The sequence below is a fragment of the Cinclus cinclus genome, unplaced genomic scaffold (assembly GCF_963662255.1).
Source record: "Cinclus cinclus unplaced genomic scaffold, bCinCin1.1 SCAFFOLD_32, whole genome shotgun sequence".
Lineage (NCBI taxonomy): Eukaryota > Metazoa > Chordata > Aves > Passeriformes > Cinclidae > Cinclus > Cinclus cinclus.
The window spans coordinates 1,443,882-1,513,765 of NW_026912098.1; the positions used below are offsets into that span (position 1 = coordinate 1,443,882).

The 69,884-nt window shown below is 52.0% G+C and overlaps 3 protein-coding genes across 3 annotated transcripts; 2 read left to right on the forward strand and 1 right to left on the reverse strand.

The window, feature by feature from the left end:
* Window positions 1-8,941: 8,941 nt before the first annotated feature.
* On the reverse strand, window positions 8,942-24,728 carry LOC134057278 (olfactory receptor 14J1-like). Its single transcript, XM_062514272.1, has 6 exons — window positions 24,717-24,728; window positions 23,431-23,532; window positions 22,677-22,798; window positions 19,300-19,381; window positions 13,738-14,312; window positions 8,942-8,987 (listed from the first exon to the last, which is right to left on the reverse strand). Exons 1-6 carry the CDS (start codon window positions 24,726-24,728, stop codon window positions 8,942-8,944), a joined length of 939 nt encoding a protein of 312 aa, XP_062370256.1.
* A 5,621-nt stretch (window positions 24,729-30,349) lies between these two features.
* LOC134057425 (olfactory receptor 14A16-like) lies at window positions 30,350-31,611 on the forward strand. Its single transcript, XM_062514411.1, has one exon. The coding sequence runs from the start codon at window positions 30,350-30,352 to the stop codon at window positions 31,280-31,282; it is 933 nt and encodes a 310-aa protein (XP_062370395.1). The 3' UTR covers window positions 31,283-31,611.
* A 31,599-nt stretch (window positions 31,612-63,210) lies between these two features.
* LOC134057279 (serine/threonine-protein kinase pim-1-like) lies at window positions 63,211-65,592 on the forward strand. Its single transcript, XM_062514274.1, has 5 exons — window positions 63,211-63,711; window positions 63,798-63,848; window positions 64,044-64,410; window positions 65,050-65,229; window positions 65,486-65,592. Exons 1-5 carry the CDS (start codon window positions 63,211-63,213, stop codon window positions 65,590-65,592), a joined length of 1,206 nt encoding a protein of 401 aa, XP_062370258.1.
* Window positions 65,593-69,884: the final 4,292 nt, after the last annotated feature.

Sequence of the window (69,884 nt, forward strand, 5' to 3'; positions counted from 1 at the left end):
CTTGAAAAACCTTTTTCCTCATATCCAACCCAATTGTTCCCTTTAAACAATTTGACACTGTGTCCTCTCATTCCATTTAGTGCTGCCTACTGATCTCTGGACCATCTCCAAGGTGTTGGCAAATGAAAACATTCTGCTCAAAGTCTGAGGAAATCACCAGAAAACAAGGCAGCCAGACCTGTCTGTCCTGGCTACTTTTGTCTGGGCCCAGTTCTTGGACAAATGCAATTTTGAAGGTGGAATCCCAGATTTGGGCATTGGCAGCTTGGTAAGGAGGGCAGTTCTTTCCCACTGGAAGGAAAGCACTGAGTCCCAGTGTGTGATGGTAGATGGGAGACAGCCCTCAGGAGGCCAAGGCCAGCCAGAGTTGTCTGTCCTGGCAGATTTTGGCTGGGAGCAACCCTTGTATATGGAGAACTTTTTACAATGAGGTCCAATTCCAGCCTTGCGCACCTGCAAAGGTGGATGGCTCTTTTGCTTAGAAAGGAAAGCCCAGAGCCCCAGTGTTCCAGGGGCTGATGAGAGGCAGCTCTCAACATGCCAGGATCAGCCAGACCTGCCAGGTGGCCCCCAGGAGGCCAAGGCCAGCCAGAGATCTTCCATGTCCCCTTGGTTCCATGGGACCCCACAGTGTCACAGTGGTCTCCATGATTCCATGGGGCCTTGCAATGCCACAATGTTCTCCATGGATCCACGGTGCCCTGCAGGATCACAGTTCCCCTTTGGCTGCACGAGGCCCTGTAATGCAACAATGGCCTCTTGGTTCCACACAGCCCTGCTGCTTCACACCGGCCCCTTGGCACCATGCAGCCCAGCAGTGCCACAGTGATGAACTTGGTGCCACGGGGTCCCAAAGGTGTCACCACCATCTCCATAGGAAGGAAACAGCTGACCCCCTGTGTTGCAGGGGCAGATGTGGGGCAGTCACCAGAGGCCAAGGACAGCCAGACCTGTTGCTATTTGCAGATTCTGTCTGGGAGTAATCCCCAGATATACGGAATTTTATAGGTGGAATACCAATTTCAGACATGGAAATCTGGAGGACAAGGACAGTTCTTTTCTGTAGGAAGGAAAGCACAGAACACCAGTGTTTCAGGAGCAGATGAAAGGCAGCCACCAGAGACCAAGGGCAGCCAGAGCTCTCTGTTGTGGCAGCTTTCACTTGGGAGCAATCCTTGAATGTACGGAGTTTTGGAGCTGGAATCCCAATTTTGGACATGGGCGTGTGGTCGAGATGGATGTTTTCTTCCATAGGAAAGAAAAGTGCAAAGCCCAGGTGCTTTGGAAGAAGATGAGAGGTGGCCACCCTTAGGCCAAGCCAGCCAGACCTGTCTCTCCTGGCACCTTTCATCTGGGGGATATTCTCGGACACAGGGATTTTCGGAGATTGAATCTCAATTTTGGTTGTGCCTGAATGGAAGAAGAGTTCTTTTCCTTAGGAAAGAAAAAATGGAGCCCCAGTGTTTCAAAAGGCAGATGAGAGCCAGCCCTCAGGAAGCCAAGGCCAGCCAGACCTGTCAGTCATGGCAGCTTTTGTCTGGGAGCTGTTCTTGGATATAGGGAATTCTGGAGGTGGATTCCCAAATTTTGGCCATGGGTGCCTGGAGGTGAAAGTTGCTTTTTTCCTGTAGGAAAGGAAGACACATGTAGCTACAAGGTCTTTTAGAGCTAAAGAGTCCAATAGAGAATTAACACCTGTATCATTGATGCTTTTAACCCAATAACTAAATTCCCATGTCCCTTAGGGTGACACTGAATGATCAACCAGAAACTGCTACCTGAAACCCATGAAGAAGGAGGAGGAAGAAGAAAGATGAAAACTGAAAGAGACAACACCAAAAATCCTCCATTTTGTCTCATACCTATTGCTGTATTATAAAACCCTCCAATTTAAAACCCATCACCATGGGAAAGCACACATTTCTATTTCACTACACACTCGTCATTTGAACTTCATCACTCCTATCTAGAAGCCATCTCCAAGGAAGGCCTCAGGTCAAAAGCAGTGCTCTCCAGTGGGTCAGTGCCTGCCAGCACAGAAACCTCAAAAACCCCAGGTTTCTGGGATCCAACAGTGCCTCTCTTTTTATTCTCTACAAACCAGAACTACACAATTCACCTAATACATGTTCATTTCCTAACCCTGCTTGTCCCAGCTTTGTATTAAAATTAGCTCCACACCTCTGTGGGACTGAGCACTGCTCCTTGTTGGTCACTCTGGTGGTCGTCTGAGGGTCCTTGGGATGAAGTAAACAGTCTTCCTCTCCATTGAACTTTTCACCTTGTCTCCTTGTGCATACTCTTTTTTAGCCCATTGGTCATCTTCTGGACTTTGATACCAGTTTTCCTGCTTCAGGGCTCTGCAAAACCCCTTTGTCCTGTGGTCCTTGCATCCTGTTTGTGCATTCTAGCTCTTTATCTCATCTTGTAACTTTGCTCTCCTCCTCTTCTTGTACGCACAGTAAATGTTTAGGAATTCCATATGCTTTTGTCAGCCCCCTTTTACTCAAAGCATTTCTTGATGCTCGATTCTTAATTCTCAATTCCTCGGACTCAGACCCCATATTCTAGAAAATTAATAAATTCTTTTACTTAATAATATTGATACCTTTTCCTTTTTCCAGTTTACCTCCACAGCTCGCTCTTCTCGGCGTGTGTCCCTCATTGCATCTCCATGTATTGCCCCTAAGGAAGTCAGTGCTGCTCTCCACTTTAACATCCTCCAATTCCAAACAAGTATTGCAATACACAGCACCAGACTCACATCTGCTAATGTCAGTATGACAATGAGAGGGTGGTGAAGTGTGTTCAAATTCCCAGCTGTAGTTGGTGACCATCCAAAGAGTGCATTCCACTGTGATGATTTGTGTCCTGGTTTACTCTTTGTAACACTTTGCTTATCTCTTTTATATCATTCTAGACTGTAACTAGAATCCTTTGCCCATTTTCTGAATCTCTTTCAGGATTTTTGTCGAGTTCTGGCGTTTCATTACTAATGAAATGAACCTTCCTAATGCAATGTTCATTCCAATGGGTCTAGGTGGTAATTTATGATATATTGTCTAGTTAGATCTCATCATCTGGTGGGATGTGACTGGTGCCAAGTATCAAAAGGCATACCTGACATTCCTGATAAAATTTCAAATATAAATATTAGAATGATTCTTAGTAGGTAAGATTCCATTGTTATCATCAATTTCCACAGAAGCACAAGCGGTTTTTAAACATGCACAGCCTAGACCAATATATACAAGTACAGTCTTTTGACTAGATTTCTGCAAGTTAAATTACTGAATGTTCTCAACTGCAATGTACTCATTTTGCTTGAGTAAGTTTAAGTTTCAGTTCATTGTCACCTGGTATGACTTTCCATGGGGTTCTGTAGCCTTTTTCACTAGGGAATGGTGAATCCAGGCACTCTGTTCCTTGTTCTTTACTGCAGGGAAGGCAGTAAGGAGCACCTGGAATGGACCCTCCCACTGTGGCTCCAGAGTTTTCTCTGTAAGAGAATTAACATACACATCATCTCCAGGCTGTGTGTCCTGCACTGCTCCGTCTGTCCCTCTGCTCTGAGTTCCAGCCACGTGTTTCTCAATTTCTCTGAGTTTCTTACTTAAGGCTACCATACAGGCAAGCAGCTTTTCTTCCCTCACTTGAGTAGAAAATCCCTTTTGCACTCGATATGGTCTCCCATAAAGCATTTCAAAGGAACTTAGTTTTTCTTTGGCTCCTGGCTTGGTTGAGATCCCCATCAATGCCAGTGGGAGAGCTTGAGGCCAGGGTAAATTAGCTTCTTGTCCTAGCCTCACAATTTGCTGCTTAAATTAATGATTCATTTTCTCTACTTGGCCACTTGACTGGGGACCATATGGGGTATGGATCTCCCAGTCTATGCCCCCGTGACGACTGATTAGGTGCATTATTTTTGAAATCAAATGTGGCCCTCTATCTGAAGATACTGTAGCTGGAACTCTGAAGTGTGCTATTATCTCTTGTAACAATACCCTGGTTACCTCCCAGGCTTTGGCAGTTCTGGTGGGTAAAGCCTCTGGGCACCCTGAAAAGGAATCCGTAAACACCAGCAAATATCCCTACCCCCCTTTTCTGGGGAGTTCTGGAAAGTCAATTTGCCACTGTTGTCCAGGCCCATGGATGTGGAGACACTGAGAGGCATTCCCACTTAGGGAGACATCAAAAGCTTTTCTAACAGCAAATTCCAATGTACCCCTGTTCTGTTCCCTTGTTCTCCCTGTGTCCCTTCCCTGTCCCTCAGTCTTTCAGTCACCCCCACCCTGTTTCCCCATTGGCTCCCATGCCCTAACCCCACCTTTGTGCCCCCCTCCCCATGTCCCCTGGTAATTGGTCTCTGATGATTCCCCCCACCCCAAACACCCATGGACTTGAACCTGGACCCTCACCACAAGCTTTGCCTCTGCCTTTGCCTCTGACCTCTGGATTATCCACGTGTGTGGCTGAAATAAACATCTCTGTGGAACCCATACAAAGGCCCTTCCTGCTTTTTCACCTGCAGTCATCTTAACAGCTCTCCAGGACACTCCAACACATGGCCTTTTCCAATTTGGCCAAGTTCTGGTTTGGGGGTATTCTTGGGTTTGGTCTGGAGGCAAATGCCACACTGCCAGGTTACCTGAATGACAGTAGAGTACAAATTTCTGGGAGTACTTTTTTCAATTAGATAGTTATACAGGGCATCTACTCCCCAGTGAGTTTTCTGGTGTTCCTCCCTTAATAATGACCAGAACAGATGAGAAGGGATGACCATCGTCCCTTCTGCAATAACAGTGCATCCCTCTTGGTTACATGTTCCTCCTTGATCCCTAATTAGTTTTCTATGCTTTCTGATAGATACTGGCTTACCTTCAAGGGAGACCTGTCCATCTGGAATTAAAGCTCCCTCAATCCTCATCTCACTTTTGCTGCTTCTTTTGCCTCTCTGTCCAGCAGCTCGTTTCCTTCCTCCAATTCTGAGCTCACCTTCTGGTGTGCCTTAATGTGCATCATTGCTACCTGCTCAGGTAGCTGAACTGCTTCCAGTAGCAGAAAGAATTTCCTGCACATGTTAGATGTTTTTCCCTCGTGAATTCAACAGTCCCCTTTCTTTCCAGATGGCTCCATGTGCATGTACAACTACAAATGCATACTGTGTGTCTGTATAAATGTTTATTTTACTTCCATTCATTATCTCTTGGGCTTGGGTTAGAGTGATTATCTCACCTTTGTGCAGAGGTACCTATTGGTAAAGGTCCTGATTCTATTACCTCTTTGCAGGTGGTAACTGCATACCCAGCATGTCACTGTCCACTGATGACGCAGCTGCTCCCATCAGTGAACCAGGTTTCTGCATCATCCCAAGGGGTGTCCTTCAGATCTGGGCAGCTGGAGGAGGAGGCTTCGATAGTCTCCAGGCAGTCGTGGTGTACTGGCTCCCCTTGATTTCCACTAAGGAAAGAAGCTGGGTTGGTAATGTTAGTCACAATTATCTCTGCATCATCTTGTTCTACCATGGTGACTTGGTGTTTCAGGAACCTTTGTGGGGAGAGCCAGTGCCTGCCCTTTACTTCCAGCACTGCACACACTGTGTGAGACACCAATGCAGTCATTTTCTGGCACAAGGTGACTTTGCATGCCTCTTGAATATTCAGCACCACTGCTGCAATGGCTCTGAGCCATCCTGGCCATCCCTTGGCTGCTGTGTGTAGTTCCTTGGAGAAGTGAGCAGCTGCTCTCCAGTACAGACCCAGGTCCTGGGCCAGTATCCCCAGGGCAATTCCCTGCTTCTCATGGAGAAACTAAAACAATGGTTCACTCACATCTGGGAATCCGAGAGCTGGAGCTGACATGAGAGCATTCTTCAGCTGGTGAAAGGCCAGGGTGGCCTCTTTTGTGCACTGGAGTTCTCTGTCCCCATTTGTAATGAGCGCATACAGAGCTTTCACACGTACGCCGTAGTCATAAATCCATAATCAGCACCACCCTGTCATTCCTAACAATGTCCACACTTCCTTTACTGTCTGAGGTTTCAGGGTTTGGCAGATTGCTCCCTTGTGATCTTGCCCTAGAGTCCATTGTCCCACACTAATTTCATAACCCAGATAAATTACCTTTTGCTTCCCTACCTGGGCCTTTTTCTTTGACACCCTGTATCCCTCAACTCCTAGAAAGTTTAGGACGCTCACCATCCAGGGAATACAAGCCTCTTTCATCCTTGTGGCTATGAGGAGTTCGTCCATTTACTGCAGTGGTTTTCCTTTTACTGGGGGAGCCTCCCAGGATTCCAGATCTTTGGCAATTTTTTTCTCCAAACAATGGAGGAGAATTTTTAAATCCCTGAGTCAACACCATCCATGTTATCTGGGATTTGCACTCGCTTTTAGGGTTTTCCCATTCTAATACAAAGATTTCTGTCTGTGCTCATGGAGAAGGAGGCAAAGGAAGGCATCTTTAAAGTCTAAAATGGTAAAACAAAATCAGCTCTGGTGTTAAGCACATTAGGAAAGCCTGTGGGTTTGCTACCACAGGATAGAGATCTGCAGATATTTTGTTCACAGCTCTTAGATGCTGTACTGTCTGATATGGCCCATCAGGTTTTCGGACTGGTAAGATGGGAGTGTTGAACTCAGAGAGACGTTCTTTTGTAACAACCCTAATTGCAAAAAGTTTTCAACTATCGGGGTAATTCCTTACCTGTCCTCTCTTTTCAAGGGGTACTCCTTAATTCTTGCTGGTTGTTTTCCTTCCTTAAGTTAAATTCCTATAGGAGTTGCATTTTTCACCCTCCTTGTTACCTTAGCAGCCCACACATCAGGGAACACTTGATTTATCATTTCTTCACTAATTTCTCCCTCCATTTGAATGGCTACTAAGATTAAACTTATTGCCTCTATGTACTGTTCATCATTTACCTCCAAAACAATCTCCTAATTTTTAAATTTAATGGTCACGTGTAATTGTTCTAACAAGTCTCTCCCCAGAAGATGTCCCAGGGAATTGGGCAGATATAGAAATTTATGAATGCCCCATTGCTTTCCTAGCCTATACTTTAATGATTTGCCAAAATATGCTTTTTCAGGTTGGTCAGTTGGTCCTATTACTGTAACATAATCCTTTCCCCACAGGTTCCAGAGTTTTATTCAGACCCTAATACGCTGCCTCCGTGTCAACCAGAAATTCCACCTCTTTCCCCTTTCCCCCCAGCTTCAATTTTATAACCAGTGGATCTCCTGGGTTTAGATCTACTGGTCCTCCTCAGTCTTCTTTCACATGTGCAATCACTTTTCCCTTTTCCTGGTTCTCCCTTTTCCTGAAAGCCACCCCAACTTCATTCTGGACATTGATTTTTCCAGTGACCATATTTCTTGCAGATCACTCACTGGTCTCTGCCCAGCCAGGACAGGCCTTGTCTAGGTGGTCCCTGTCTGCCTCTTCCTCTCTCCCTCTCACTTACAAGAGCTGCAAACTTCCTCATTCCTTCTTTATATCCTTCTTCCCACTTTCTAAAGACTCTCCACACCTCATCCACAGAGTCTCTAAGTTCCTCCCATCTCCTCCCCCAAAGCTTTTCAAGTTTATGTCTTAGGTCACCCATAGACTGCGCCAGGAATAAATTGACCAGCTGCTGTATCCGTGTCAGACCCAGGGTCCAGTGATGTGTGGTGGCACATTCCATCCCTTAATCGATCGAGGAATTTGGATGGTGACTCAGAGGCCCTCTCCTTAATTTCATAGAACTCTGACCAATTTATAGGTTTGGGAATGCCATTTCCATACCCTTTGGGATCCATTTCTGATAGCTTTCCAACTTTCTCAATTCTGCTGATTGGTTTGGGTCCCACTGTGGATTTTGGAGGGAGAAATAATCTTTCATATCTAATTGTTGTGTTTTATAATAATCTTCTGCCAAGTCCCCTGCCATTTTTATAAATTATTGACTTTCAGTCTTGGTCAGTGCATCCAATAATAAGTGCATATCACTCCAGTATGCATTGTGTTCTTTTATTATATATCACAGACATTTAGACATCTTAACTGGATGGCTGCAGTAAGTTTTAGCAACCTTTTCTCATGCCTTCAGGTCGATGGTGGAGAAGGGAACTTTAAGCAATACCGTTCCTCCCTCTGGTCCCACTGCCTCTCACAGAGGTGCCTGTCATATATGAGTGTCTGTTGTCTACTCTGGTGAGCGATTCGAGGGGATGAATGGGCTGGGGCTGATGGTACTTCTGAATCTGCATCCTCATCCTCATCCCTTTCCTGTCTTATGAGGGGAGTCATGAGAAAATCATCAGCCAGATCTTGTTCCTGGGCCACAGTCTGGAAAACCTCATCCAATTTTGTACATCTTTGCCCTGGACTGCAGGCTGAACAACACTGCTTTCCTCTCTTAGTCTTATTCTCCTTCTCTAGGACCAATACCAGAGGCTCAGATGGAGCCCTGAGCCCACACATCCCTCTGCCATTTGGGGTGACTTTGAAGGGACAAAAAATATCAGCACATGACACCTCTGTCCACTTCCCTTCCCTCCTAAGAAATAGCATGAGCTGTAATAGTGTGTTATAGTCCAAAGTTCCACTGGGTGGCCACTTCTCTCCATCATCTAATTTTTATCAAGGACACCAGTCCTTGCAGACTCTAATAAGGTCTCTCTTGTTTTCTGAGCCCCAATGTCCAGCAATGTCTTTCTAGTGTGCAATAATACACCCTGTGCAATAAGTCCACCCAGTGGACTGGCTTTAAGAATGTCTTTATTTTGTCCAGTTCCCATTATCTCCTCCTTCTTGTCCTGTCCAGTTTCCACCTAAATCTCTCTTCAGAATTTCTCACAGACCTTTCTCAATCTTCGTCCCATACCCATTCCCAAGTTGCAGGTATTAAATGTGATCTTCCAAAAATCAACATGAGAATCTTAGGTTCAAAACTAGCTCAGTTACGATGCCTTGATTTACACTGAGGGCACAGATCTTGCTGTTTATCAGAGGAACAATACCAACATTTTTCCCAAGTCCTACACTGTAACAGTAACCACGCACTGTGCCAACCTCTAGAAGCCCAAAAGCTGCTTAACACCTGCCAGAACAATCTATTGCACTTCTTCTCTCTTCAATGTCCAGTTCCTAATGCAGACTGTTCCCAATACAAAGGTACCACTCTTCCTGCTCAAGTTCTACATACTCCTTACAGATAAACTTGATTGTTTCCCCTTTCTATCCAATAATTCACGGGATTTATGAACTCCCACGGATCCAGCCCAAACCACTGAGGGAGAGGGATTCCTTCTGTTTGTCTAGGTCTAGCCATGGTTAAAACAGACACCAGCCACTCCACATCCAAGCACAACGCTCCTCCATCCACACTTGCACTCACCCCACACTGACCCCGGTCTCTTCCCTTTCCTTCGGCCGCCTCAGTCACCTGAGGTGGAAAACGCGGATAGAGCTGCACGCTCGCTCTGTACCAGAGGTACATCTCACCCACTCATTCACTCACTGACACACTCAACAACTCAACGTGTCCAGACTGAGCAGTCACACAAAACAGCAGCAAAAATCAAGGGTTCACTCGACTCACCCCAGAGTCACTAGTGGGCTGCTCTATCAGCTCAGTGAGACCCCTCTGTTGGCCGCGCTATCAGCTGGGGATAAACTCCTCTCCCTCTGTCTCTGGTCCCATTGTTTGGCTGCTTGAAACCCACCATGACAGTGTTGTACTGCAGATGTCTCTGTACAACTTACCAGCAGCCCTGTTATTGATATTTAATACATGCCATTTTATCTGCAATGCCAGCAGATCATTGTCTGTCCCCACAGTGAGCGAGACAAGGTTCAGGTTCCCTCCAGGGAAGATCCTGGGATGCACCAGAGAATCTGTTCCTTCACTGGTCCTGGAGCCAGACACAGATCTCCTGGCTGGCTCGCCAACATGAAGCATGGAGAAACTCTCTATAACCCACAAAAAATAAGTTATAAGAGCAGGCATGTATTTATTCAGTGCTGACGTGCATGGTGGATAGCTCCTCCAAAAACATTCACACCTTCAGTGACCTGTACCTCTCTTTTTATTCTCCTGAAACTGTGATTGCACAATGCACCTAATACATATTCGTTTCCTAACCCCACTTGTCCCTGCTTAGTATTAAAATTAGCTCCATGTCTCTTTGTGACTGCACACTGCTCGTTGCTGGTTGTTCTGGTGGTTGTCTGAGGGTCTTTGGGATGAAGTAAATAGTCTCCCTCTCAGTGAACTTTTCTCCTTGACTCTATGTGCATGCTCGTTTTAGTCCTTTGGTCATCTTCCAAATTTTGATACCAGTTTTCCTTGTTCAGTGGTCTGAAGAATCCCCTCATAGAAGGCTGTCACATCACAGAACAGTCTATGACAACCCAGCAGGGCTGTGTGAGGTCACTGGGTTGGTCACTCTGCCACGGCCCCCACTCAAATTATCCCCCCCAGGGAAGTCTTCCCTGCTGCTCATGCAGAGCAGGGTCCTCTGTCCCCCTGGGTCTTCCCTGCCCCAGCGCTGCTGCCTCCCCAAGGATGTTCCACAAATCAACCCCAGAGCCTGACACGGGGACAAGGGGCCAGGGCTGTGGGACCAGGACATCAAGGACGTGGATTATCCAGGGCACTGGGGCCTGGTTTGGGTTGCCCAGGGCAGGAAAGATGTCTGGCAGCTGGAGCAGGGTGAGGGAAGGGCCTCCAAGGTGGGGCTGGAGCCCTTTGGCTGTGAGCAGAGGCTGAGGGAGCTGGGCTTGTCCAGCCCGGAGCAGGGAAGGCTGAGGGGCTCCTCATCCCAGCCTGGCAGTGCCAGCCAGGAGCTGATGGAGAACACAGAGCCAGGATCTTCACCGGGGGGCCTGGGGGGAGACAAAAGACAATGGGTGGAAGGGGGGAAAGAGGGGAGATCAGACAGGACATGTGGAAAACCTTTGTTCCCATGGGCTCAGACAGGTTCTGAAATGATGCTCTGTCACTGTCTTTTGAGATTTCCTGATTCAAACCAAATCTGACCTCAAACCACTTGACCTGACCCAATTTCTGACAGCTTGGGAGTCAGAATTACTGAGATCTCACCCAACCTCAGTTCCCTGATGCTCCCAGGACAATGCTGCTCCTGATTTTGGAATGGGCCAGAGCAGATGTTTATGGGACAGGAACCCTCTGGGGCTGTAGGGAACCTGACGCTTGTAAGGTGCACGAGCACATCTCACTAGCTGGGGCATTTGAGTACTTTAAGAAACACCCAAGATTTCCCACCAGGTGAGAAATTTCCTGGATGTGTACTGATGGCAGGAGAATAAATCCTGTTCTTCCCCTCTACCTGTGTTACCACTATGCTGTCTATTATTTCATGTCCCTCTCCATTTGGGTGTTTCCACATCTCTTGTTTAAATGGTCATGTCTAAGGACACCTCTTCACTAGACCAGATGGTTCTATGGCCTTCCCATTGCTCCCAGATTTCCTTCTCCAGTTGTTTCCTGATAATTTCAAATCAGTCTTAGTTCTGTTTCAATTGTCATGATATCACCCTCTTCTAATGGCTTTGTCTAAAACTGTTCCTCTATGGAAATCCCTTGTGCACGGTGGACACATCAGACACTGCTTTGACATTGCACAGACCAGAGGGAAGAAATTGGATTCTTATTAAACTATATCATTGTTGCATTTCTTATGTTGGCCATGAAGAGAAACTGTCTGTGCCTCTGAGTCTCAGCAGTTCCTGACCCCCAAAGGACACAAACCTGATGAGCTGTGGTGCCCACTGCACTGGTGGCTCTTGCACCTCCCTCCATAGGCACAGCAGAGCTCCCTTGTCCCACAAAGTCCCTGGCAATGCAGGCATGAAGGAAACAGGACAGGCTGTGGGGATCAGGGGCAGGGCACAGCCAGGGATTTGGGGTGGTTGTGAGCCCAGGGCAGGAGCCGGCCCTTGGCCTTGCTGAAGCTCATCCAATTGTCCTGGGCCCATGGCTCCAGCCTGGCCAGATCCCTGTGCAGAGCTTGCTGCCCTGCAGCACAGCCACACTCCCAGCCAGCTTGGGCTCCCCTGGACACTGACTCAGGGTGCCCTCCATGGCCTGGTCCACATCAGCAAGGAACACATTGAACTGCCCTGGCCCCAGTCCTGAGCCCTGGGGACACCCCTGCATGTGGCTCCATTGCCCAGCACTCCTTGGGCTGCACTTGTGTTTGCCATGGAGCTGGGCCTGCCTTGGCTTCTGTTTGCTGACCCCAAATGAACATCCCTCTGTGTCTGGGGCAGCTCCTTCTCCAAGGAAAGCAGCTGGGACTTGGTGCCAAGGAGCTGAAAGCTGCAGGCACAGCCTGGACTGGAGGAAGCTCAGATTTGCACTGGGCTGCTCTGAGTGCCAGGGCTTGGATGAGGGAAATGGTGGGGTGGGGGTAGGGACAGAGTGTGATTGATTGTCAGCCATAAAGGGTCTTGATTTTCATATCTGTTCAGAGTGCGTGAGGAAGTTCAATATCAATTGGACATTGCTCATATCCATCCACATACAGGAAAAAGATAAACAGGGCCCAATACAGAAATCTTTTCACTTGTACTATTAACATAGTGTATCCAATTTGAACAGACTTCTCAAATTGATCAAATTAATGACAGAAGAGTAGAGCACATAACTTTTTCTCAGAGTCATGGCTTTTTAAGGTTTTCTGAATGCTCGTGAGCTCTGGGGCACTGAATTCCTGAACTGAAGAGCTGAAGGCTGAACAAGCCTCTGGACCACTAAAATTCAGCAGCAGCCTCCAGGTTGCTGAGGATGTCAGCAGCCCCCAACTGAGGCCATCCCTGCCCTGAGACCAAGGGGGAATGGGCAGACAAGGAGAGCATCCCCGGGTTGGGGAAGCAGAACTCAGAGGCACCAGTGGGTCCAGGTGGAAATGGAGTGTGGAATTTGGCTGTGAAAGCCCTGCCTGGTCTGTGCCAAGCAGGACAGACAAGCCCTGAGCCCATCCCCTGGGAATGGGGAGCAGTGGCCTCACAGGATGCTCGTGGCTGTCCTGAGCAGTGGGATGTGGGGTGGGAATGGTGAGGGCAGGAGAGCAGCAGGAGCCCTCCAAAGCTCTCTGGGGTTGGGGAGGAGGCCACGAGCCCTGGGGCTGGGAGGAACTGGTGTCTTCTCATGGGCCTCATTGGGAGGGACAGCAGGCACAGCCAGGGCACACAAATCTCATTGCTGCTGCCAGGGGTGGTCCCAGCCCCCCAAGGATTTGGTCACCCCCACTGCAGCTCTCCTACCCTAACACAGACCTGTGCTGGTTCCCTGGCAGACTTTTCCAACGCCCCATTTCCCCAGCTCCCTCTGACCCTGGGAGCTCCCAGAGCTTTACTGATGTCCCTCTGGCCTCCCTCTCTGTCACTTCAAACCTCCACCTCTGCTCACAAGAACTGCCCCTGCAGAGACCAAGAATGGCTCAGGAAGCATCCTGAACATACAAGTCAGGGAAATAACTTATATACACTGAAATGCCAAGGGAACAAACTTTCTGAAAGTCTTTTTATTTCAATACAAAAGGGAGATATTAAGGCATTTATGCTAAGAGAAATAATACAGGATTTTACAAATGACACTGCAATAGTAGAAAAATAATCAGAAAACAGACCAACAAAAATTTGGGAAAATGCATTTAAAAGGCTAAGCTTGTAATGCTCAGCAGTACAAGAGAGATAGTTTATTATTTCTGAATTGATCCAATCATCAGTTTCCTCAGGGCATCCTTGAGCTCCTGGTTCCTCAGGCTGTAGATGAGGGGGTTCAGGGCTGGAGGCATCACTGAGTACAGAACTGACAGGGCCAGATCCAGGGATGGGGAGGAGATGGAGGGGGGCTTCAGGTAGCTAAATGTGGCAGTGGTGATAAACAGAGACACCACAGCCAGGTGAGGGAGACAGGTGGAAAAGGCTTTGTGCCTTCCATGCTCAGAGGGGATCCTCAGCACAGCCCTGAAGATCTGCACATAGGAGAAAACAATGAACACAAAACAACCAAAAGCTAAACAGCCACTGAGACCAAGAAGCCCAAGTTCCCTGAGGTAGGAGTGTGAGCAGGAGAGTTTGAGGATCTGGGGGATTTCACAGAAGAACTGGCCCAGGGCATTTCCCTGGCACAGGGGCAGGGAAAATGTATTGGCTGTGTGCAGCAGGGAATAGAGAAAGGCACTGGCCCAGGCAGCTGCTGCCATGTGGGCACAAGCTCTGCTGCCCAGGAGGGTCCCGTAGTGCAGGGGTTTGCAGATGGACACGTAGCGGTCGTAGCACATGATGGTCAGGAGGGACAGCTCTGCTGAGATGAAGAACACAAAGAAAAACACCTGAGCAGCACAAGCAGAGTAGGAGATGTTGTTGGTGTGCCAGAGGGAATTGTGCATGGCTTTGGGGACAGTGGTGCAGATGGAGCCCAGGTCAGTGAGGGCCAGGTTGAGCAGGAAGAAGAACATGGGGGTGTGCAGGTGGTGGCCGCAGGCTACGGCGCTGATGATGAGGCCGTTGGCCAGGAGGGCAGCCAGGGAGATGCCCAGGAAGAGGCAGAAGTGCAGGAGCTGCAGCTGCCGCGTGTCTGCCAATGCCAGCAGGAGGAAGTGCCTGATGGAGCTGCTGTTGGACATTTTTGGTGTCTTGGCATGGAGATCTGTAAGAACAGTAATCATGGAATAGTTTGGTTTGGAGATGACTTGAAATATCCCAGCCCAGCTTGGTGTCACTTTCCCCCCACTGCCTGCCCAGGGCTCTGCTGCCTGGAGCTCTCCCTGCCAGCTGCTGCTTCCCTGTGCCCAGGGCTGGGCCCTGCCAGTGCTGCCAGAGCCCAGCCCAGCCCTGGGGGCTCAGCTCTGCCCTGCAGACCCCTCCCAGCACAGGGCACTGCCAGGGCCAGCTCTGCCTCTGCAGGCTCTGATGGCAAAGTCAGAGCAACCCTGAGGAGGCTGGAAAGGCAACACTGATCGTGCCTGTAAGGGACCCTGTGCTGATTTCTTTCTTTGCCTGGTTTATTCAGACCTGAGAGAAATTGTTCTTATTGTTCTCAACCTGAACACACATATGAATATCAATGTTCAATTTTCCATCTAGGCAACCCTGAGCAGTAGATTATAAAATCAGGATTTTCCCTTTTATGCAGCCCCTGACTTGCTGTGCTCCCTTTATAATCTATTTGGAAATGTTCTGTAGTTAAATGTCGTGCTGGAGTCAGTCCTGATCAATGCACCATCCTCACCACACAAGGAGAACACTTCCAAGTCTCACCAGCTGTCTCCCTCCACCCAGACCTTGTCCCCCAGTGCTGTCAGCAGCTCCCAGGGCTGGCTGAGAGCTGTCCCTGGCAGGCAGCAGAGTCCCTGCCCAGCACAGCACCCTGGGCTGCAGGACCCTGCTCTGCAGGACAGCCCTGGGCACCCCTGGCTGCTCTACAGGAGAGAGAATCAGAGAATGTACTCACAGAGTCTGTGGGCATTGGGATGTTCCAGCTTTAGGAGATCCCTGCAGGAGCTGCAGCTGCATTGTCCTGCAGCCAGAGGCTTCCTGTGTCCAGGGCTGGGAGTGATTCTGCCCCAGGCACTTGTGAGCATCTTCCCAGCCCTGACTGATTGAAGATCTCTGTGCTGTGCCTGGGATGGCTACAGGCCATGCCCTCAGCCCTGCGGGGCTGGGAGAAGAGCTGCAAATCAGCAGAAAGGTCTTTTTGAAGCTTTTCATGGTTGCCAGGAGCTGCCTCTGTGTTAGGAGCCCAGCCCAGCTCACTAGCAGAGACACAGCACAAGGACTTTAATGACCCTCTTGAGGCTTTGATGCTGTTTACATCAGACACAGTCCCCCATACTGTGCTTAAAATCTTCACAAAAACCCAAAGTGATATTCAAACTGCAAAGTTTCTTGAAGTTTTAACAGACTCCATTAAGGAACACAACTGAGAAAATGTCCCCATGTTCCAGTTAGAGCAGAACAATGGAGGCAGTGATGACAGGTGGGGACAAACAAGGGGAAGGTGTCTGTGATGCTGATCGAACCTGGATGTGTCTCAGCAATGCCAAGGGCCAAGGGCTGAGCCCCAGCCCCTGGCAAGGCAGATCCTGTCCCTCCCTCCTTGCTCAGGGCTCTTCCCGGGGCACTGGGCTCTGGGGATGTGCAATGCCAAGGGCAGCACCATGGGGCGGCCCCTGCCAGGCTGCTGAGCAGGGACAAGGAGGCAATGAGGCCCCAGCACAGCAAGGCTCACTTGTCCCCTGCTGGCCAAGGGCCCAGGGCCAGCAGCCATGGCCAAAGTGCTGCAGCACTTGGCTCTGGCAGGGCCTTTCAGCTGCTGCCCATCCCTGTGCCCTCTGCAGCCCAGGCTGTCCTACGGTGTCCATGCCCTGCCCCTCTGTCCCTGCAGGCTGTCCTCATCCCCCGGCTGCCCCACCTGGCTGGCCCCTTCCTTTGCTGACAGCTCTGCGTCCTGCCTGCCTCTGCCTGCACACACAAAGCCTTGGGCTGCTCCAGACTCCTTCTGGAGGATGTGTCGCACCAATGACCTGCACTGGGAGAGAAATTTCTTGAAGCTTTTGTCCAGTCTGAACCATCCCAGCTGCTCTTGGCATCAATTCTTTCTTTTTTTCTCAGGCTGTTTTCAACTATGTCCAAAGGATCCCCTATCTATGAAACCTCCCTTCAATCCCTCCCTGGGCTCTCTTCTGTCCTCAGTCTCCACTCCACTGAACACAGAGCTCCTTTGTCCTTATACATTGGTCATGTTCTTGCAGCCTCCAAACCCAAACTTGGGAGATTCACAGAATTCTTAGAATTCACAAAACTCACAGAATGAGTGGGTTGGAAGAGACCTTCAAGAACATCAAATCCAACCCATGCCCTAACACCTCAACTTGACCATAGTCACAAGTTCCATATTCAGACTTTTGTTTAACACATCCATGGGTGTTGACTCCACCACCTCTCCAGGCAGACCATTCCAGTACTTTTATCGCTCTTTCCGTGAAAAACTCTTTTCCTAGTATCCAGCCAATTGTTCCCTTTAAACAATTTGACACTGTGTCCTCTTGTTCTGTTACTTGCTGCCTGGTGATCTCTGGGCCCTCTCCACGTTGTTGGCAAATGAAAAGATTCTGCTCATAGTCTAAGGAAATCACCAGAGAACAAGGCAGTCAGACCTGTCTGTCCCAGCTACTTTTGTCTGGGCCCAGTTCTTGGACAGATGTAATTTTGGAGGTAGAATCCCAGATTTGGCATTGACAGCTTGGTAAGGAGGGCAGTTCTTTTCCACTGGAAGGAAAGCACTGAGTCCCAGTGTGTGGTGGTAGATGGGAGACAGCCCTCAGGAGGCCAAGGCTAGCCTGAGCTGTCTGTCCTGGCAGATTTTGGCTGGGAACAACCCTTGTATATGAAGAACTTTTCATGGGGATTGCCAATTCCAGCCCCGGGCACCTGGAAAAGGGAATGATTCTGTTCCACAGGAAGGAAAGCCCAGAGCCCCAGTGTTCCAGGGGCTGATGAGAGGCAGCCCATGACATGCCAGGATCAGCTGGACTGTGCAGGTGGCCCCCAGGAGTCCAAACCATCCCCACCCATTCCATGTCCATTCCTTTACAAATCCATTTCTCACAAATATCAATCACACAGTGCTGCAATGACGTCTGCTCTAGAGAGAACAGTAATAAAACACACACTTTCAAATAGGGATGGAGATTTCTGAGAATCTCTTTGACACATTTCTCCATAACTGGAGTTGAAATCCTTCCCGATGAATGGCACCACACCAGAGGGAAATCAAGACAGAACCATGGTTTCATAGAAAACCTCTCAAAAATTCAGTCATAATCAAACTCCAAAGTCTCTGATATCGTTCATGGGTCCCACTGAGGGACACAACAGAGAAAGTGTCTTCAGGTTGCAGTCAGAGCAGGAAATTGGATGCAGAAATATCAAGTTGTGTGGGAAATGTAGGCATGGAGAGCTCTCAGGGCCTTGTTCATACAGGCTGAGAGATAGAGATGGATCCAAGGTTTGACCTAAGACCTTGGAGTAAGCTTGAAGTACTAGAGTGCTGAAAGTAAAATAGACATGAATCAAGAATATAAGTTTGCAATTTAAGCAGAAATATGTTTTAAGCAAACAGATATGTATTATGTAAGCAAAGCATTATGTTAAGTGAGATCTTAAAAGATTTTCAAGTTTAGCAGTAGAAGCTGTAATAAAGGTAGCTAGAAGTTTAAGGTGTATCAGTATACGTGTGTGAAGTGTTATATGATTGGTTGAAAAATGATGCGTTGCAGCAGAGCCATGGGAAGCAAAGCAAATAATGACTGGTGTAAAAAGACAGTAGCAAAGTTCCTAGAAGTATTGGATTGGCTAAAAGCTTACATAAGTCATTATAACTAAGAATGAAGCAGCTCCTGATATTATGGCATTGGAGCTAAGACTTTTTATGTCTCAGCCTTCTTTGAGACTGCTGCCACGAGGCAATAAACCATGTTTTGCAATGTCTCTCTCTTGCCCCATCATTTATAGTAATCATCTCCTGGTAGGGATTATTTGTCCATCAGATGTGCTGATTGAAATCAATAAGGATTTCAAGACACCAAATCTACCCCATTAAAATCAATAGGGATTTAGGGACACCAAATGTACCCAATTCAAGTCAATGGGATTTAGGGACACCAGGTCTATCCATTGAAGTCAAAGGGGATTTTGCCAAAACTTGGTACTAAAATGGGGAAATTTGAGTAAATTTGGGAGACATCTTGGTCTGAATTCTGGGAATTTCTGCTCCAGGTTGACAGTGCTGATGCTTTGGAAGTCGTGGATGAATTCCTGGAAGCCCGTCCCAAATTTCTGATGCCACACCTGTGGTCCATGCTGGAGCTGTTCCTCCAGGTAAGTGAAAAAATTTCCATTTTCAGCCTTAAGTGTGGGAATTGCTATGAGAAAATTGGGATTTTTAGTAGCAAACATTTTGGGACATCAAGTCTATCCTTTGAAGTCAATGGGGATTGAACGACATCAGGTCTACCCCACTGAAAGAGACAGGACACCTGGTCTACCACGTTGAAGTCAATAGGAATGTAGAGAGACCAGGTCTACCTATTAAAGTCACTAGGTATTTGAGGAAACCAGGTCTACCCAGACAAAGCAATGAGGATTTGGGGATAGCAGTTTTAGGAGGCCCTCAGGTTTTTTCTGTGATCCAGGGGGGAGTCCAAGGGGTACCCAGATGTATCCAGATGATTATTGGGGGGATCCAGGTGATTCTTGATGCACCTAGGTGTCCTGACTCACCTTGATGGGCTTGGAAAAGATCACAGCCACCACTGCATTGTGGCAGCTGATGTGGACACAGATGACCCTTGGTGTTGGGGGCCTGTCAGAGGGCACCCTAACATTCAGGGGGTCCCCCCAAACTCCAGGTGAAGGCCTCTGGGGTGGGAGGGAGCCCCGAGTTACCTCGGGAGAGGATGCAGTGCAGGTACACTCAGGTGCTTTGGTCTGTGGGGTCGGTGAAGACGGCATTCTGCACCAGCTCCAGCTCTTGCAGGGGCAAAGGGGGCACCCCAAAATCTCAGGGGGGAAGGGAGGTCAGCCAAATTCATGTGTGTAAAAACTCTATAACCCACAAAGGAAGTTCTAGGTATGTATTTTATATAGTGCTGAGGTGCATGTGGGATAGCTGCTCCAAAAATGTGCACACCTTCAGTGACCTGTGCCTCTCCTTTTATTCTCTACACATTAGGATTGCACAGTGCACCTAATACACATTCAATTCATAACTCCACCTGTCCCTGCTTTGTATTAATATTAGCCCTACACTTCTTTGCGACTGGGCACTGCTCCTTGTTGGTTGCTCTGCTGGTCGTCTGGGGCTCCTTAGGATGAAGTAAACCCTTCTTTGTGTGTGTGTGTATTAGTCTTTGGGGTCTTTCCAGACCTTGAGACCAGTTTTTGCTGGCTCAGGGGTCGAAGGACTCCCACTTATATGGAAGGGGACTCATTCTTCCACCCTGTTTAAACATTCTTGCTCCTCTGTCTTAATTTGTAGCATTGCTCTGTTCTCCCGTTCCTGTCAAGACAGAGAAGGTGAAGCATTCCTAGAATCTTGTTAGCCTCCTTCTAGTCAAAGCATCCTCCTGTATTTTTACCCTGAAATCTTAATTTTAATTCCTCTTGTTTCAATGTCACAATGACTCCTTGGTTCTATGGGGCCCCACAGCTTCATCCTTGACCCCTGGTTCCATAGGGGTCAAGAGTTTCACAAGGGTCCCCCTGATTCCATGAGGCACCAGAGTGTCACAATGGTCTCTTTGGTTCCATGAGAATCCATAGCGTCTCCATGGTGTCCTTGGATCTGCTGCTGTCCTTGTCACAACTGACCCATGGTTCCATGAGGTTCTGCAGTGTCACCATGGTCACTGTCAGAGGCTGGATGAGATCCATGTCCCCAGACACCTCGGGATGAGCTGTCAGTCAGTCCCACAGTGGGCTGGTGCTGACCCAGGCTCTCATTGCCCCAGCCATCCCAAGTCCCACCTGGGGGGAGGCCCACGAAGGGCCAGGGGCTGAAAACACAGAGCAGGAGCTCAGCCCATGGTGCGTACCCTGCCTTCTCCTGGGGTCTGTGTCTCACCCACACTGGAACCCTAGGAGTTGGTAGCCATGTGTGTGTGTCTTTCTAGAGAGCTTCTGTCCTTCGGTCTCTCTCACTTTCCTCTAATTCTAATGTTCTTTATATGGAACAGTTTTGGCTACCTCATCAAATTAAGTATTTAGAGGTTTCTAAGGTTAAATGGGCTAAGTTAAAGATATTCCTGCCATGATAAGAGTTTTATGTTGAATTGAATTCTATATTAAATCATTTTCCAGAATTCCTTGATTTTCTATACTTTGCCACTAAAGATTTTGTGCCATTAGGAGCTCTTGAGAATATCTGGCTGGGCTTTCTCCTGTGCACCAAACACAAGTAAAGGAACCTTTGGTTACCCCCAGCATTTCATTGCTCTGGGGTGTTACAGCCCTGCAGGCTCACCATGGCCTCTTGTTTCCATGAGGCCCCACAGTGTCACCCTGTGCCTTGGTTCCATGAGCATGTGGAGTGTCCCACAGGCTGATGCCATTTGTCCTTGCTGCCCCTGCCATCCCACTGCCCCAGCAACAGCCCCGAGCCACCCGTGAGGGACAGGCCCTGCTGTCCCAGGCCTGGGCTCAGCCTTGGCCTTTCTGCTTCCTCCAGCCAGCCCAGGCCTTGCTCAGCATTGCAGTTCCCTGCTCACAGCCTTTGGCTCCTGCAATCCTGCCCTCAAGGATCTGCTCTCCCCAGGCCCTGGGGAGCCTTGGGCACTCCCTGCCCTCACTCATGGCGGCCACTGATGCTCCAAGGCACTTGCAGTTTTGCTGCTGACTCCTGCAGCAGCTTCTTCAACCTTCTCTCAGTGCCTCTCATCCAAAATATCAGGAAAAGACTCCTTAACACTAATTTGGGTTTAGAGAGGGCTGGGGATGTCAGGGGATGGCACACAACCTTCTGTGGACATGTGATTCTAAAAGCGTGTTGCATGTATGCATTTGCTCCATTAGATTGACAGCTCATCCCGAGGTGTCTCGGGACATGGATCTCATCCAGCCTCTGACAGCAACCATGGTGACACTGCAGAACCTCTTGGAACCATGGGTCAGTTGTGACAAGGACAGCAGCAGATCCAAGGTCACCATGGAGACACTATGGATCCTCATGGAACCAAAGAGACCATTGTGACACTCTGGTGCCTCATGGAATCAGGGGGATGCTTGTGATACACAGGACTCCTATGGAACCAAGAATTAAAGATGAAGCTGTAGGGCCATAGAACCAAGGAGCCGTTGTGACACTGAAACAGGGGGAATTAAAATTTAAATTAAAGATTTCAGGGTAAAAATACAGGAGGATGCTTTAACTAGAAGGGGGAGGACAAGATGCTATGAATGCTTCACATTCTCTGTCTTTGCAGGAACAGGAGAACAGAGCAAGGCTACAAGTTAAGGTAGAGGGGCAAGAATGTGCAAACAGGATGGAAGAGTGAGGACTCTTCAAGATTAAGGGGATTCCTTCGACCCTTGAGCCAGAACAAACTGGTGTCAAAGTCTGGAAACAGACAAAGACTAATTCACTTGCACAAAGAATGGAAGGTGAAAAGTTCAGCTGAGAGGAAGACTGTTTACTTCATCCCAAAGACCCCCAGATGACCACCAGAGCGACCAACAAGGAGCAGTGCGCAGTCACAAAGATGCTTAGAGCTAATATTAATACAAAGCAGGGACAGGCAGAGTTAGGAAATGAATGTGTATGAGGTGTATTGTGCAATCCTAGTGTGTAGAGAATGAAAAGAGAGGCACAGGTCACTGAAGCTGTGCAGGTTTTTGGAAGAGCTATCCTTCATGTACCTCAGTACTAAATAAAATACATACCTCTAACCTACCTTGTGGGTTATAGAGCTCTTCTGCACATCAATCTGGGTGACCCTGCTGCCCCCCTGGGATTTTGGGGTGCCCTCCCTGCCCATTCCAGAACTGGAGCTTGTGCAGAACACCGTCTTCATCAACCCCACAGAACAAAGCACCTGAGTGTACCTGCACTGCATCCTCTCCTGAGATCACTTGGGGCTCCCTCCCACCCCGGGGGCTCTCACCTGGAGTTTGGGGGTATCCCCTGAATGTTGGGGGTGCCCCTGACACCCCCCCTCTCCCCCTCCCACTGCGAAGGGTCATCTGTGTCCAAGTTGACCAGGATGACACAACCAGGTCCATCATCCTCTCCAGGCCCATCAGGGTGAGTCAGGATGCTTGGGTGCCACAAACATCACCTGGATAGCCCCCTCAAAAAACACCTGGCTACACCTGAGTACCACCAAAACCCACCTAGGTGCCCCAAAAATCAGCTGGATACACCTTGGTACCCCTTGGACACCTGGATCACCTAAAATCTCTTGGGCCCCATAAAACTGGTGTCTCAAAAATCCTCATTGCTTTGTCCGTTTAGACCTGGTGTCCCTTAAAATCCCTATGACTTTATTGGCTACATCTGATATCCCTAAATTCTGATGGATTTCAATGGGGCCCACTTTATCCCCATTTATCTCTACCAATCCCTACCAGTGGTGCCACTTTTGCCCCAGTACGCCCAGGAACTCCAGTGGACCCCTTAGACACTCCCAGTACTCCCAGTTAAGCCAGTAATCCTTCCCAATCAAGCTCTATTAATGGACAGACTCGGTGTCCCAAAATTCCCAAATGATTTCAATGAGGAAGACCTGGTGTTCCTCAATATCCATTGACTTCAAATCACAGACCCTATGTCCCAAAATTTTTTGGTGCAAAAAATCCCAATTTTGGCCTCAGAATTTCCAGATTTTGAGCTGAAAATGGAGATTTTTTTGGGCTTACCTGGAGGAACAGCTCCAGCACAGGCTGCAGCTGTGGGATCAGGGATCCGGGAGTAGCTTTCAGGAATTCATCCAGGACTTCCAGATCATCAGCACCACTTTCCTGGAGCAGAAATTCCCAGAATTCAGCCCATGATTTCTCTGTAATTTACACGTATTTCTCCATTTGAGCTCCAATTGTCTGCAAAATCACCACTGATTTTAACTGGTAGACCTGGTTTCCCTAAATCCTCATTGACTTCAATGGGGTAGACCTGGTGTTCCTACATCCCTATTGATTTTAAAGAGTATTCCAGATGTTTAGAAAATACCAATCAGGAGATTAATATTACAAAGGACAGGGCAACTGAGAGACATCGTAAAAGGTGGTTTATGGGTTGATTGCATCCATCTCATTGAATGCTGAGATATTAAATGTAACACATCCAAGGCCATAATATCAGAGGATGCCCAATTCTCAGTTACAATGCCTTATGTCAGTTTTTTATCCAATACAATACCTCTACAAAGTTTGCTAGCATCTTTTTACACCAATCATTAATTGCTTTGCTTCCCATGGCTCTGCCACAATGCATCATTTCTCAACCAATCATATAGCACATCACAAACTTTAACTTGTACATCTTTAACTTCTAACTAAATTTATAATAGATTCCATTCCTAAATTTTAAAATATTTTACTATCTTACCTAACATACTGCTTTGCTCACATAATAGATATCTCTGTTTGCTTAAAACATATTTCTATGTAAACTACAGACTTATATTCTTGTTTTATGTTGATTTTAATTTTTATGCTCTAACTCTCCAATTCTTCTTCAAGGTCTTAGGTCAAACCTTGGATCCATCTCCATCTCTGAGCCTGTATGCACAAGGCCCTGAGAGCTCTCCATGCCTGCATTTCCCACACCACCTGTCATCTCTGCCTCCAATTTCCTGCTCTGACTGGAACCTGGGGACACTTTCTCAGTTGTGTCCCTCAGTGGGACCCATGAACAGTATCATAAACTTTGGACTTTGATTATGACTGAATTCTTGAGAGGTTTCCTATCAAACCACAGTTCTGCCTTGATGTCCCTCTGTTGTGGTACAGTTCATCAGGAAGGATTTCAACTCCAGTTATGGAGAAATATGTCAAAGACCTTCTTAGAAATCTCCATTACTATTTTCAAGGCTGCATTTCAATACAGTTCTCTCTAGAGCAGAGGTGATCACAGCATTGTGTGATTGATATGTGTGAGAAATGGATTTGTAAAGGATTCTCAAAGCCTGACTGAATACTCTCACAGTCTTGTACATGTGTATGCAAACTCTGAGATAAGGTGTGCTGACTTAGAAAGGCCATGGAATAGAAAAGACATTGAAGAGAGAGAGATTGAACTAGAAACAAGTCTCAAATGATGGGCTTGCAAAAAGACCAGATATTTTGGAGAATTAGAACTGTGAAAAATGCATTGTGGCAAGACCACGTAGGGTAAAATTATAGGTGATTGGTGTTAGAAATATTAGCACCACAGATTGCCAATAGCCAGTAGGCTGAAAAATATTTATAAGTTCTTGTAACCAGGAAATAAGTTGGCTTCTGATTGACTGGCATTTACTTTTACATTTCTTGTGTTTCACTCTTTACAAGACTGGTAATGTAATAATATCCTGCAAAAAAATGCCTCACAGTTGTCCCGTCTCTGTAGAGCTGGGAGATTTCAACAGTGCTGAGTCCCTGGACATCAGTCCCTGAGAGGGAGCTGAAAGAAAACTTGTCAAGAGCTCAAAGTCATATTCAAACTCCAAAGTTTCTTGAAGTTTTAATGGATGCCACTGAGGGACCCCACTAAGTGTCCCAGGTTCCAGTTAGAGCAGAACACTGGTGGCACAGTGATGACAGGAGGGGACAAACAAGGGAAAGGTGTCTGTGATGCTGAGCAAACCTGGATGTGTCTCAGCAATGCCAAGGGCCAAGGGCTGAGCCCCAGCCCCTGGCCAGGCAGATCCTGTCCCTCCCTCCTTGCTCAGGGCTCTTCCCGGGGCACTGGGCTCTGGGGATGTGCAATGCCAAGGGCAGCACCATGGGGCGGCCCCTGCCAGGCTGCTGAGCAGGGACAAGGAGGCAATGAGGCCCCAGCTCTGCCATGGGATGGAAATTCCTTTCTCCTCGTGTCCTGTCTGTGCTCTCCTCTGCTCTCTTCAGTCTCCACTCCTCTGGGCACAAAGCTCCTTTGTCCCTATATAGTCGTCATTTGCTTGTAGCCTCCAAACACTATCTTGGGAGATTTTTGGGCCCTCTCAACCCTGTTGGCAAATTAAAACATTCTTCTCATGATCTAAAAAAAATCACCAGAGGACAAGGCAGCCAAGCATTTGTGTCCTGGATACTTTTGTCTGGGCACAATTCTTGGATAGAGCCTACATCCAAAAAGGATTGTCACCATTTAATTTACAAAAATACATAACTTGGTCTGTCTCAACATCAGGGGTTAATCCTCCCATTACAATTTCTGGTAATGAAACCATATTGCCCCAGTTCTCTCCCCCAACTTTGCTTTTATTTGTATTTTCAGAGGCTATAGGGTGTCCTTGAGTTTCAGGCCTGGAGGAATTGTTTTTCCTGACCAAAAAGTGAAAATGATAAATTAGCACTTTATATGGAGTTTACATATATTCACTGATGCAGTACAGGATATGAAAAATATCAAGGCTAAAACCTTAAGGCATCACAGTTGTCACTGAACCAAGGGGCCACTGTGACACTTTGCAGCCCCACGAAACCAAGGAGTCCATTGTGACACTGCAGGGCCCCATGGAACTAAGGATTCATGGAACAGTGTGGGACCCCGTGGAACCAAAGGTCCATTGTGACACTGGGGCCTCATGGAATCCTGGAGGCCATGAGGACACTTTGAGGCCTCGTTGAATCGAGGGGCTCTGAAGGGATTCATGGAACCAAGGAGACCCTTGTGACACTGTGAGTCCCCATGGAACCAAGGGTTCATTTTGGTGGCACAAGGCACCAAGGAGACCCCTGTGACACTGCGAGGCCACATGGGAGCAAAGAACCACTGTGACACTGTGGAGCCTCTTGGAAACAAGAGGGCAGTGTGAAACAGCTGGGCCTCATGGAACCAAGGATCCAACATGACACAGCCATTGTGACACTGCAGGGCCCCGTGGATCCAAGGGAACAAGGAACAGGTCTGGTTGGATTGGCCTGACTGATCCAACTGCCCTTGGCATGTCAAGGGTCTCTTCTCATGTTGCCCTGAAACACTTGGGCTCTGGGATTTCCTTCAAATGGAAAAGGACTGTCCTTCTCATTCAAGCATTCATGGCCAAAATTAGATTCCCCTTCCAGAATTCCCAATATCCAGGGATTGCTCCCATACAAAAGCTGCCATTACCAACAAGTCTGGCTGCCCTTGTCTTCCTTAGAGCCAGCTCTCACCTTCCTTCAAACCCTGGGGCTCAGTGCTTTCCTTCCTAAGGAAAAGAACCATCCCTCCTGTACAAGCACCCAAGGCCAAAATGGGAACTTTTCCTCCCATATTCCTATCCTCAAGGATTTCTCCCACAAAATGCTGCTAGCACAGATAGGTCTGTCTGGTCCTGGCCTCTGCTGACTGCAGTTTATCACGCCCTGAAACACTGGGGCTCTGTGGTTTCATTTCTATGCAGACCATTGTGATATTGAGGGGTCCCATGGAACCATGGAGACAAATGTGATACATTCAGGACTTGTGAAATGACACTTTGTGACACCATCAAAACCCCTTGGAACCAAGTTCATCACTGAGGCACTGCTGGGCTGCATGGTGCCAAGGGGCCGGTGTGAAGCAGCAGGGCTGTGTGGAACCAAGAGGCCATTGTTGCATTACAGGGCCTCGTGCAGCCAAAGGGGCACTGTGATCCTGCAGGGCACCGTGGATCTATGGAGAACATTGTGGCATTGCAAGGCCCCATGGAATCATGGAGACCATTGTGACACTGTGGGGTCCCATGGAACCAAGGGGACATGGAACAGCTCTGGCTGGGCCTCCTGGGGGCCACCTGGCCGGTCTGGCTCATCCTGGCATGTTGAGAGCTGCATCTCATCAGCCCCTGGAACACTGGGGCTCTGGGCTTTCCTTTTGATGTGAAAGAACCATCCACCTTTCCAGGTGCGCAAGGATAGAATTGGCACTGCACATAAAAAGTTCTCCATAGACAAGGGTTGCTCCCAGCCAAAATCTGACAGGACGGAGAATTCTGGCTGGCCTTGGTCTCCTGAGGGCTGCCTCTCATCTACCACCACACACTGGGACTCAGTGCTTTCCTTCCAGTGGAAAAGAACTGCCCTCCTTACCAAGCTGGCAATGCCCAAATCTGGGATTCCACCTCCAAAATTGCATCTGTCCAAGAACTGGGCCCAGACAAAAGTAGCCAGGACAGACAGGTTCTCTGGTGATTTCCTTAGAGCACAATGTTTTCATTTGCCAACACCTTGGAGAGGGCCCAGAGATCACCAGGCAGCAACTGACAGAACAAGAGGACACAGCCTCAAATTGTGTCTAGGGAAAATTTGGCTGGATACTAGGAAAAACGTTTTTGACGGAAACAGTGATAAAAGTACTGGAATGATCGGCCCGGTGAGGTGGTGGAGTCACCATCCATGGATGTGTTAAAACAAAGACTGGATGTGGCAATTTGGGCCATGGTCAAGTTGAGGTGTTAGGGCATGGGTTGGATTTCATGTTCTTCAAGGTCTCTTCCAACTTTCTCAATTTGTGAAATCTCTAAATTCTGTGAATTCTGTGAATCTCAAAATTTTGGGTTTGGAGGCAGCAAGAACATGACCTCTGTATCAGGACAAAACAGCTCTGTGTTTAGTGGAGAGGAGACTGGGGACAGAAGAAGAGAGTGGTTCAAGGGAGGTTTCATAGATGGAGGATCCTTTAGACATAGCTGAAAACAGGCTGAGAAAGAAAGAATTAATGCCAAGAGCAGATAGGATGGTCCAGACTGGACCCAAGGTTAAAGAAATTTCTCTCCCAGTGAAGGTCATTGGTGCAACACATCCCCCAGAAGGAGTCAGGAGCAGCCCAAGGCTTTGTGTGTGCAGGCAGAGGCAGGCAGGACGCAGAGCTGTCAGCAAAGGAAGGGGCCAGCCAGGTGGGGCAGCCGGGGGATGAGGACAGCCTGCAGGGACAGAGGGGCAGGGCATGGACACCGTAGGACAGCCTGGGCTGCAGAGGGCACAGGGATGGGCAGCAGCTGAAAGGCCCTGCCAGAGCCAAGTGCTGCAGCACTTTGGCCATGGCTGCTGGCCCTGGGCCCTTGGCCAGCAGGGGACAAGTGAGCCTTGCTGTGCTGGGGCCTCATTGCCTCCTTGTCCCTGCTCAGCAGCCTGGCAGGGGCCGCCCCATGGTGCTGCCCTTGGCATTGCACATCCCCAGAGCCCAGTGCCCCGGGAAGAGCCCTGAGCAAGGAGGGAGGGACAGGATCTGCCTTGCCAGGGGCTGGGGCTCAGCCCTTGGCCCTTGGCATTGCTGAGACACATCCAGGTTTGCTCAGCATCAGGGACACCTTTCCCTTGTCTTTGTCCCCTCCTGTCATCACAGCTACCAGTGTTCTGCTCTAACTGGAACATGGGGACAATTTCACAGTCATATCCCTCATTGGAATCCATTAAAAGTCAAAAAATCTTCCAACTTTAAATCTCACTTTAAGTTTTGAGAAGTATTTTTTGTAAAACAATTTCTCAGGGACTGTGTCTTATTTAAAGAAGAACAAACGACTAATAGGGTAATTAAAGTCACTGTGCTGTGTCTCCAGGCACAGAGGCAGCTCCTGGCAACCAAGAAGACTTTCAAAAAGACAATTCTGCTGATTTGCAGCTCTTCTCCCAGCCCAGAAGGTCTGAGGGCACTGCCTGCACACACCCCAGGCACAGCACAGAGGCACAGAGAGCTTCAATCAGTCAGGCCTGGGAAGAAGCTCACAAGTGCCTGGGGCAGAATCACTCCCAGCCCTGGACACAGGAAGCCTCTGGCTGCAGGACAATGCAGCTGCAGCTCCTGCAGTGATCTCCTAAAGCTGGAACATCCCAATGCCCACAGACTCTGTGAGTACATTCTCTGATTCTCTCTCCTGTAGAGCAGCCAGGGGTGCCCAGGGCTGTCCTGCAGAGCAGGGTCCTTAGCCCAGGGTGCTGTGCTGGGCAGGGACTCTGCTGCCTGCCAGGGACAGCTCTCAGCCAGCCCTGGGAGCTGCTGACAGCACTGGGGGACAAGGTCTGGGTGGAGGGAGACAGCTGGTGAGACTTGGAAGTGTTCTCCTTGAGTGGTGAGGATGGTGCATTGATCAGGACTGATCCCAGCATGACATTTATCTACAGAACATTTCCAAATAGATTATACAGGGAGCACAGCAAGTCAGGGGCTGCATAAAAGGGAAAATCCTGATTTTATAATCTACTGCTCAGGTTCACCTAGATAAAAAATTGAACCTTGATATTCCTATCTCTATTCAGGTTGAGAACAATAAAAACAGTTTCTCTCAGGTCTGAATAAACCAGGCAAAGAAAGAAATCAGCACAGGGCCCCTTACAGGCAGCATCAGTGTTGCTTTTCCAGTCTCCTCAGGGTTGCTCTGACTTTGCCATCAGAGCCTGCAGAGGCAGAGCTGGCCCTGGCAGTGCCCTGTGCTGGGAGGGGTCTGCAGGGCAGAGCTGAGCCCCCAGGGCTGGGCTGGGCTCTGGCAGCACTGGCAGGGCCCAGCCCTGGGCACAGGGAAGCAGCAGCTGGCAGGGAGAGCTCCAGGCAGCAGAGCCCTGGGCAGGCAGTGGGGGGAAAGTGACACCAAGCTGGGCTGGGATATTTCAAGTCATCTCCAAACCAAACTATTCCATGATTACTGTTCTTACAGATCCCCATGCCAAGACACAGCAAATGTCCAACAGCAGCTCCATCAGGCACTTCCTCCTGCTGGCATTGGCAGACACGCGGCAGCTGCAGCTCCTGCACTTCTGCCTCTTCCTGGGCATCTCCCTGGCTGCCCTCCTGGCCAACGGCCTCATCATCAGCGCCGTAGCCTGCGGCCACCACCTGCACACCCCCATGTTCTTCTTCCTGCTCAACCTGGCCCTCACTGACCTGGGCTCCATCTGCACCACTGTCCCCAAAGCCATGCACAATTCCCTCTGGCACACCAACAACATCTCCTACTCTGCATGTGCTGCTCAGGTGTTTTCTCTTATGCTATTTCTTGCAGCCGAGTATTTCCTCCTGACCATCATGAGCTACGACCGCTACGTGTCCATCTGCAAACCCCTGCACTACGGGACCCTCCTGGGCAGCAGAGCTTGTGCCCACATGGCAGCAGCTGCCTGGGCCAGTGCCTTTCTCTATTCCCTGCTGCACACAGCCAATACATTTTCCCTGCCGCTGTGCCATGGCAATGCCCTGGGCCAGTTCTTCTGTGAAATCCCCCAGATCCTCAAACTCTCCTGTTCACACTCCTACCTCAGGGAACTTGGGCTCATTGCTGTTAGTGCTTTTCCTTTCTTTGGTTGTTTTGTGTTCATTGTTTTCTCCTATGTGCAGATCTTCAGGGCTGTGCTGAGGATCCCCTCTGAGCAGGGAAGGCACAAAGCCTTTTCCACCTGCTTCCCTCACCTGGCTGTGCTCTCCCTGTTTATTAGCACTGGGGTTTTTGCCTACCTGAAGCCCCCCTCCATCTCCTCCCCATCCCTGGATCTGGCCCTGTCAGTTCTGTACTCAGTGGTGCCTCCAGCCTTGAACCCCCTCATCTACAGCCTGAGGAACCAGGAGCTCAAGGCTGCACTGCGGACACTGATGACTGGAAGGTTTCAGAAACAGTGATCTTTGCCAATTTCTACAAGTTGCCAATTTTCTCCTAGTCACTTGTAATATGAGTCATTTTTATGATTTTTTTTTTTTCTTTGTGAGGAATTTTTACCTTTGTTTAAGTCTAATAATTTATCCACAATATCATACACCTATTTGTGATTATGTTTTGTCTCTCCACCATTGCTGTCGCCCCAGATTCTGTCAATGAGGGGTTTGTTTTTTGTAGCTTTAAATGAACTAAAGGATCTCTCAACATAGTTTTTACTGGAGATCTTCCTTCTCTGGAGCTTCCTTCTGCTCCCTTCTCTAGAGCTACAGCAGCAATATCTGTGTGCAGAGTTGGGGGCAGGTCAGGGGTGGCACAGCTGCTGATCCAGGCCAGGTGCCATTGGCCTTCTCGCCCACCTAGGCACACTGCTGGCTCATGTCCACCCTGCTGTCCATCACTGCCCCCAGGTCCCTTTCTGCCTGGCCCCTCTCCAGCCACTCTGTCCCCAGCCTGGAGCACTGCAGGGGTTGTTGTGGTCAAGGTGCAGGACCCAGCTCTTGGTCTTGTTAAACCTCACCCTGTTGGATTTGGGCCCTGGATCCAGCCTGTCCAGGTCCCTCTGCAGAGCTCTCCTACCCTCCAGCACATCCACACTCACACCCAGCTTGGTGCCATCTGCACATTTGCTGATGGTGCACTGTGCTCCCTTCTCCACATCATCAATAAAGATGTTAAACAGGACTGGGCCCACACTGATCCCTGCAGGACACCACTGCACACACGCTGCATGTGGCACCATTCCCCACCACTCTCTGGGCCCCGATGTCCATCCAGTTCTTAGCCCAGGTACGGGTGAACTGCTCCAAGCCACAGGCTTCAGCTTTTCCAGGGAATGCTGTGGGATAGGGTGTCAAAGGCTAAAGTTCAAGTAGACAACATCCCCAGCCCTCCCTGTATCCACCAGGCCCTGTCAGAAAACTCCTGGTGGGCAGGAGCTGGGCAGGAGGCAGCCGTGTGCCCTGGCAGCGAGGCAGGGCAGGAGCACCCAGGGCTGTGGGACCAGGACATCAAGGACGTGGATTATCCAGGGCACTGGGGCCTGGTTTGGGTTGCCCAGGGCAGGAAAGATGTCTGGCAGCTGGAGCAGGGTGAGGGAAGGGCCTCCAAGGTGGGGCTGGAGCCCTTTGGCTGTGAGCAGAGGCTGAGGGAGCTGGGCTTGTCCAGCTTGGAGCAGGGAAGGCTGAGGGGCTCCTCATCCCAGCCTGGCAGTGCCAGCCAGGAGCTGATGGAGAACACAGAGCCAGGATCTTCACCGGGGGGCCAGAGGGGAGATAAAAGACAATGGGTGGAACGGGAAAGAGGGGAGATCAGACAGGACATGTTGAAAACCTTTGTTCCCATGGGCTCAGACAGGTTCTCAGATAATGCCCTATCACTCTTCTTTGGGATAATCAAATTCTGATCACATCTGGCCTTAAACCACTTGGTCTGACCCAGTTTCTGACAGCTTGGGCTGCAGACTTGCTGAGGTCCCTTCCATCCTCAGCTCCCTGATGATCCTGGAACAATGCTGCGCTCGATTTTGGAATGGGCCAGAGCAGATTTTTATGGGACAGGAGCCCTCTGGGGGTGTAGGGAACCTGACACTTGCAAGGTGCACGAGAACATCTCACTAGCTGGGGCATTTGAGTACTTGAAGAAATATCCATGTCTTCCCACCAGGAGAGAACAGAAATTTCCTGGATATGTACTGATGACAGGAGAAGAAATCCTGCCCTTCCCCTCTACCTGTGTCACTTCTATGCTGTCTATTATTTCATGTCCCTCTCCATTTGGGTGTTGCCCGCTCTCCTGTTTAAATGGCCATGTCTAAGGATATCTATTCACGAGACCAGATGGTTCTATGGCCCTCCCATTGCTCCCAGATTTCCTTCTCCAGTTGCACTCTGATAATTTCTCATCAGTCTGAGTTGTGTTTTCATTAGTAATAGAATCACCCTTTATAATGTCTTTTTCTAAAACTGTTTCTGAATGGAAATCCTTTATGCATGGTGGACAAATCTGATACTGCTTTGACATGGCACAGAACTGAGGGAAGAATTCTGATGTTTATTAAATTATAACATTTATTCACTTCTTATCTTGGCATACGAAGAGAAACCTTCCTGTGCCTCTGAGTCTCAGCAGTTCCTGACCCCCAAAGGACACAAACCTGAGGAGCTCTGGTGCCCACTGCACTGGTGGCTCTTGCACCTCCCTCCATAGGCACAGCAGAGCTCCCTTGTCCCACAAAGTCCCTGGCAATGCAGGCATGAAGGAAACAGGACAGGCTGTGGGGATCAGGGGCAGGGCACGGCCAGGGATTTGGGGTGGTTGTGAGCCCAGGGCAGGAGCCGGCCCTTGGCCTTGCTGAAGCTCATCCAATTGTCCTGGGCCCATGGCTCCAGCCTGGCCAGATCCCTGTGCAGAGCTTGCTGCCCTGCAGCACAGCCACACTCCCAGCCAGCTTGGGCTCCCCTGGACACTGACTCAGGGTGCCCTCCATGGCCTGGTCCACATCAGCAAGGAACACATTGAACTGCCCTGGCCCCAGTCCTGAGCCCTGGGGACACCCCTGCATGTGGCTCCATTGCCCAGCACTCCTTGGGCTGCACTTGTGTTTGCCATGGAGCTGGGCCTGCCTTGGCTTCTGTTTGCTGACCCCAAATGAACATCCCTCTGTGTCTGGGGCAGCTCCTTCTCCAAGGAAAGCAGCTGGGACTTGGTGCCAAGGAGCTGAAAGCTGCAGGCACAGCCTGGACTGGAGGAAGCTCAGATTTGCACTGGGCTGCTCTGAGTGCCAGGGCTTGGATGAGGGAAATGGTGGGGTGGGGGTAGGGACAGAGTGTGATTGATTGTCAGCCATAAAGGGTCTTGTTGTTCATATGTGTTCAGAATGCATGAGGAGGTGCTGGGGATCAATATCAGCTGGAGATTGGCAATATCCATCTATAACCTGGAAAAGAATAAATGGGAAAACCATATATTCTTGCTCATTGTTTTTAAATGACGTTACAAATTCAGTGAAAGCTTAATGGGTTCCACTGAGGTCCATCCCTAACAGGATTCTCTTTGACTCCTTTCTAGGAGAGAATTGTGGGCCACGAATGTCCAAAAACATCTGAGAGACTGAGAGATGAAAGGACAAAGGAAAGCACCTCAAAAATTGAAGTACCTTAAAGATCCAATGAGCCCCACTGAGTGCTGTTACTGAGGAGCCCTCTCAAGAGACTAATTAAAGCAGAGAATGGGAAGACATGATTGCACAAAGCTCTCACAGACTCCAAGGCAAAAGCAAAACCCAAAGTCCATGGAAAAACCTGCAGTCCCTGGGAGCATGAAGGAGCCCCCAGGGCCATTCCTGACCAAGGCTCCCCAGGGACTGGTCCCAGCACATCCCTGAGGCCACTGGCATGTGGGGGGATGCTGAGGGCAGGACAAGGGCTGACAGTGCCCAGCCTTGCTGGGGCTGTGCCAGGAGGCCCCAGGGGCTCAGGACAAGGTGTCTGCTCACAGCCCTTGGTGGCACAGACCCTGCTGTGCCCCAGGCCAGCAAGACTTGGCTTCTCTTTGTCCCCTCCTGTCATCACTGCCTCCAATTTCCTGCTCTGACTGCAACCTGGGCACACTTTCTCAGTTGTGTCCCTCAGTGGGAACCATTAAAAGTAAAAGAAACTTTGGACTTTGATTGTGACTTGGAGCTCTTGAGAGGTTTCCTAACAAACCACAGCTCTGCCTTGATTTCCCTCTGGTCTGGTGCAGTTCATGAGGAAAGCTTCAACTTCAGTTATGGACAAATATTACAAGAAGAACTTCTAAGAAATGTAACCACATTCCTATTTTAAATGGTGTCCTTTTTATTACTGTTCTCTATAGAGCAGAGGTGATTGCAGCATTCAGTGACCGATACTGATCCAGGGTCACTCCTCAGGAGATCTGGCAAAGGGGTTTTCCTCTTTTCTTGAAGCAATCTTCTAATTTCCCCCACTGCAATCAGACACACTCATCAGGTGTGTGCCAGCCCAAGGTGCCACCAAAGCCACTGCAGAGCTGCCCTGGGCCAGCTGTGAGGGTGGATCATCATCCCAACCTGCACTGGGCACTGCCAGGGGCTGTGGCCATGGACACTGCACTGACCCCACTGCTGGGTTTGGGTGCCATGGAAACCATGAGAAGTTCAATTTACCTTGGAAACGCTGGGGAGGACTGGAACACACTGGGGAACACTGGGAATGCTGAGGGGGAATCTGGGTGGACTGGGATGGACTGTGGGCGTACACAGAGACACACTGGGACATAATGGGACATACTGGGACTGATACTGGGCAATACTGGAGCAAATTTTGAATACTTTGAGCAATTCTGGGGTATACTGGGACAAGCTGGGGACACTCTGAATAGTGTGGGGATGACGTGGGTGTACTATGGATGACACTGGGGAGAACTGGAAGAGAATACAAATGAACTCAGGTGTATTGGGAGGGCCTGGAGAGGTGCTGGGGTTGTATTGAACTGTACTGGGGATGAACTGGGCTGTACTGGGACGGACTGGAGGGGTTCAATGGGCTGCTCCCACCCCCGCCCATCACTGCCGCCAACCAATCAGCGCCGGGGATCGGGGACTGGGGGCGGGGCCTGGTGACAGCGCCATCTTTTCCTTTTTGCCTATAACTCCCATCATGCACCGCGGCCCGATAGAGCCCCATTGGAGCTGGGACTACAACGTCCATCATGCCCCGCGCTCCACAGAACTCCGCTATCTGCCCCCTCCCCCCATGTACCATAAGCGTCCCCCACACTCTCCAGGATCCCGAAGTGCCTCCTCACCATCCTCTCAGAAGCCCCCAAAAGCGGCTCCGGATTCCCTGATTGCTCCCAGCGCCACAGATTCCCGTTACAACCACTTCTGGGAATTAATCTCCTGTCACCTCTCGCGGCCCCATAGCCCCATACAACGCAGTTTCACGTTTAAAACACCCGCCGTGTTCCGCGCCCTACAGGGCCCCGTTAGACCTCCCTAAGCTCCCCCCAAATGCTCCCGAACAGTACACGTTCCCCCCTGAACACCTCAAGTCACAGCTTGGACTCAAAAGTGTCCCCCACGAGCCTTCCCGGACCCCAAATGCCCAGTCCGAGACACTTCCGGGACTACAGCTCCCGTCATGCACCGCGCCCGACAGAGAGACATTGCTGCTGCGCCTTCAACCCCCGTGATGCTCCGCGGCTCCATTGAACAGTATTCTACCCGCGCCTACAACTCCCATCATGGCCCGCGCCCCAGAGAGCCCCGTTCGAGCCCCCCAAGTGCCCGCCCGGACCCCGAAGGGCTCCACATTCCCCTCCCTGACCTCCAAGTTTTCCCCCCTGGATCCCCAAGAGCTGCCCCGGACGCCGAGGTGTCCGTCAGAATCCCTCAGTGCCCTGCCCAGTGCCCACCCGGCTCCCTGAAGTGTCCTCCAGACCCTCAAGTTGTCTCGAAATTCCCTCCACAGACCCAAATCATCCCCAAATGTGCCCCAAAAAAGTTTCCATAGATCCCAAATTGGCATAAAAAGGATTACAAAAGGACTGATAAAAAGACTAGCATAAAGAAGGAGAAATCAACAGCCAATAATTTAAAGGATTTGTGTTGCTTCGATCCAATGACTTGTAACTTCTCTGGTTTCTAAAAAATTGATAGATTTTAATATAAAAGCTAAAATTAGATAATTAAAAATAATGTTTCTTTTTAGAAGTACAAAAATAAATTTATTTACTAAATTTAATTATTTTTCATTTATTAAATGAAAAACTGCTAATATTTCCTTTTATAAGGAAAATATATTTATAATTTTATTGCTTACTTTAATTGTAATTATAAGAATAAATTTATAGGGATTTTTTTTATTTTTCAGGATGTCAGTCCCGGGTGGGCAATGTCAGACATGGTGAGGTTGGGGTGAGGAGCAGGTTGTCCAAACAGGGTCAGCCCTGAAAGGGATCATTCTTCTCTGTGCCCAGATCTCCTAAGGAGACATTCAGCATCAACATCACTTGGGGAATGCTTCTGTCACCTCTTCTCGGAACTGAAAACCAAAAATAATATGCCCTTGAGTAAAACCAAAAATCCTGAGGTGCACTTTGAAATCCCCCTCCTTAACAGAGCTCCAAAGTGACTGCAAGCAGCTGCACAAGCCCTGGAGACTTGAAGACAATGGAAGGAAGACAAAGAGCTCCCAAGGCCTTTGTGTATTTTAATGATGCCCAGATTTGGGGATTTGGGGCTGATGGCAGGAGCCTGAGGCACTGAGAGAAGGTTGAAGAAGCTGCTGCAGGAGTCAGCAGCAAAACTGCAAGTGCCTTGGAGCATCAGTGGCCGCCATGAGTGAGGGCAGGGAGTGCCCAAGGCTCCCCAGGGCCTGGGGAGAGCAGATCCTTGAGGGCAGGATTGCAGGAGCCAAAGGCTGTGAGCAGGGAACTGCAATGCTGAGCAAGGCCTGGGCTGGCTGGAGGAAGCAGAAAGGCCAAGGCTGAGCCCAGGCCTGGGACAGCAGGGCCTGTCCCTCACGGGTGGCTCGGGGCTGTTGCTGGGGCAGTGGGATGGCAGGGGCAGCAAGGACAAATGGCATCAGCCTGCAAGCCCTGCCAGCCTCCTCAGGGAGGGCCGAGGCAGAAGCAAAGTGCGGCCCCTGCCAGGAAAGTTCCTTCTGTGGGGCCTGCAGAGGCCCTGCCCGAGCCCAGGGGACAAAGGCCTGGGTGCCTCTGGCCCTGCCAGCCCTGCCCAGCCCTCGGCCATCTCTCCTGCAGCCTGTGCCCCCTCTGTGTGCTGCATAGCGAGGAGGTTGTGGAGCTGAAGCCTTGGGGCTCCCTGGCAGTGAACAGCACTGGGGTTCCTTTTTCTCCCCAGCTCTGCCTTGAGGCACCGATCCTGTAGCTCCAGAGAAGTCATGGAGGAAAGATGTCACGGCAAACATGGCAATACAGAGTACTTTATTTTGTGTAACCACATATATAATACAGCTCTGGGACTATATAGTCTGAAATTTGCACTACAAATGCAAATACTGAGATGAAAGTGTTAGAGACAAAGGTTTTCCTGTTAACAAACACACAAAAATACATTACATGTGCCAGAAGAAAAAAAATACACAGGACAGAGTGGGCATTAATGAGTAACATCGTAAGAGCTAGAAAGGAGAATGAGAGTTTCTTGCTTCTGAAAGCATGAACGATGATTTTTCTCAGACCATCCTTGAGCTCCTGTTTCCTCAGACTGTAGATTTGGGGGTTCAGGGCTGGAGGCACCACCGAGTACAGATCTGACAGGAACAGATCCAGGGATGGGAATGAGATTGAAGGGGGCTTTAGGTGAGCAAATGTCCCAGTGCGGAGGAACAGGGAGAGCACAGCCAGGTGAGGAAGGCAGGTGGAAAAGGCTTTGTGCCTTCCCTGCTCGGAGGGGATCCTTAGCATGAAACCTCAAGATCTGCACATAGGAGAAAACACCAAAGAAAACACCCAGATGCTAAACAGACAATAACAGCAAGAAGAACAAGTTCCCTGAGGTAGGAGTGTGAGCAGGAGAGTTTGAGGATCTGAGGGATTTCACAGAAGAACTGGCCCAGGGCATTTCCCTGGCACAGGGGCAGGGAAAATGTATTGGCTGTGTGCAGCAGAGCATTGAGAAAGGCACTGGCCCAGGCAGCTGCTGCCATGTGGGCACAAGCTCTGCTGCCCAGGAGGGTCCCATAGTGCAGGGGTTTGCAGATGGACACATAGCGGTCGTAGCACATGATGGTCAGGAGGGACAGCTCTGCTGACAAGAAGAACACAAAGAAAAAGAGCTGAGCAGCACATGCAGAGTAGGAGATGTTGTTGGTGTGCCAGAGGGAATTGTGCATGGCTTTGGGGACAGTGGTGCAGATGGAGCCCAGGTCAGTGAGGGCCAGGTTGAGCAGGAAGAAGAACATGGGGGTGTGCAGGTGGTGGCCGCAGGCTACGGCGCTGATGATGAGGCCGTTGGCCAGGAGGGCAGCCAGGGAGATGCCCAGGAAGAGGCAGAAGTGCAGGAGCTGCAGCTGCCGCGTGTCTGCCAATGCCAGCAGGAGGAAGTGCCTGCTGGAGCTGCTGTTGGACATTTCTGCACTCTGGGCATTGTGGACTGTTCAAAGAAGTTATTGACAAGCTTGGAGCAATATCTCTCATTCAATCCTATGGAATAATTTCTGGAATCCAGTCAAAACTACTTATCTTCCTATGGGGAAACCTCACTACACATTTTTATTTTTAAGTTTAGGTTTTTGCTGCTGAGTTACTGCATCATCTTCAGCATCACACTCAGTCTGAACACTAGGGAGCCCAGAGGGAAAACAGAGCTCCCTGTACCCAGTGCAGTCAGACCTCACTGTCCCACACAGGTGCCATTTCCTGATTATACCTTCCTCTATTTCAGTGTGAACATAATCATTCTTGAAAAATAAAGTGGACTTTTTGAAGACTCCAGTTCAATAATCATTTTCTCTGAATCATCCTCTCTTTCCTTGTGCATCTGGACATGGAGGGATATCTAGCTATAGTCTGGCTCTCTGCTGCCTGGAGTTGTTCCTCCTGGGAGCTGTTTGTCTCTATCCAAGCCTGTCCCTGCCAGTGCTTCCAGAGCCCAGCCCAGCCCTGGGGGCTCAGCTCTGCCCTGCAGAACCCTCCCAGCACAGGGCACTGCCCAGGGGCATCTCCCTGGCAGCAGGGCCTGAAGGGCAGCTCAGACAAACTGAGATGCTGCAAGCCAAGGTGCTGCTGCTGCTGTCTGTAGGCAGAGCAGGCTGAGGAGGAGGCACTTTGTGAGGCAGATCTGAGGCACATCTGCTGATGCCCTGTGGGACAGTGCAGGAGTCCCAGGGACACAGAAACACCCGACAGCCCCTTTGCCTTGCCTTGAGGAGAGAGCTGAGAGCAGCCCTGGCCATGCAGCAGCATCTCCAGAGCAGGAGGAATCTGCCCTGATGGGGGTGGCTCCTTCCACCTCCAACTACTGCCCACAGTCCATGGGGAGCTGCCAGGCAGGCTGAGAGCTGTCCCTGGCAGGTGGCACATGCCCTGGGCTGGCCAAGAGCCCTGAGGGCTGCAGAACAGGCACTCCAGCTCTAGGTTACCTTCCCCCAAGTGTGTTTCCAGGTGGAGGTTCAGATATGCAGCCCCAGGCCCTCTACAAACACAAGCTGCCCGCTGCCTCTTCACCTGCCTGGAGTCCTGCCTGCGTTCATGGCAGCAAAACCAGGCAGTTCCTGGCCATAGACCAGAGCTGTGCTCGTGCAGGATGGTCTTGCTAGCACTTTACAGGATTCTGCTCTGCACGCAGCACTTTTCCTTCCCCCTCTCAACAGGCTTTGGCACACAGAGCACAACCTGGCTGGCTCTGCCATCAGCACACCCCAATCACAGGTGGAGGAAGAAGAAGAAGCAGGGGCTGTTTTGCAGCCATGCTCAAGAGAGACTGGAAGGGTGCCCTCCCTCTGGTCTCACTTGCTTGGCTTTCTGACTGGGTCTGGGGCAGGGGCTGTGATTCCTCATTTGTGGGGACCAGAACCGCACTCAGGATCCCAGCACTGCCTGACAGCGCTCTGGACACTGGCACGGTCACGCGTCCGAGTCTCGGGCACTGTGCTGCTGCTTCATTTGTCCTTTGGCACACCCAACGCTCCCTGAGAAGCCCTGATGGTCTCTGGTTCTGCCCTCTTCCTGACCTGGGCAGGGATGGAGCATTGCTGTGCTTTCAGGAAGCTGTTGTTGAAACCTTGCAACATTACAGTCTCTTTGCCCTCTGTGGATGCTTGCCATGGAATCCGTCCCAGTTGGGTTCAGAGCATACTCAGGTGGAGTGGCTCTTCTAAAACCCAGGGCCTCCAAGAGTGCTCAGCAAGACCTTTAACTCCACAGTGTTGTGGAACTGGACCTTTAGCACAGAGATATTTCCAGCCTGATCTGCCCTTGTTCCTCTGTATCTCTGCACAAAACACAGCGTGGAAGAGAACGGCAGGAAGAGCCCATGTGTCCCAGGGCTCCGGATTTGCGGCGCTTGAGCTCCACAGAGATGCAGGCAAAGAGAAGAAGCCAAACTCTTTATTGATGGAGGGGGAAGCAAAGGGAGGAGATGGAGGGGACAAAAAGGATGGGTACAGTGTGAGGGCTGGAGGGAGGGAGCAGTGAAACGGGAGGAATGAGGCATAAGAGAAAAAAGGGATGGGCACAGTGTGAGGGCTGGAGGGAGGGAGCAGTGAAAAGGGAGGAATGAGGCATAAGAGAAAAAAGGGATGGGCACAGTGTGAGGGCTGGAGGGAGGGAGCAGTGAAAAGGGAGGAATAGTGGAGGGAAGATGAGAGGATGGGCAGTGTCTGAAGGCTGGAGGGAGAGAGCTATGTACAAGCAGGGAGAGGGCTGAAGCCACATGAACTTCAACAGGCTCAGCTGTGCCTGGAGCTCCAGGTGGTCTCTTCTGGTCTCAAGGTTGCCTCATCTTCCATGGCATCTGGAGAGCTTAAAGGGATGCTGGTTCTTCTGAGCCAGCAGATGAGCATGGTTCTGCAGCTCTTCAATTGAGTGTATCTTGAATTCCTACGTTTGTCTGGGAAGGGCTGTCATCTGTCATCAGGGCTTGAAAGACTGGAACACAGAGGAAAGGAGCCATGGTCAGAGCCCAGATCTGTGGGAATCCAAGGAGACCTTCCTGCTAGGGCCATCCCACATAGCTTATTCCATGGCCAATACAGAGGAGGGGCCAAGGGGATCAGCTGCAAGGTGTTGGCCACGAATACCCCCACCCATGTCCCTGAAATCTCTGTGTGCTCCATCCACGCCACCATTCATCCACACAGGGAGTGAAACCCTCCACAGCAAGGCCAGGGATTGCAGCTCCCTGCCCAGGGATTGCAGCTCCCCCCACCAGCCCCGCTGACAGCCCGCTGCCCTCACTCACCCTCCCTGAGCACCTGGGGCTCTTCCTTCTGCCCCCTCAAGCTCTGCCCGGAGAGCCCTGGGAACACAGAGCCTGTCACTGCCCCAGCGGCACAGCTCCCTGCCAGCGGCGCTGCCAGCCCTGTGGCCGCTGGCCCTCCTGGCCAGGCAGGGCTCAGCCCGGGCCCTCGCCACCTCCTGACACCCAAGGAAGGGCACGGCTGGGAGAGGGCGGCAGCAGCCCCGAGGGCAGCCGGGGCTCCACGGCGCCGGGCCCGGATGGCGCTGCCGGGGCAGCAGCCGGGGCCGGGGCCGAGCTGTGGTGGGTGGGGAGGGACCCCGGGCTCACCGATGAACCTGATGGCCGCCTCTCGCAGGGGCTCCTGGGGGCTCTGCAGGTACAGCAGGGCCTGGCGCAGGTGCTGGGCCGCTCGGCTCCTGTCCTCTGCCAGCTGGGGAGAGCGGCGGCAGGCAGGGAAGGGTCGGGGCGGGCTCTGCCCCTTTGGCAGGTGCTGCCCTGAGGCGCCCGGCCCCGGCCTCCCCTGCCCGCCCAGCCCTGAGGCGCGGCCGGCAGCCGCTGGCGCTGGGCTCTGCAGGGGCAGAGGGCCGGGTGCTGCCCGGGGAGCCGCGGAGCCCACCCGCCCCGCGGCCCCACTGGGCCGGGGCTCCGTCGGCACCCGGCTCGGGGCCACGGGAGCCTGGAGCAGAGCCCGTGCGGCCCCTGGGTGCAGCACTGGGCACGGCCACAGCTGCCAGCCCCACACAGCGAGCACCGCGCTCAGGGGGCTTCTCCAGCCTGAGCCTGGGGCTTCCAGGCCGTCCTTACCAGGCACTCGGCCAACTTCCACAGCTGCTCCTTCTTCAGCAGCTGCTCCAGATTCCTCTTCTTCAGGAATTTGGTCGCACAATGCAGCGTTGCCCGAGAGGCCTGGAGAGCAGCAGAGATGTGGAGATGGCAGCGCAGTTCAGGGCACAGGACACGTGTCCCTGTGCCAAGGCCTGGAGGAGGCTGCAGCCCGGGAGGTGCCAGGGCAGGAGGCAGCCGAGCCCCCTCCCAGGGATGCACCAGAAGCCCACGAGTCCTCACCTCGGCCACACGTCGATTTTCATCATGACAGTGGAATAAAAGTGGGAGTAGGCTCTGGCACACAGTTGACTTAAGGGGCTTTTTTCCCTCGTCTACTACCAATTCCATCACCTTGCAGAAGAGGTCAAGGGAGAGCAGCTGCACGTGGCTGTTGTCCTGGAGGAAAGGAAAAAACCTCAGCATCAACTACTGCAGCCCCTGAACAACAGCCCAAATAATCCACAGGGCACCAAGTTTCTGGGCAGCAGCCAGTGCCCGTGGCTGAGGACACTGAGCCTTACCTTGTCAAAGAGGGCCAGGAGTGCCTGGGCCAGCTTCAGGGCGGTGGTGCTGGATATCAGGATGTCTTTGTCCTGGAGCACATTGGTGAACACGTGGAGGCTCATGCCAACCACCTCTCCATCTGCATCACCCAGCAGCTCCAAAAGGCTTTGAGACAGGCTACACATTTTTAGGGTCTGTGTGGAACACAAGGTTGTGCTGTGAAGCCACGAACGACAGCACCACCAACACTGCCCTGGCACTGCAACCCCAACTGCAGGGCCCAGAGGCCAAAGGCCTGTCCCAAAGAACTCAGGGAGGTGAGGCAGGAGAGCTGGGAGCATCTGCCTCAGCTCCTGAAGCCCAGCCAGCCCAAGGGGCTGCTTTCCCCAGCGCAGCTTCAGCCGCTGTCCCCTTCTCACCATCGAGGGATCCTTGCTGAGCACCACAAGGCCTCGGAGCGCCAGGCGACGCCTCTCCCTGCACTTGCTCTGCACATGCCTTGACATGATCTCAAGGATGCTGTCAGCACAGTGAGTCAAATCCAAGCAGTCCAGGACCTGGAAGGCACAGGGCAGTGACAGGGGACCCAGCCAGCAGGAGCCCAGATCCGCACAGGGCTGGGCCCAGACAGCAGCACAGGGCACGGGCACCGTCCCAGGCAGCTGTGGCGATGACCACAGAGAGCTGGGAGGCAGCTCAGAGAGGCAGTGCTGGCCATCGGGCTCACCTCCACAAGGAATGCCAGGAAAGGCAGATCCCAGCGTGGCTCTTCCCTGCTGAGCCAGCCAAGCAGGCGGCGTGCAATCCCAGAACACACGGAGAGGGAGGCACGGCGCATCTGCCTGATGGGGGAAAAGGCACCAAGACACTGAGGTGGGCAGGCAAACCTCTCTCAGGACTGACTCACAGAGATCCTGTTTTTGCCCAGCATCCCTGGAGCTGATGTGGGCATTTTGGGAGGCTGCTCCTTCTGGGCACCTCCTCTCCCAGCCTTTTCCAGTCTGCCTGGCTGTCCCTTGGTGACAAATCCCTCTGGCCCATGAGCACAGGGACTGTGTGGGGCACCCCGGGCACAGAGCACAAATGTCGGGGACAGAGGGGAAATGGGGGTCTCACCTGGCCAGCAGACCCACGGCATAGTGCTGGGTGTCAGCGCAGAGCAGCGTGTCCCAGCCACGCTTGCTCTCCGTGGCCATCACCTCAGGGTCATAGTGCAGACAGAAGAGCAGAGCCTTCATGGCCTGCACCGCAAACCTGTGTGCAGAGCAAAGTCCAGGTCACCCTGGGAGCACTGGTGCTGGCCACAAGGGCATGGGAAGGACAGGGGGACTGGGACCTGTTGGGCTGGCTGGGAAGGCGATGTTCCTCCCGGCACGCTGTCCAGAAGTTATCAACTTCCTCTGGCATCTGCTGTGTGGTGATGACAACGTGGAAGAGCAGAGCCACAAACAGGCGGGAGGAATAAAGGATCATTGCCTTCTGGCACTGAGGCACAATTAGCCAGATCACCAGAGTAGCCTGCAAAAGAAGCAGCCCGAGACAGCGCTCAGGGCTGAGCTGTCCATGGGGCAGGGCCCGAGGGGAGACGCAGCGGGAGCAGTGGGCCCAGTGACCCCTGAGCCTGTCCCTAGCCCAGGTTTCAGCCCAGTGCCTGAGGCACGGAGAGGATGGAGAGCTGCTGGAGAGGCGAGTGGAGAGCGAGCAGAGGCCAGTTCCACAAACTCACAGCCAGGGCAAACACGTCTTTGTTGTCTCCATCAGAGGTGCTCATGCTGTGCAGAGGCCAATCCTCCATCACACAGAGCAGTGTGGGCAGCACCTTCTCCACTGTTGGTCCTGACGAGCCTATGGCTCTCCACATCCTTGCAGCAGCTCTGTGGGATCACAGCTCTGTGTCAGGGGGTCTCAGTCACAGGACCATGCCCTGTACAGCTGTGGGGCCCAGGTGACAGAGCCCCAATGCCCTGAGGGGGAGGGAGGGAGCATGGCAGCAGGCTGAGGAAACAGAGGGGCCTGAGGGTCCTGGAGCTCTGTGCCTGTCTGGAAGACCCCACTGGACAGGCTGTACAGGGCCATGGGCCCTAAAGGCTGTTGAGCCCTGAGCTCTCAAGGCACGTGGACCCTGTACCTGTCACACGTTGGGGCACAGCGCAGGAGGGTCAGCACCACGTCAGCAGGGTGTTCTCCAGCCAGCCTCCAAATGTCAGTGCGCAGCCTGACACCCACAGTGGCATGGGACACGAGACTCTGGTGAATGCTTTTCACCATGGCTGGCACCTGGAGGAGGTGGGGAAGACTTGGAGCACTGTCCATGGGAGACACTCCCCAGCTTCCCCTAAGAAGTGCTTCCCTCCCCGCCACACTGTGCTGGCCTCAAAGACTGAGGGGGCCCAGTGACCATGGCGTGAGTGGGCATGCACTCCTGTGAGGCCTCAAGCCCTGGCCTCAGGCTGCTTACGTTTGGCTGGGAAGAAACACAGGGCTCCTTGAAATAGTCCCCAATGAGTTCCTGACTCAGAGTGGGAGTGGTGTCAGTATTTGTGATGCCCTCAGTCTCTGCAGTGCCGGCCATGTCCTCAGTCTCTGCCATGTCAGCCTTTGCCCTGCCATCATTCCTTGCAGTGTCAGAGCCCTCTGAGCACTCAGGTGAATTTGGGCTGACATCAGGCTCTGACTGGAGCTCGGTCAGCCTGGAGTCAGGCTCAGCTGTGCCCTCTGTAGCTGTGGTTCTGGTCTTCCTACGTCGAATGCGTAGGAACTTCTGGAACCTCTGCAGGAGAACAAAGGACAGGGAAGAGAGGCAAGTTCCATGCCATGCTCCAAGCGCTGTGCTGGGCTGAGCAGTGACAGCAGGCCCAGTCCAGGTGGGGATGGCTGCAGGTACCTTCAGTGTTGTGCGGAAGCGGCCACGGGTGGGTTCCTGCTCTTGTGTCTTGTCCATGGCTGCACCTGGGTAAGATCGAGTGCAGCCAGAGCTGAGGGGCTGTGGGAGAGGCCAGAGAACACAGCCCTGCCCTGCGCTCCCCAGGCAGGGACAGCCCCAGGATGCCCCAGGGGATGGAGCACGGCTGCTGCGGGGTGTCTGCCCAGCCCCTCTTCTGTCCTGTCCCTGGCCATGTCCACAGTGGGTGGGATGGGATGGGATGGGATAGGATGGGATGGGATGGGATGGGATGGGAGGGATGGGATGGGATGGGGCCCAGCTGGCAGCAGCCATTAGCCCTGTGGCCCAGCTGTGCCACTCACCATCCTGCATTGGCTGGACCTGCTCCAGATCCTCAGGTGGTTGTTCTGGGGATACTCCAGGGACTTCCTCTTTTTTACCTCTGCAAACATTGAACAGGCTGAGAAATCTGCCCGCCATGTCAGAGTCTGGCCTCAAGGGCACCTTCTAGAGAGATGCCTTGGGAAAGCTGTGAGGCAACAAGTCGTGCAGTTGTGCCTTGAGGACACCCACGACAGAGTTGCCTCAGGAAGGCTGCAGGACAGCAAGTCCTGCACTCTGCTCTTGAGGGCTCCTGCCACAAGGACAGGAGACTCCTCGTAAGCAATTCTGGTCACCAAGTCCCGCGGTCCGGCCGCGAGTGCACCTGCAAATGAGAAGCCTCGGGAAGGCCACGGGCCACCAAGTCCCACAGCCTTGCCACGAGGTCACCTGCAGGAATAACGCCTCAGAAAAGCTCCGGGTCAGACACGAACGAGTGCGCTGTGTGGGGGCTTCTCACAGCACCGCTCCGGCGCGTCCTGTCCCGTCGCCTGCTCCGAGCACTGTGGTGTGGCTGTGTCACTGCCAGCTCCTATGTCAGCACAGGTCACAAAGGGTCCTTTGACACCGTGTCCCATTCCATGCCATGGTGACCGTGCTGCTCTGTGTCATAAAGGCCCTTGCACACACCGCCACCTGCCCTGGGAACACCCTCAGCCCACCCAAAGTGGCCCAGGTTGGAAGGAATCCCTTGCCCCAAGTGTTTAAGGCAGCCTGACAGGATGTTTATGAGCAGCTCTAACCACCAGCAAACACTGCCCTGCTCTGCGGGCTCAGGGCAGCAGAAGGAGCCCCCAGGGCTGCTGACACAGCCGTAGCTGGAAGGGCAAGGGGCCTTCCAGAGAAGCTGGCACAGCCTCCTTGGGGCACATCCCAACTGCTGGCCATCCTAAACCTGGGGGTCCAAAAGGTCCCTCTTGTTCAGCTCTTGTGGCCTAAAGCTTCAGCTGCTTTAGCTCCTGGGGCTAAGCTGCTCATGCTGAATGTGACAACTCAGAGAGAAGAATACAGTTCATCCAAATCCTTCTGGCACACTGAGAGGGGAGGCTGTGCAAACAGGAGCATGGTTTGCTGTCACCTCTCTGCCCTTCATGCCCTTCAGCACTTTGGAAGCTCAGCCAAGAGCTTTGTCCAAGGGTGCAATGAAGCAGCTGTTCCTGCTCCCAGCTCTGGCTCTTTCCTGTCTCTGACCTTGACTGGTTTTGTCCCTCTTGCTGTGCCCTCTGTTCCCCCTGTGCTCAGTGGCTGCTCCCCAGGACTGTGGAACTGGCACAAATCAAGGGCTCCAGCCCCTCCTTTCTCTGCCCTTGCAGCTGCCTGATCACAGCAGCCTTTTCCATCTGGTAGCTCCACATGGAGAGGGAGTCCCCACCTCTGTTCCCTGCACAACCTCCAGGAGCCCAAGGCTGCCATCTCCAGTCCCTGCTGGCACTGAGGGCTCCCAGGTGCCCCAGGCTGCTGTGACACCACTGCACACGGGAGGGAACAGTGCCAGGGGCTGTGCTCAAAGTCAGGTCCTTGTGCTGCTGCTGCTGCTGCTGCTGTGGGTGTCGTTTGTCCAGCCGTGCCCCAGAGTCAGGGATCAGATGCAGGCACTGCTGCTGCTCCCTCGGGATCAGCCACAGTTTGGGTGTTGCTGTCAGTGCCAGCAGAAGCGGTGGCTGGAGCAGAGGGTGCTGACAGTGCCCCAAGCCCCGGGGCCAGAGGGGTCCCTGGGCTGGGGCTGGGAGCTGGGAGGGAGCTGCCCCTTGTTCTCCCTCTGCCCCACACAGAGCTGGGCCGGGCACAAGGGGGGCAGCCCAGCAAACAGGGAGCCTGCGAGTCCCTTCCAGCCCTGTCTGCTCAGAGCTTGGGCCTTGGAGCTGCAGGTGGACAAAGGCAGCTGCTCCTGGTCCCTCGCTGTGTCCCCGTGCTCAGCAGTGCTGCTCCATCAGTCTGTGCCCAGCAAGGGGGAAAAGCCTCAGCCCTGCAGGGCCAGGAGCTGCCGGGCTCTGCCTGAGCAGCTCAGCCAGCGGGAAGGAGCTGCTCCACACGGGAACCAGGAGCAAAGGACTGCAGCACCTCCTTCTTGGGCCGAGCCCCGATTCTCTGGGGGAATAGCAGAGCTGTTCTCATGCACTGCTGTGTCAGAGCTGCAGGTGCTGTGCCTGCAAACACAGGGCTTGAGATCTGCACAAGAATTCTGCAACTCGTGACTGGATCAGGATGTCACCAGTGCTAAACTCCAGTTTAGTCCAAAGCAACCACTCTGCATCTGATGCTGCTCTCTGCTACATATTTTTCTTCAGAGTATCCAGACAAAAGTAAACAGAGGAGGAGCCTACATTTTCATTGTTTATCAGAAATGCATCTCATTTTGCTGTACATTCCTTTCTTAGGATGTGTTCTCTTTGTTTAAAAAAAAAAGAAAAAAACGGAAAAAAGAACAAAAAGCAAAGTGAAAATGAAGAGAAAAAATAAACCACAATGTGTAGTAAGAAGTCTTCTGTAACTTTGGAGCAATTAGTGTCTGATCTTTCTTAAAAAGACAACTAGATTATTTGCTTGGTAAAAGTTCTGATGACATGGATCCATATTACTGAGCTCAGCATCCTTTTTTAAAAGATTTTGGGGTTTGATTCTAATATTAAGTCATTTTTAATTGTGGTTGAAGAAAGAGAAAATTGAAATATGGATTGTGCATGATTGTGTTTTGAGGGTAAAAACACTGCAGTTTGAAACTGTAACCTCAAGTATTGAAAATTAATGTGATAACTCCAAATGGATTGGGTGACAGCAGCTTTTCCTATAGGATGTGCAGCATCAGAAAGACTTCATCAGTGAGGTTGTGGGTGCTTTTATCTTTGTCCTGTGCCACTCTGGGATGTCATGAAACAAGGCTTCACCTGCCACCACCCACAGTCACCCTCTGACATTGCGGATCCTTGGACCTTGTGTCCCCAAAGCAGACACAAAGTGTTTCTGCAGCTACCCCCTTGGCACAAATCCACGACGGCTGGGATTTTTCCAAATATTCCTCGTATTCCTCAAGAAATAGCAGCCCATCCCAATGAATCCAGCAATTTACGCAGATGGTTGTCAGCTCCACTTCCTGCCTAGAAATCCTGAAACTGCTCCCAAATGCTGCTGCCTTCAGCTCTTGGACACCTACTCACAAAGCTGGGGTACAAATCCCCTGTCCACTGCCTTACAAGGTGAGTTATGCCAAAGTTAGAGCTCTGTGGGAAATCTCTGCCCATCCCTATCCTTTTAATATATCCATACATGGGGGTGTGCATGGATGTGTATGGTATAGAAAGGAAGGGGTGTGCAAGCAACGTGACTGACACTTTCACTCTCCATGTTGGTCCCACAGGTACAAAGACAATATGGATAGCCTGGCACAGTCAGACCTTTCTGTCCATGGATACAGAGACATCCCAGAGCCCCTGGCACAGTCAGACCTTTCTGTCCATGGATACAGAGACATCCCAGAGCCCCTGGCACAGACAGACCCTTCTGTCCATGGATACAGAGACATCCCAGAGCCCATGGCACAGTCAGACCCTTCTGTCCATGGATACAGAGACATCCAAGAGCACCTGGCACAGACAGACCCTTCTGTCCATGGATACAGAGACATCCCAGAGCCCCTGGCACAGACAGACCCTTCTGTCCATGGATACAGAGACATCCCAGAGCCCCTGGCACAGACAGACCCTTCTGTCCATGGGTACAGAGACATCCCAGAGCCCATGGCACAGACAGACCCTTCTGTCCATGGGTACAGAGACATCCCAGAGCCCATGGCACAGTCAGACCCTTCTGTCCATGGGAGCACAATGGGGGTGGGTGGGCAGTGAGTCCTGGACAGGAGCCAGACCTGTGTCCAGCCCTGCCAGGCCCTGCCAAGGCTCAGTGCTGGTTCCTCTGGAATGGGAAAGCCCTTCAGCCTTGTCCCTGCGGCTGTTTTCCCCACAGGCTGCACGAGATGAGAACACAACACTTGCAAACACTGAGTGCAAGCCAAAGCTCTGGGTGCTCCCCATGCACCTCAGCCCTGGTTCCATTCTCTGCCCCAAGCTTGTGAAGTAAAAGGCAGGTGGGGGAGAGAACTGTTCAGAGAAGGACTGAGCTACAGCTTGAGCAGGCTGAAAAATATCATTTGGGGTCATACCAGATTGATTTCATTTCAGAAGTTATTGAACAAATTTACTTTTTGGGGGTTGTCATGTTTTCCCTTGGAGGTGTACACTCTGCAAACTTGAGCTGCGTTGCTGAAATGCTCAAGCAAGTCTCTGCTGCAGGTCACTCCATTTCTCCTTTGGCTGATTCCAGCCTGGTGCTGAGCTGCAGCAGAGCCCTGGCAGAGCCCAGAGCAGCCTCAGCATCCACAGGGCCCGGCTGCAAGGAGGGAAACCAGAAATTGCCCGTCAGCTGAAGGCTCCTGTGCCCCTTGTCCCAGCTGCCACGGTGCCCAGGCCATGCTGGCCGTGCCCAGAGCAGTGCCCATCACTGCTGCCTTGGGCAGCAGAGCAGGAGGGCAGGACATGTGCCCAGCCTGCAGCCAGCCATGGCACATCCACCTCCTCAGCAGCTGCCACAGCAGGATGCTCCTGTGCTCGCTGCCATCTCCCAAAAGCTCTCATCCCACCGTGACAAGAAGATGGGGACCCACCTCATGCCATCGCTGCTGGAAGAAAAGCTGATCCCAAGGGATGTCCTCAGCCTTCTCCAAGGGCACGGCCCATCCACGCCGCAGCTGGTCCCGAGCACTTCCTGATCCACACTGGAGCCCACCTGGAACACTTCCTTTAGAGAAAGAATCAACAAATTAATGAAAATAGATTACAGTCCAGAAGGGGAGAAAAGAAAAATGGTAAAAATCTAATCTCTGTCAGGGGCTTGAGGAAGGCCCAACCCTAGATGCCAGGGAAAAAGCCACCCACGGGTGAGAGAAGCCCATGCTTTCTCCCTTTTCCCCTGCACTGGCCCCACAAGTCATGGTGATCCCAAAGCAAGCAAGGGCAGTGGAGCAGCCCAAGCCCTTCCTTGCCTGCCAAGGAAAGCAGCCATGCCCAGTTCTGGAGTCCCACCTCACTCCCACCATGGGGCTTTGTTTGTGTCGTGCTGGCTGCCCCAGCCCGGGGCACGGTGGGTGCTGAGGGCTGTTGGCAGGGCCAGGAGCTGACTCCCATTTCGTACCCACCCCAGCCCATCCCCCTGGCCCTGCCAAAAAGCAGCTTGGCAGATGACAGAAGAATCAGTTTCATCCTCCCCAGCAAAGGGGGAACCTTTGCTTCCTGGCCAGGCTGTGCAATGCCCAAATCTGGGAGCATCCCCCTGGGTCTGGACTCATCTGTAAATTCGCCGTGGAGCCTGGCTTTGAAGAAGGTGCCAGAATCCAAGTCCATCTTCAGCTTGCCAGTGGCCAGGTGGAGGAAGAGGTTGTCATCCTTGATGTCATCCTCACTGTCTCCAGCAGCAGCAGCCCCACCTGCTACAGCTTCTCCAGGGGCTCCTTCTCCTTCCCTGGGGTGAGACCAGGCTCTCAGTGTTCTGCCCAGGGCCCCCAGCTGTCAGTGAACCAGGACAAGCCAAAGCAGCTCAGATGGTGGCCACCAGTGCTGGGCAGAGCAGCTCAAGGGCTGTGTGTTCCCACCTGATGACCCCTGTGCAGTGACACAGGCAGGACAAAAAAGTCTGGGCTTCTTTGCTTCTGATTGCCAAGGCCTGTGTGCAACTGGAACTTACCAGAGCCCTGCATCCAAGTGTGCCTGAGGCTCTCTCCCTTCTTCTATGGCAGGTGAATTTGCTGCATCCAAGGGTCACAAAACAGGTCTTCTGACAAGGGCCTTTCCATGTGGAGCATGGATAAGCACCATCTGATCAGATCTTGGCACTCTGGACAGAGAAACCAGAAACCACCGGTCAGTTGGAGGAGGCTCCAGTCTGCTTTGCCCCACTGTTCTCATGCTCAGGCTGTGCTGCATGTGCTGAGAGCTGGGCCTAAACCTTCTGTCCTGGTTTGAAAGACAGGTGTTTGCTACGGAAAGCAGAAGCTTCCCTTTGGGCTGAAAAAAAAAAAAGTGATTCTTCCGATTATTATAATTTTGGAATTAAGAGAGCTCTCAGGCAAAGATATGGGGGTAGGAATAACAGTTCTTTACTTGTATATCTAACACGACAAACAAGAACAACAACAGCTATGAAATTACCCACAAACAGAACAGTAACTCAGTCCCAGTGTTTTTTGGCTGCAGGCACTTTTTCCCTGAGCTGCAGTTCCCGGTGCTGGGGGCGGGCGGGTCCCGCAGAGCTGCAGGAGGGCTGGGGGTGATGGCAGAGCTGTCCCAGGGGGAGAGAGAGATGGAGAGAGCTCTCCGCTCACGGTGTGGGTCCCAGTGCTCAGCAGAGTGCTGGATGGTGGTAGTTCACAGTGAGAAGGCAGCAGGGCAGGGTCCGATGGTGGTTTCCCGACGCTGGGATGGTGGAGATGGAGGAGAGGCGGCGATCGTCCTTCTTGTCCGAACTCCGCGGGGGAAATGGGCCGAGGCCCAGCCTTCCGCTTCCTCTCCTGGCTGTTTGAATCTCGCGGGGTTTGTCTCTTCCCTCCCGTCCCCTCCCCCTTGTCACCAGGGCCGAGTCTACAGGTATTTTAGCATGACAAAGGGGAAAATTCCACAGAGGGAAAAGGGAAAGAAACCAACCCCCAACATTATCCACCCCGAATTTTCCCCTACCATCATGCCAAATCAAATTAAAATCTTCAAATTATAGACATCCATACATTTACAGATATAGGCACAGTATTGTAGGTAGTTCACCCTAAAACAAGGTCTCCTTGGGGTATGCATCGGGTCTATCCATCCCTTTGCATCACTGACCAGGTACAACCTGGCCCTTGAGCAAAAACCACCCCACGAATTGGATTGGCTTTGCTGGAGGCAGAGTTCACCCAAACAGTTTTTCCTAGCATACCTCTCATATGCACCACTAGAACCTTGTCCCCATCTGGTGTTCTCAAGGGCTCAGACTGGCAGGGGTGCTCAAGGCAGGGCCTGCTCAATTAGTGGAACCTCGGGTGTTCACTAACCATGTGGCCTTTGGTAGATTAATCTCCCAGTTCTTGAAAGTCCCCCCCACCCAGTGCCTTCAAGGTGGTTTTAAGCAGCCCATTGCACCGTTCCACTTTCCCAGCCGCTGGTGCGTGATAAGGAATGTGGTACACCCACTCGATGCCGTGTTCTCTGGCCCAGGTGTTTATGAGGCTGTTCTTGAAATGAGTCCCATTGTCTGACTCAATTCTCTCAGGGGTACCATGTCTCCAAAGGACTTGTTTTTCCAGGCCCAGGATGGTGTTGCGGGCAGTGGCATCAGGCACAGGGTAGGTCTCCAACCATCCAGTGGTGGCTTCCACCATGGTCAGCACGTAGCGCTTGCCTTGGCGTGTCTGAGGCAGTGTGATGTAGTCAATCTGCCAGGCCTCCCCATACTTCTATTTGGACCACCGCCCCCCATACCAGAGGGGCTTCACTCGCTTGGCTTGCTTGATGGCAGCACACGTCTCACAGTCATGGATAACCTGGGAAATACTGTCCATGGTGAGATCCACCCCTCGGTCTCGTGCCCACTTATAGGTAGCATCTCTGCCTTGGTGACCTGAGGCATCGTGGGCCCATCGAGCCAGAAACAACTCTCCTTTGTGTTGCCAGTCTAAGTCTATCTGTGACACCTCTATCCTTGCAGCCTGATCTACTTGCTCATTGTGTTGGTGCTCCTCATTAGCCCGACTCTTGGGGACATGGGCATCTACATGACAGACCTTTACGGGTAGCTTCTCTACCCGAGTGGCAATGTCTTTCCACTCATCAGCAGCCCAGATTGGTTTTCCCCTACGTTGCCAGTTAGCTTTTTTCCATCTTTCCAGCCAGCCCCACAGAGCATTGGCTACCATCCATGAATCAGTGTAAAGGTAAAGCTTTGGCCACTTCTCTTTCAGCAATGTCCAGGGCCAGCTGAACGGCTTTGAGTTCAGCAAGTTGACTTGATCCACCTTCTCCTTCAGTAGCTTGTGCAACCTGTCGTGTGGGGCTCCTTACGGCTGCTTTCCACTTCCGGTTCATCCCCACGATGCCACAGGAACTGTCAGTGAAAAGAGCGTAGCGAGTTTCATCTGCTGGCAGTTGGTTGTATGGCGGGGCTTCATCAACCCGGGTCACTTGTTCTTGCTCCTCTTCATCGGCAAGACCAAAATTTTCACCTTCTGCCAGTTTGTAAATATTTCAAAAATCCCAGGGCGATTTGGGTTTCCGATACGGGCGCGCTGCGTGATGAGGGCGATCCACTTGCTCCATGTGGCATCAGTGGCGTGGTGGGTAGAGGGGACCTTCCCTTTAAACATCCACCCCAGCACTGGTAGTTGGGGTGCCAGGAGGAGCTGTGCTTCTGTGCCAATCACTTCTGAGGCAGCTTGAACTCCTTCAGAAGCAGCCAAGATCTCCTTCTCTGTTGGGGTGTAGTTGGCTTCAGACCCTCTGGAACTTCGGCTCCAGAATCCCAGAGGTCGGCCTCGGGTCTCACCAGGTACCTTCTGCCAAAGGCTCCAGGACAAGCCCTTGTTCCCGGCTGCAGAGTAGAGCACATTCTTCACCTCTGGTCCTGTCCTGACTGGGCCGAGGGCTACAGCATGAGCGATCTCCTGCTTGATCTGGGCAAAGGCTTGCTGCTGCTCAGGGCCCCAGTGGAATTCGTTCTTCTTCCGGGTGACCAGGTAGAGAGGGCTCACAATCTGGCTGTACTCAGGAATGTGCATTCTCCAAAAGCCTATGGCACCTAGGAAAGCTTGTGTTTCCTTCTTGTGGGTTGGTGGAGACATCGCGGTGATCTTATTGATGACCTCAGTGGGGATTTGGCGCCGCCCGTCTTGCCACTTTACTCCCAGGAACTGGATCTCTCGGGCAGGACCTTTGACTTTGCCCCTCTTGATGGTGAAACCAGCTCCCAGCAGAATCTGGATGATCTTCTCTCCTTTCTCAAATACTTCCATTGCCGTATTCCCCCACACAATGATGTCATCAATGTATTGCATATGTTCTGCAGCTTCACCCTTTTCCAGTGCAGCCTGGATCAGTCCATGGCAGATGGTGGGGCTGTGTTTCCATCCCTGGGGCAGTCGGTTCCAGGTGTACTGCACGCCCCTCCAGGTGAAAGCAAACTGAGGCCTGCACTCTGCTGCCAGAGGAATGGAGAAAAATGCATTGGCAATGTCAATGGTGGCGTACCACTTTGCTGCCTTGGACTCCAGCTCATACTGGAGTTCCAGCATGTCCGGCACGGCAGCGCTCAGCGGTGGAGTCACTTCATTCAATGCACGATAGTCCACAGTCAATCTCCATTCTCCGTCAGACTTACGCACAGGCCAGATGGGGCTGTTGAAGGGTGAGTGGGTTTTGCTGACCACCCCTTGGCCCTCCAGCTCACGGATCATCTTGTGGATGGGGATCACGGCATCTCCATTTGTCCTGTACTGCCTGTGGTGCACTGTCGAGGTGGCAATTGGCACTTGCTGCTCCTTCACCTTCAGGAGTCCCACTGCAGATGGGTTCTCTGACAGTCCAAGCAAGGTGTTCAATTGCTTAATGTTTTCTGCCTCTACAGCAGCTATTCCAAAAGCCCACCTGAGTCCCTTTGGCTCTTTGTAATAGCCATTCCTGAGGAAGTCTATGCCTAGAATACACGGTGCCTCTGGGCCAGCCACAATTGGATGCTTCTGCCACTCCTTCCCAGTCAGGCTCACCTCAGCCTCCAGCAAAGTCAATTCCTGTGATCCCCCCGTCACCCCAGCAATAGAAACAGGCTCTTCCCCCACATGTTCTGATGGTGTTAGGGTGCACTGTGAACCAGTGTCAACTAATGCCCTATGTTTTTGTGGCTCTGATGTGCCAGGCCATGGGATTCCGGTTTTCCCGTGCCTCTCCCTGGCTAGAGGCAGGGCCCCTCTAGCACTGGTTATTATTTCCTTCCTGGGCATACATGTTGGAGGTTCCCTCAAGGGGATCTGACAAATCATCCTCCCTTCTGTAATACCCTGCATCTTGGTTATGGGAAGTTGAGGCTACCTTCACTTTAGTGGAGCTCCCTTGGTTAGCGTTTCCCTCCCTGAGTTGACGCACCCGTGCTGCCAGGGCAGAAGTGGGTTTCCCATCCCACCTCCTCATGTCTTCCCCATGGTCACGCAGAAAGAACCACAGGTCAGCTCGTGGGGTGTATCCTCTCTCCCAAGCTGGGGGACGTTGGGCTCTAACTCTGGCATCTGTGACTCGCACTGGTGCTGCACTGACCTTCCTCATCTCCCCCCTCACCCCTCTTATCTCCTCCTTGAACTCCTCTCTGAGTTCCCTAATCACGGCAGAGACCTGAGCCTGCATTGGGCCATTCATTTTACTCTCAAAATTTCTGAGCTTATTGGCAACAGAACCCACTGTCTTGTGGTTGGTGTCAGCGTTAATGGCTGCAATGAATGTGGTGTATTGAGATGGCCCCAGGTGTGCCAGATTCCACAACATCTGCCCTGTGCACCTGACCTTGTCGGGGTCATTGTCATGTTGTCCACCCCTCCCAAAGAGTACCTCCAGTATTGCTACTTCTCTCAGCTGTTGGATCCCCTCCTCAGCGGTTTTCCAGCGCATTCTATGGTGGTGCTCCTGCATTCTCTCTCTATGGACAAACCTCTCTCTTACACTCATTAAAAGCTGCTCCCAGAGGGAAAGGGGGCCTCGTTCCCTTACGAATACATGATCCACACCTGATTCCTGGGTCAGGGGTCCCAAATTCCTTGTCTCAGTACCATCCAGCTGCACACCTGTACCCATAAAGTCCCAGACCTGCAGTAACCATGTTGTAAAAGCCTCACGGCCCCTTCGTACAACATCTTTACGCAGATTACGGAGACTCTCGTATGACAGGGACTCCGTGATGATCTCAACCTCTGGCTCCCCTGCTGGTTGTGAGGGCCCTGCTTTCTGATCCTTATTATCTAGGTGCTTTGTTTTCACCCTAGACTTTCTAGTTTCCACAGGGGCAACTGCTGCTGGTTGTGAGTGCCCTTGCAGTTCAGCTGGAACCTGGAGAGATGTAACATTTGTGGGTTCCACTGCTGCACCATCAGGTTCTCCCTCTTTAAGGCAGGGGGAGAGTTTCTGAAGAGCTGGGGAAAGGTACTCCTTCAGCATCTGGGCCATCTCCTTCACTAGAAACCCCACCCACTCTGGATGGTTCCTTTCTGAGGTGAGCTCTGGGGCAGAGTCAGGCTCAGAGGCAACATCCTTTGTCTCTGGGGCAGGGGCAGGGGCAGGGTCAGTCTCTGGGGCAGAATCCTTAGTCTCTGGGGCAGAATCCCTATTCCTTGGGGGAAGTATCAGGGTTGTCATCCAAGTCAATCTCCCCTCATCTCGGAATGTTAAATAGAACAGGTTTACAAGGCCTATTAGCAATGTCAGCCACTGTATGATATCATTACTGCTTAGAAGAGATTTGAATCCTTCAAAACCTGGTGGAGCAGACCCAAAAAACTGTGTAAGGGGTTGGGACAAAATTTTTCCTGGTGTCATATCCTCACAGTATGTGCCATTATTAAAGTAACCCCAAAAACATACAGTTAGAGTGTGATAGCCCTGAATCCATGTGCCCACCTTCCAGAGGAAGTTAAAAATCCATGAATTTCTCACGTTATCAGCCCACAAAAGGAACTGGATAATAGTTACAGGAGCCTGAGTTATAGGACCCATGTTCAAGTAAGGGATTGCAAATGGGAGAGATAAAGCTGTGGCCACATGGAGCCCAAACCACGGTAAGCTGGACAACATGATGCCACCTAACACAAAACTGAGGTAACTCAAGAACTGTTATTCCTTTTTCACCCTTTTCTCTCAATGCCCTCGGGCCCCACATTGCGTGGCCTAAATCTGTCCTGGTTTGAAAGACAGGTGCTTGCTAAGGAAAGCAGAAGCTTCCCTTTGGACTGAAAAAAAAAATGTGATCCTTCCTTCCTTCCCTCCGATTATTATAATTTTGGAATTAAGAGAGCTCTCAGGCAAAGATATGGGGGTAGGAACAACAGTTCTTTACTAGTATATCTAACAAGACAAACAAGAACAACAACAGCTATGAAATTACCCACAAAAAGAACAGTAACTCAGTCCCAGTGTTTTTTGGCTGCAGGCACCTTTTCTCTGATCTGCAGTTCCCAGTGCTGGGGGTGGGCAGGTCCCGCAGAGCTGCAGGAGGGCTGGGGGTGATGGCAGCGCTGTCCCAGGGGGAGAGAGAGATGGAGAGAGCCCTCCGCTCATGGTGTGGGTCCCAGTGCTCAGCAGAGTGCTGGATGGTGGTAGTTCACAGTGAGAAGGCAGCAGGGCAGGGTCCGACACCAGTGAGGATGGCTCCCAGCAATGGGATGGCAGGGATGGGTCTCAGGCGGCGATCGTCCTTCTCGTCCGAACTCCACGGGGGAAATGGGCCGAGGCAGAGCCTTCCATCTGCTCTTCTGGTTGTTTGAATCTCATGGGCTTCCCCTCTTCCCTCCCCTCCCCCCTCCCCCTTGTCACCAGGGCCCAGTCAACAGGTATCTTAGCATGACAATGGGGAAAATTCCACAGAGGGAAAAGGGAGAGAACCAACCCCCAACATGTATCTTTTTTTCAGCATCTTTAAAGCCAAGGAAATACAAACTAACAGGCCTTGTAGGACCACCAGGGCCTCATTGCCATATGTGTACTGACAGCCCTGAGATGGAGAACCCCCATTCCACCTGAAAAGAATCTGTAGAGTGAATAGGGCCCAAGGCTTGATGAGCTGTTACTTCAGATATCAGCAATTGCAGTGCTTCCTCCTGAGAAAGAGCCCAATCCCATTTCACCCCTTCCCTCAGCAAGTCATAAAGACGCCTGGCAGTTTTTGAAAAATCAGGAATGGATTTTCTCCAGAACACTAAGAATGTCCAAATTTTATGGCTGCTGGCAGGAAAATGTGACTGTGAACCTGGTGTCTGCTGAGAAGGGGTTGTATAGGGAGGAAAGGGAATGGGCCCAGAGTCAGTGGAACTGTGTTGGTCGCTTGGGTTCTCAAGAACTCTGTCTAGTGTGTCTACAGGGGTTATAGCTGCAATGGTGTTTTGAAGGAGAATTGCTGTAGATTAATTGATTCTGGAAGACCACAAATTAAGGGGGTCATAATTTCAGGCATTACAGGTAATTGCATAGGTGATTCATAGACAACAGTTAATTTTCTTTCATGTATCATTTGCAAGCAGGCAGCTTTGTGAATGTTTGCTAGAAGTTGGTTGGGAGTTCCAGTTAAAGCTACAGGGTCTCCCCTTTCCAAGGGGTTAAATCCCCCTGCCCAACAGGATGCATGCTGGGTTAGGGACCATGGGTTACGTCTGTCTCCTGTTGTAAAGAAAACCCCACGTCCCCAGTAGCCACCAGCTTCTTGTTCTGATTATTTAATCTGATCTCCCCCAGTGAGTGACGCTCAGAATACATATTAAGTATCAGATTGATGGGAGAACATATTCAATCAATCACATTTTCTAAATTATACCAATTATTTTGTGCCCATTCTTCCTCTCCTTGAGGGGGTCTGGCACTTTAAAGAGCTAATAAAGAAAAAAATGCAGCTTTATTTGTTGCACTGGAATTTTCAGTCATTTTTTTCAAGGGGCAAGTAAAAACCATTACAGGGAGGTATATCACTTATGTTACACACTCACACACACACACACAGCTTTTCTCTGTGTTCCCCTTCACTTCTCTGTGTGGGTGAAGAGACCAAAGCTGCTTGGGAGGCACTACCTTCAGTACAAAACTCTGGTTGTCTCTTCGCTACACCAAGCAGTCAAAAACACAATAAAAACAACAGAACAGTCCCGTCTTTCCACCAAGAGATCTTCAGTGAAATTCTGCAGACAGAGCCCTCAAACGAGTGTGGGGGTGTTTTTCACCTAGGTGTGTGCAGTTTGTGGGAAATCTGAACTTGCCCCCCTTGCTTTCTAGACAAGCTCACCCCTTTGGAGGTGGCCAGCTAGGTGTGGCTGGAGCAAGACGTCCTTCCCCTATTACAGACTGCACACAACCTGCCCCCCTTCTGTCTGTCAGAATCCTGTCCGTGATGCCAATTTAATATCGTGATCTGCCAGTACCGGTGGGGGATCGTGATGGCTCGTTTTGATCTCGAGGTATAAAAGACACAGCGGGGGGACAATAGTATGTTCCAATATAGCATTTTATTTGATGCTAACAATTCAGTTATCTGATAGAGGGGAGAGTTTAAGGAAACAAAGAGATAGAGAAAAGAGGGGAAATGAGAAGAAGGGAAATAGCTACCAACGATGGGACGGAGTCCTCGTGGTTTTCAGCCAATAGATGGGTCTTCCTTCCGTGGGGAGATCTCAAGAGGCTTCTCCAAAGAGTCACCTTTTTATAGTCTTTTCTCAAAGTGAGTGATGTCTGGCCAAGAGGGAGGCAGATTTATGGACCATTGTGTGCTCAGAGAAGCAGGTGCCGACATGTCTGGGCTATTGTCTGCTGGAGAGCGCTATACCATGATGGATCAGCACAGCATGCACAGCACACCTGCAAACAGTTATTTGGTAAACATCTACCTCGGCCGGGCCAGAAGTCCTGTTCAAAGCCAACCAGGCCAGAAAACTCCTGTGTGGAGCGAGTGGGGTTCCCTGGGGTCTTCTTGTGACGGTCGTGAGGCAAATGAGGGAAACTTCAGACTGTCTCTTCCAGGAGTGTGTCTGTTTGCAGTGGGGAAAGTTAGGAGTTTCAGAGTACTTAAAAAAAAAAGGAAAAGCATCTCTTTGCCTGAGTGCAGCCAGTTCTCCAAGCAAAGCAGGTCCCAGGTGAGCAAGGACAGACGGGATGGAGTTGGGGAATGTGGAGCAAGGTTGTCCACACTGGGTCAGACCTCAAGGCACAGCTTCTCTGAGCAGGCCAGACCTGCTGAGGAGAGACCCTGGATCAACATCAGTCACTGAGTGCTGCAATCACCTCTGCTCTAAAAGGAGCAGTAATAAAATACACCCTTTAAAATTGGAATGGATATTTCTCCTGAAGTGCAGCAGAAAACCTTCCTGATGAACTGCACCAGACCAGAGGGAAATCAAGGCAGAGCCGTGGTTTGTCAGGAGTTCCTTGGTCCCAATGAGCCCCGTGGTGCATTTGGTGCTGAGCCCTTGAACCTCAGGGCCTAGGAGGAGATTGCACAAACCCTTCCAGGAGTCCAAGTCAGAAGAACCTTTCAGCTGCTGCACATGCCTGTGCCTTGGGCTGGCCCAGACTCCTCCTGTGGGATGTGTTGCACCTCAGCCCTGCTCTAGGAGAGAAATTCCTTTCTCCTTGTTTCCAGTCTGGGCCTCCACAACTGCCCTTGGCATTAATTGTTTCTTTCTCTGGATAGTCTCTGTCAAAAAATCCATCACCTCTGAAACTGCCCGTCAATCCCTCCCAGGGCTCTCCTCTGCTGTCCTCAGTCTCCAGCCCACTGAGCACTGAACTCCTTTGTCCACTCCTTTGACCACTATCAAATGGTCACATGCTTGAGGCCATGGGCCCCTGGACAAGAAGGACAGTTCCTTTCTATAGGAGAGCAACCTCAGAACCCAAGGTTTTGAAGGAAGATGAGAGACAGTCACCAGAGGCCAAGGCAAGCCAGACCTGTTTGTCTTGGCAGCATTTGTCTGGGAGATATCCTTGGATAGACCAAATCTGGGAGGCCAAATGCCAATTTTGTCCATGGGCATCAGGACGAGAAATTCTTTTCTGGAGGAAGGAAAGTAGGGAGCCCCAGTGTTTCAAAGGCAGATAAGAGCTGGCCCTCAGGAAGCCAAAGTAACCTACATAGTCCTGGCAGCTTTTGTCTGGGAGCTACCCTTGCATATATACAGAATTTTGGAGGGAGAATCCCAGTGTTGGCCATGAATGCCTGTGCTTGAAAGATGTTTTTTCCATCGGAAGAAAATGTTCAGGGACTGCCGCCGGCATACGCAGGTCTTGGCACGGGCCGAAAAGGCAACAGAAAAACAGACACGGGGACAAACGGCCCCAGGGCTTCAGTTGCAGCAGCAGCAGCAGCAGCAGTGACAGAAGCGACTTTGTCGACCCTCTGGCTCTCCTCTCCCTCTCCCGCAGTCCCACAGCCTCTCTCGGTCTCTCTTTCCCTGGGTCCCCCTCCTCTCCCAGTCTCCATCTCCCAGTTCCTAGCTCGGCCATACACTCGGGCTGCCCTGGCCCCAGGGGGGGCTTTCCCATCCCTTTCCCCATCCCCATCCATCCCGCCATGGTCTCACCTCCACCTGGCTCTGGCTGTACTGGCGGTGGTGCTGCTGGATGGACATCAGTGCGTGGAGCGGCATCGCCTCCCTTTGGCTCCGCCTGTCCCGACACCGGCCCCGGACCCGGCCCCGGCCCCAACATGGGCCCCGACCCCAACCCCGGCCCCTGGCCCTGGCCCCAAGGTGTGCCCTGGCCACGGTCCTGGTCTTGGTCCTGGCTCCTCCCCGGCCCGTTGAGCACACACACGGCATGGCTCCTCCTGCTGCCTGTGTTGCGGTTTCCCAGGCCCGAGCTCCACCGCTCGGCAGCGCGGTCGCTGGCCCTGAGCCTCTGCTGTCCCGTTCCAAAGAGCGAACACCTGGGGCTGCCCGGCCCGGGGCGGCTGAGGGGTGCTCAGGGCTCATGTCTGGCCCCGGGCCGAGCGCTGACAGCCGCGTCTCGCTGGCAGGGGAGGCGCAGCACGGCACGAAGGAGCGGTACCAGCTCGGTTTGCTGCTGGGGTGTGGCGGCTTTGGCAGCGCCTGGGCGGTGACTCGGCTCTCGGACGGCGCCCCGGTGAGTGGTGGGATCAGTGGCAGGCAGAGGAGGAGGAGGCAGGAGGAGGAGGAGGAGCTCAGCCTGCTGCTGCCCTTGGCTTGCAGGTGGCCATCAAAAGGGTGCCATGGAACCACGTCCAGCACTGGGGCAAGCTGGTGAGTGAGCGGGGACCAGCGGGAGAAGCTGGGGCGTGCCAGGATGGGATGAGTCGAGACCCGGAAGGGTGGAAGCCACCAGGAGCCTGGAGGGAGAGCGGGTGTGGGGCCAGCAGAGCATCCCCTGCTGGGGGAGAGCTTCCCAAGTCCTGGCACAGCATCAGCCCCGCTGACGGCATCGTGGTCCTCCTGCAGCCCGATGGCACCAGCGCACCACTGGAGATCGTGCTGCTGGACAAGGTGTCCACAGGCTTCCCTGGAGTTCTCCAGCTGCTGGAGTGTCTTGAGCTCCCCAATGACATCCTGATGGTGCTGGAGCACCCGGAGTGGTGTCAGGACCTCCGTCATTTCATTTGGTCACAGGGGTTCCTGTCAGAGGAGGTGGCACAGGAGCTGTTCAGCCAGGTGCTGGAGGCCGTGCAGTACTGCACCAGCTGTGGGGTCCTGCACAGGGACATCAAACTGGAGAACATCCTGCTTGACCTGGCCACCGGGCAGGCAAAATTGATTGACTTTGGCTCTGGCACCTACCTGCAGGACACAGCCTACACTCACTTTGCAGGTGAGCCCACACAGGGCTGTGTTCCTGGTCCCGGCATCTCCTGGCCCAACATCTCAGGGCCCAGCCTGGCTGTGGTAGCAGGGACTCTCCTTTTTGCTGCCAGTCATGGCACTGAGTCTTCATCTGAGTTGCTTTTGACTGGGGTGGGTGGGGGGCCAGCTTCCAGCCCTGCTGGCAGCTTTTGCCAGCCACTGTGTCCAGGACTGGGGCTGGGGCAGCCAGCCAGACAAAAACACCCGTGGGTGGGGGTAGTGGGTTGTGGGGGGGTCCAAACCTGTGCAGCAGCTGTTTTGGTGGGCAGGTGAGAAAGGGCTTGCACTACTGTGCTCACATTGCTTGCCTTGTCCTCATAATGTCTTTTGGGGCAATGCAGGCAAGGAGGATGAAGACATGGATTTTCCCCACCACGGAGTGGGTTTTTCCTTGTCATGGTCAGGCCTTGCCAGGGCTTCTGCTGCACTCTTCCAGCACCAGTGGCTCCTTTTCCAACCCCAAGTTTGTACACAAGTCCCAGGTGCTGGCCAGAGGCAAGGGGTCACACCATGTGCCACTGGTGCAGCCCTAGCATGCCCAAGGATTCTGGGGCCAGGCTCTGGGAGCAGCAGCATCCCCCTGATGAACTCCATCTGTATTCCATAGGAACACCATCCTACAGCCCCCCAGAATGGACCCACTTTGGCTGGTACTATGGCAAGCCAGCTACCCTCTGGTCCCTGGGCATCCTGCTGCACCAGATGGTCTGTGGGGAGCACCCTTTCAGGAGAGGCCAGAACATCAGCTGGAACCATCAGCTCTCGCTGCCACAACAGGTCTCTCAAGGTGAATCCTCATCTCTGGGCACGGGGGGAATACCAGTGCTGGGAGACAGCAGTGGGCTCGTGAGCATCCCGCTCTGGCTGCTGCTGAGGAGGTGGCACATGTCCTGCTCTCCTGCTCTCCTCCAAAACAAAGAACTGATGGGAAGGTTTAGGCCCAGCTCTGAGCACATGCAGCACAGCCTGAGCATGAGAACAGTGGGGCAAAGCAGACTGGAGCCTCCTCCAACTGACCGGTGGTTTCTGGTTTCTCTGTCCAGAGTGCCAAGATCTGATCAGATGGTGCTTATCCATGCTCCACATGGAAAGGCCCTCGTCAGAAGACCTGTTTTGTGACCCTTGGATGCAGCAAATTCACCTGCCATAGAAGAAGGGAGAGAGCCACAGGCACACTTGGATGCAGGGCTCTGGTAAGTTCCAGTTGCACACAGGCCTTGGCAATCAGAAGCAAAGAAGCCCAGACTTTTTTTTGTCCTGCCTGTGTCACTGCACAGGGGTCATCAGGTGGGAACACACAGCCCTTGAGCTGCTCTGCCCAGCACTGCTGGCCACCATCTGAGCTGCTTTGGCTTGTCCTGGTTCACTGACAGCTGGGCCCTGGGCAGAACACTGAGAGCCTGGTCTCACCCCAGGGAAGGAGAAGGAGCCCCTGGAGAAGCTGTAGCAGGTGGGGCTGCTGCTGCTGGAGACAGTGAGGATGACATCAAGGATGGCAGCCTCTTCTTCCACCTGGCCACTGGCAAGCTGAAGATGGACTTGGATTCTGGCACCTTCTTCAAAGCCTGGCTCCACAGTGAATTTACAGATGAGTCCAGACCCAGGGGGATGCTCCCAGATTTGGGCATTGCACAGCCTGGCCAGGAAGCAAAGGTTCCCCCTTTGCTGGGGAGGATAAAACTGATTCTTCTGTCATCTGCCAAGCTGCTTTTTGGCAGGGCCAGGGGGATGGGCTGGGGTGGGTACGAAATGGGAGTCAGCTCCTGGCCCTGCCAACAGCCCCCAGCACCCACCGTGCCCCGGGCTGGGGCAGCCAGCACGACACAAACAAAGCCCCATGGTGGGAGTGAGGTGGGACTCCAGAACTGGGCATGGCTGCTTTCCTTGGCAGGCAAGGAAGGGCTTGGGCTGCTCCACTGCCCTTGCTTGCTTTGGGATCACCATGACTTTTGGGGCCAGTGCAGGGGAAAAGGGAGAAAGCATGGGCTTCTCTCACCCGTGGGTGGCTTTTTCCCTGGCATCTAGGGTTGGGCCTTCCTCAAGTGCCTGACAGAGATGAGATTTTTTACCATTTTTCTTTTCTCCCCTTCTGGACTGCAATCTATTTTCATTAATTTGTTGATTCTTTCTCTAAAGGAAATGTTCCAGGTGGGCTCCAGTGTGGATCAGGAAGTGCTCGGGACCAGCTGCGGCATGGATGGGCCGTGCCCTTGGAGAAGGCTGAGGACATCCCTTGGGACCAGCTTTTCTTCCAGCAGCGATGGCATGAGGTGGGTCCCCAACTTCTTGTCACGGTGGGATGAGAGCTTTTGGGAGATGGCAGCGAGCACAGGAGCATCCTGCTGTGGCAGCTGCTGAGGAGGTGGATGTGCCATGGCTGGCTGCAGGCTGGGCACATGTCCTGCCCTCCTGCTCTGCTGCCCAAGGCAGCAGTGATGGGCACTGCTCTGGGCACGGCCAGCATGGCCTGGGCACCGTGGCAGCTGGGACAAGGGGCACAGGAGCCTTCAGCTGACGGGCAATTTCTGGTTTCTCTCCTTGCAGCCGGGCCCTGTGGATGCTGAGGCTGCTCTGGGCTCTGCCAGGGCTCTGCTGCAGCTCAGCACCAGGCTGGAATCAGCCAAAGGAGAAATGGAATGACCTGCAGCAGAGACTTGCTTGAGCATTTCGGCAACGCAGCTCAAGTTTGCAGAGTGTACACCTCCAAGGGAAAACATGACACCCCCCAAAAAGTAAATTTGTTCAATACCTTCTGAAATGAAATCAATCTGGGATGACCCCAAATGATATTTTTCAGCCTGCTCAAGCTGTAGGTCAGTCCTTCTCTGAACAGTTCTCTCCCCCACCTGCCTTTTACTTCACAAGTGCTCCCTCCTTTCCCCCAGTGAATTCCCAGCCCATCACAGTCTCCATCACATTGTTGCCTTCCTTGACGCCCCTCAGCACGAGGAAGACTGAGTTCCAGGATTAGGGACTCATTCTTTCACTGGCTGAAGAGCAGCAATGTCTCAGAGGTCCAGTGAGATTTTAGTGTCCTTCAGAGCTGCTCTCCTGCTCTCAGCTCTCCTCACTGCTGAGTTGCCACTCCCTTCTCCTCGTCCTTCCCGCAGGATGAACTCTGTGCATCCCCTTGAGCCTCCCCACTCTTCCCAGCCCACCCACCCAGCTCAGTTAGGCTGAAGCTGAAGCTTGTGTCCTCTGGCACAGCAGTGCAGTCCCCTGTGCAGGGAGCCCCAGCCCCAGAGCACAGCACACAGCAGTGCAGTCTGGGCTGGACCAGCTCCCCTCCACCCCTGCCTTGGCTGTCTGTGGCACCTGAATGCTCCCTGTTTGGAGCTGTCACTGCAGGATGGCCCCTGGGCAGAGCCCAGCCGGGCTCCCACTGCATCCCCTGAAGCTTGGGGCAGACAGTGGACCCAGGGCTGAGGTGCATGGGGAGCACCCAGAGCTGTGGCTTGCACTCAGTGTTTGCAAGTGTTGTGTTCTCATCTCATGCAGCCTGTGGGGAAAACAGCCTGTGCTGCCAGGCCAGCACTGCCCCTCTGGGCAGGGACAAGGCTGAAGGGCTTTCCCATTCCAGAGGAGCCAGCACTGAGCCTTGGCAGGGCCTGGCAGGGCTGGACACAGGTCTGGCTCCTGTCCAGGACTCACTGCCCACCCACCCCCAATGTGCTCCCAGGGACAGAAGGGTCTGTCTGTGCCAGGGGCTCTGGGATGTCTCTGTATCCATGGACAGAAGGGTCTGACTGTGCCAGGGGCTCTGGGATGTCTCTGTATCCATGGACAGAAGGGTCTGTCTGTGCCAGGGGCTCTGGGATGTCTCTGTACCCATGGACAGAAGGGTCTGACTGTTGCAGGGTTTCCATAATGTCTTTTTACCCATGGGTATGGAGTAAACACGGAGAGGGAAAAAGTCAGTCACGTTGCTTGCACACCCCTTCCTTTCTATACCAGACACATCCATGCACACCCCCTTGTATGGATATATTTAAAGGATAGGGATGGGCAGAGATTTCCCACAGAGCTCTTACTTTGGCACAGCTCACCTTGTAAATCAGTGGCCAGGGGATTTTTTTCCCAGCTCTGCTTTGGGGACACAAGGTCCAAGGATCTGCAGTGTCAGAGGGAGAGTGTGGCTGGTGGCAGGTGAAGCCCCATTTCATGACATCCCAGAGTGGCACAGGACAAAGATAAAAGCACCCACAACCTCACTGATGAAGTCTTTCTGATGCTGCACATCCTATAGGAAAAGCTGCTGTCACCCAATCCATTTGGAGTTATAACTTTAATTTTCAATACTTTAGGGTGAAGTTTCAAACTGCAAGGTTTTTTTACCCTCAAGACACAATCATACACAATCCATTTTTCAATTTCCTCTTTCTTCAACCACAATTTATGATGTCTTAATATTACAATCAAATCCCAAAATCATTTAAAAAATTATGTGAGGTCAGTAAGATGGATCCATGTCATCAGAACTTTCACAAAGCAAATAATTTAGTTGTCTTTTAAAATGATCAGTTACCAATTAATCCAAAGTTACAGAAGATTTTTTTACTACACATTGTGGTTTTTTCTCCTCTTCTTCACTATTTGTTTGTTCATTTTTTCCCTTTATTCTTTTTTTAAACAGAGAACACATCCTAAGAAAGGAATGTACAGCAAAATGAGATGCATTTCGGATAAACAATGAAAATGTAGGCTCCTCCTCTGTTTACTTTTGTCTGGATACTCTGAAGAAAAAATGTAGCAGAGAGCAGCAGAGGTGTAAAGTGGTTGCTTTGGACTAAACTACAGTTTAGCACTGGTGACATCCTGATCCAGTCACGAGTTGCAGAATTCTTGTGCAGATCTCAAGCCCTGTGTTTGCAGGCACAGCACCTGCAGCTCTGACACAGCAGTGCATGAGAACAGCTCTGCTATTCCCCCAGAGAATCGGGGCTCTGCCCAAGAACGAGGTGCTACAGTCCTTTGCTCCTGGTTCCCGTGTGGAGCAGCTCCTTCCCGCTGGCTGAGCTGCTCAGGCAGAGCCCGGCAGCTCCTGGCCCTGCAGGGCTGAGGCTTTTCCCCCTTGCTGGGCACAGACTGATGGAGCAGCACTGCTGAGCACGGGGACACAGCGAGGGACCAGGAGCAGCTGCCTTTGTCCACCTGCAGCTCCAAGGCCCAAGCTCTGAGCAGACAGGGCTGGAAGGGACTCGCAGGCTCCCTGTTTGCTGGGCTGCCCCCCTTGTGCCCGGCCCAGCTCTGTGTGGGGCAGAGGGAGAACAAGGGGCAGCTCCCTCCCAGCTCCCAGCCCCAGCCCAGGGACCCCTCTGGCCCCGGGGCTTGGGGCACTGTCAGCACCCTCTGCTCCAGCCACCGCTTCTGCTGGCACTGACAGCAACACCCAAACTGTGGCTGATCCCGAGGGAGCAGCAGCAGTGCCTGCATCTGATCCCT

What these genes read in the sequence shown, in the direction of transcription:
- LOC134057279 (XM_062514274.1), top strand. Translation starts at nt 63,211, where the DNA reads ATGGACATCAGTGCGTGGAGCGGCATCGCCTCCCTTTGGCTCCGCCTG. An exon ending in GGCTCTCGGACGGCGCCCCG is followed by an intron (nt 63,712 to 63,797) that starts GTGAGTGGTGGG and finishes CTTGGCTTGCAG; the next exon opens with GTGGCCATCAAAAGGGTGCC. An exon ending in GCCACAACAGGTCTCTCAAG is followed by an intron (nt 65,230 to 65,485) that starts GTGAATCCTCAT and finishes TTCTCTGTCCAG; the next exon opens with AGTGCCAAGATCTGATCAGA.
- LOC134057278 (XM_062514272.1), bottom strand. An exon ending in TGCTGGAGCTGTTCCTCCAG is followed by an intron (nt 22,799 to 23,430) that starts GTAAGCCCAAAA and finishes GGGCCTGGAGAG; the next exon opens with GATGATGGACCTGGTTGTGT. An exon ending in AAGGATGCCCTGAGGAAACT is followed by an intron (nt 8,988 to 13,737) that starts GATGATTGGATC and finishes TTCCTCTGATAA; the next exon opens with ACAGCAAGATCTGTGCCCTC.
- LOC134057425 (XM_062514411.1), top strand. Translation starts at nt 30,350, where the DNA reads ATGTCCAACAGCAGCTCCATCAGGCACTTCCTCCTGCTGGCATTGGCA.